Source organism: Triticum urartu, chromosome 1A (genome assembly GCF_056163025.1).
Source record: "Triticum urartu cultivar PI428250 chromosome 1A, HENAU_Tu73, whole genome shotgun sequence".
NCBI lineage: Eukaryota > Viridiplantae > Streptophyta > Magnoliopsida > Poales > Poaceae > Triticum > Triticum urartu.
This window is the reverse complement of record NC_141873.1, coordinates 535,338,649-535,410,428: the sequence shown is the minus strand read 5'-3', so window position 1 is coordinate 535,410,428 and position 71,780 is coordinate 535,338,649. Positions and strand designations below refer to the sequence as shown.

The following is a 71,780-nucleotide window of genomic DNA, read 5'->3' as shown; positions in this document are numbered from 1 at the left end:
ATCTTATTTAATTAATGCATCTATATACTTGGTAAAGGGTGGAAGGCTCGACCTTATGCCTGGTGTTTTGTTCCACTCTTGCCGCCCTAGTTTCTATCATATCGGTGTTATGTTCCCGGATTTTGCATTCCTTACGCGGTTGGGTATAATGGGAACCCCTTGACAGTTCGCCTTGAATAAAACTCCTCCAGCAAGGCCCAACATTGGTTTTACCATTCGCCACCTAGCCTTTTCTTTCCCTTGAGTCGGCTGGCTCAAGGGTCATCTTTATTTAAATCCCCGGGCCAGTGCTCCTCTGAGTGTTGGTCCAACTTGTCAGCCGCCAGTGGCCACCAGGGGCAACTCTGGGCTGGCCTACCGGAAGTTTGGACAATCTGGTGTGCCCTGAGAATGAGATATGTGCAGCTCCTATCGGGATTTGTCGGCACATTCAGGTGGCTTTGCTGGTCTTGTTTTACCATTGTCGAAATGTCTTGTAACCGGGATTCCGAGTCTGATCGGGTCTTCCCGCTAGAAGGAATATCCTTCGTTGACCGTGAGAGCTTGTGATGGGCTAAGTTGGGACACCCCTGCAGGGATTTGAACTTTCGAAAGCCGTGCCCGCGGTTATGGGCAGATGGGAATTTGTTAATGTCCGGTTGTAGAAAACCTGAAGTTGACCTTAATTAAAATGAACCAACTGTGTGTGTTACCGTGATGGTCTCTTTCCGGCGGAGTCCGGGAAGTGAACACGGTGTTGGAGTTATGCTTGACGTAGGTTGTTTTAGGATCACTTCTTGATCATACTTCTATCGACCGTGCTTTGCCTTCTCTTCTCGCTCTCATTTGCGTATGTTAGCCAGCACATATGCTAGTCGCTTGCTGCAGCTCCACATCATACCTTTACCTTACCCATAAGCTTAAATAGTCTTGATCGTGAGGGTGCGAGATTGCTGAGTCCCCGTGACTCACAGATACTTCCAAAACCAGCTTGCAGGTGTCGTTGAACCGTGCAGATGATGCAACCAAGCTCAGGAGGAGCTCGATGAAGATCTTGTCCTTTGTGTTGTTTCGTTCTAGTTGATCAGTAGTGGAGTCCAGTTGGGGTCGATCGGGGGACCTTGTCGCATTTGGGGTTCTTCTTTTATTTTGGCTCCGTAGTCGGGCCTTGATTGTATTTGGGTGATGTAATGCTTTATTCATGTAATTGTGTGAAGTGGCGATTGTAAGCCAACTATGTATCTCTTTTCCCTTATTGTATTACATGGGTTGTGTGAAGATTACCTCACTTGCGACATTGCTTTCAATGCAGTTATGCTTCTAAGTCGTGCTTCGACACGTGGGAGATATAGCCACATCGAGGGTGTTACAGGTATGAACCATAGATGAGTTGGAATACAGTAGATATTACACCAATATAAATAAATAATGAGTTCATTACAGTACCTTGAAGTGGTGTTTTGTTTTCTTTCGCTAACGGAGCTCACAAGTTTTCTACTTTAAGTTTTGTGTTGTGAAGTTTTCAAGTTTTGAGTGAAGATTCGATGGACTATGGAATAAGGAGTGGCAAGAGCCTAAGTTTGGGGATGCCCAAGGCACCCCAAGGTAATGCTCAAGGACAAACAAAAGCCTAAGCTTGGGGATGCCCCGGAAGGCATCCCCTCTTTCGTCTTCGTTCATCGGTAACTTTACTTGGAGCTATATTTTTATTCGCCACATGATATGTGTTTTGCTTGGAGTGTCATTTTATTTACTTTTGTTTTTCTTGCTGTTTGAATAAAATACCAAGATCTGAAATTCTTAAATGTTAGAGATTCTTCACATAGTTGCATAATTATTTGACTACTCATTGATCTTCACTTATATCTTTCGGAGTAGTTTGTCATTTACTCTAGTGCTTCACTTATATCTTTTTAGAGCACGATGGTGGTTTTATTTTATAGAAATAATTGATCTCTCATGCTTCACTTATATTATTTTGAGAGTCTTTTAGAACAGCATGGTAATGTGCTTTGGTTATGAATTTAGTCCTAATATGATGGGCATCCAAGAGGGATATAATAAAAACTTTCATATAGAGTGCATTGAATACTAAGAGAAGTTTGATACTTGATAATTGATTTGAGATATGGAGATGGTGATATTAGAGTCATGCTAGTTGAGTAGTTGTGAATTTGAGAAATACTTGTGTTGAAGTTTGTGATTCCCGTAGCTTGCACGTATGGTGAACCGTTATGTGATGAAGTCGGAGCATGATTTATTTATTGATTGTCTTCCTTATGAGTGACGGTCGGGGACGAGCAATGGTCTTTTCCTACCAATCTATCCCCCTAGGAGCATGCGCGTAATACTTTGTTTCAATAACTAATAAATTTTTGCAATAAGTATGTGAGTTCTTTATGAGTAATGTTGAGTCCATGGATTATACGCACTCTCACCCTTCCACCATTGCTAGCCTCTCTAGTACCGCGCAACTTTCGCCGGTACCTTAAACCCACCATATACCTTCCTTAAAACAGCCACCATATCTACCTATTATGGCATTTCCATAGCCATTCCGAGATATATTGCCATGCAACTTTCCACCGTTCTGTTTTTCATGACACACTCCATCATTGTCATATTGCTATGCATGATCATGTAATTGACATTGTATTTGTGGCAAAGCCACCATTCATAATTCTTTCATACATGTCACTCATGCATCATTGCACATCCGGTACACCGCCGGAGGCATTCATATAGTCATATCTTGTTCTAAGTATCGAGTTGTAATTCTTGAGTTGTAAGTAAATAAAAGTGTGATGATCTTCATTATTAGAGCATTGTCCCAGTGAGGAAAGGATGATGGAGACTATGATCCCCCCACAAGTCGGGATGAGACTCCGGACGAAAATAAATAAATAAAAGAGGCCAAAGAAGCCCAAATAAAAAAATAAAAAAAGAGGCCATGAAAAAAGAGAAGGCCCAAATAAAAAAATAAAAAAAATAAAAAAATGAGAGAAAAAGAGAGAAGGGACTATGCTACTATCCTTTTACCACACTTGTGCTTCAAAGTAGCACCATAATCTTCATGATAGAGAGTCTCCTATGTTGTCACTTTCATATACTAGTGGAAATCTTTCATTATAGAACTTGGCTTGTATATTCCAATGATGGGCTTCCTCAAAATGCCCTAAGTCTTCATGAGCAAGAAAGTTGGATGCACACCCACTTAGTTTCTTTTTGAGCTTTCATACACTTATAGCTCTAGTGCATCCGTTGCATGGTAATCCCTACTCACTCACATTGATATCTATTGATGGGCATCTCCATAGCCCGTTGATACGCCTAGTTGATGTGAGACTATCTTCTCCTTTTTGTCTTATCCACAACCACCATTATATTCCACCTATAGTGCTATGTCCATGGCTCACGCTCATGTATTACGTGAAGATTGAAAAAGTTTGAGAACATCAAAAGTATGAAACAATTGCTTGGCTTGTCATCGGGGTTGTGCATGATTTAAATATTTTGTGTGGTGAAGATGGAGCATAGCCAGACTATATGATTTTGTAGGGATAGCTTTCTTTGGCCATGTTATTTTGAGAAGACATGATTACTTTGTTAGTATGCTTGGAGTATTATTATTTTTATGTCAATATTAAACTTTTGTCTTGAATCTTATGGATAAATATGTTAGGTAGCATTCCACATCAAAAATTCTGTTTTTATCATTTACCTACTCGAGGACGAGCAGGAATTAAGCTTGGGGATGTTGATACGTCTCCAACGTATCTATAATTTTTGATTGTTCCATGCTATTATATTATCAACCTTGGATGTTTTATATGTATTTATATGCTATTTGATATGATTTTTGGGACTAACCTATTAACCTAGAGCCCAGTGCCAGTTTCTGTTTTTTCCTTGTTTTAGAGTATCACAGAAAAGGAAAATCAAATGGAGTCCAATTGACCTGAAACTTCATGGAACTTATTTTTGGACCAGAAGAAGCCCACGGAGTATCAGAGTTGGACCAGGAGAGTCCCGGGCTGCCCACGAGGGTGGAGGTGCGACCACCCCCTGGGCGCGCCCCCTGCCTCGTGGACAGCCCGGAGGTCCACCAACGTACTTCTTCCTCCCATATATACCCATATACCCTAAAAACTTCGGGGATGACAATAGATCGGGAGTTCCACCGCCAGAAGCCTCCGTAGCCACCGAAAGCCAATCTAGACCCGTTCCGGCACACTGCCGGAGGGGAATCCCTCTCCGGTGGCTATCTTCATCATCCCAGTGCTCTCCATGACGAGGAGGGAGTAGTTCTCCCTCGGGGCTGAGGGTATGTACCAGTAGCTATGTGTTTGATCTCTCTCTCTCTCTATCTCTTTCTCTCTCTCTCTCTCTCTCGTGTTCTTGAGGTGGTACGATCTTGATGTATCGCGAGCTTTGCTATTATAGTTGGATCTTATGATGTTTCTCCCCTCTACTCTCTTGTAATGGATTGAGTTTTCCCTTTGAAGTTATCTTATCGGATTGAGTCTTTAAGGATTTGAGAACACTTGATGTATGTCTTGCGTGGGATACCCGTGGTGACAATGGGGTATTCTATTGATCCACTTGATGTATGTTTTGGTGATCAACTTGCGGGTTCCGCCCATGAACCTATGCATAGGGGTTGGCACACGTTTTCGTCTTAACTCTCCGGTAGAAACTTTGGGGCACTCTTTGAGGTACTTTGTGTTGGGTTGAATAGATGAATCTGAGATTGTGTGATGCATATCGTATAATCATACCCACGGATACTTGAGGTGACATTGGAGTATCTAGGTGACATTAGGGTTCTGGTTGATTTGTGTCTTAAGGTGTTATTCTAGTACGAACTCTAGGGTTGTTTGTGACACTTATAGGAATAGCCCAACGGATTGATTGGAAAGAATAACTTTGAGGTGGTTTCATACCCTACCATAATCTCTTCGTTTGTTCTCCGCTATTAGTGACTTTGGAGTGACTCTTTGTTGCATGTTGAGGGATAGTTATGTGATCCTATTATGTTCTTATTGTTTAGGGAACTTGCACTAGTGAAAGTATGAACCCTAGGCCTTGTTTCAACGCATTGCAATATCGTTTGTGCTCACTTTTATCATTAGTTACCTTGCTGTTTTTATATTTTCAGATTACAAAAACCTTTATCTACCATCCATATACCACTTGTATCACCATCTCTTCGCCGAACTAGTGCACCTATACAATTTACCATTGTATTGGGTGTGTTGGGGACACAAGAGACTCTTTGTTATTTGGTTGCAGGGTTGCTTGAGAGAGACCATCTTCATCCTACGCGTCCTACGGATTGATAAACCTTAGGTCATCCACTTGAGGGAAATTTGCTACTGCCCTACAAACCTCTGCACTTGGAGGCCCAACAACATCTACAAGAAGAAGGTTGTGTAGTAGACATCACATGTCATGATCTGCCATAGAACGTTGGAGATCCAGTACTCGGCAGGGTGACGAACAATTGCAAAAAATTCTTTTGAAGCACACCGAAAGCTCTCTCTACATCTTTCCTTGCCGCTTCTTGATATTGGGAAAATTGAATATGTTTCTTACCTTTTGGACGCGAAATTGTTTTGACTAATGTGGCCCATGGGGGATAGTGCCATCCACAAGGTAGTTACCCATCGAGTAGTTGTGCCCATCGACCGGATAATTGGAAGCAGGAGTGGTGATCTCGACAACACATGCAAGTCATTGCGAGAGCCAGCCAAACCAAAGAATGAATGCCATATCCAAAGATCCTTCCTTACAACTGCCTCAAGAATGATAGTTGGATTGTTAGAGTGGCCTTTATACTGACAATTCTTCCATTTCTAGTACATATAGTCAAGTGATCCAAGCATCCCTGACCATCCTCTTGGTTTACTCTCTGTCATCATCCTCTAGGTGTCTTCCTCGTTGGGTGCTCTCAAGTACTTCGGTCCAAAAACATCGATCACTACTTTAGTGAACCTTCGAACGGCCTCCAAGATTGTGTCTTCACCAATGCCTACATAGTCGTCAATTGCATCGGCCGAACACCCATATGCCAAGACTCAAACAACTGCAATGCACTTCATCACAGGGCTTGCACTTATCTCTCCGCATGCATTTCTTCGAAGCTTGAACCAGTCATCATACTTCTCAACGATTTATGCAATGGTTAAAAAAAGACTTGTGTGCATCCGAAAGCGTGGGCGAAAGTACTTCTCCGGATAGGTTGGATTTGGATCAAAGTAGTCTCTCATGATCTTGGCATGGCCCTCCGCACTATCACGGTTGATTTGTATGAGGCCAAACTATGATCTCCTCCTAGGACACCGAATAACATCATTTAAAATTATGCCAAGAACGGTTTCAAAGTCTTCGTTGTCTTCTTCCTCTTCGATGACAATATATCCTAGAAGACCATCTCCCTCAACGTATCTACTTCTCCAAACACTTTTGCTCTTGTTTTGGACTCTAATTTGCATGATTTGAATGAAACTAACCCAGACTGAAACTGTTTTTAGAAGAACTACTTTGCTATTATTTTTGTGGAGAATTAAAAGTTCTCCAAATTGGACGAAACTTCACGTAGAATTATTTTGGAATTAATAAAAATACTGGCGCCAGAACTTACAGGAGCGGGAGGGGCACCTGTGAGCCACAAGCTCAGGGGGCGGGCGCACCGACTGAGCTTGTGGGTCCCATAGGTCCCCGTTTGCTTTGCTCTACCTCCAAGTCCATAAGTGACGTCTTCCGCTGCCACCTCCTGCTCTTCATCAGGAGGGCGGATCTGTAGTCTGTTGGGGGCTCCGGAGAGGGGGATTCATCTCCCTCGTCATCAACAACCCCTCTTCATTGACAACCTCATGATGCTCACCATCAAGAGTGATTCCACTATAGGCATACTGTAGGTAGATGGGGATGGATGAAATTTGTATGTGATCGAGTCAAATTGTTAGGGCTTGATCCTTGTATGATTGCATGTTCTTCACCTCCATCTACATTGTATGCATGTTTTATTTCTCGACCATGATTTAGATTCGCCCCTGCTTCTAATTCTTAACTCCGATCTTCATCAAATTCATTAGAGTTTGACAAATTTCTAAAAATCCCCCATTCATTCCCCCTTGGGGAGTAAACCCGCGCTTTCAATTATTATAAGCGATGCTACTTTAGTACCAAGTATCAAGTAAAGAGCGCACACATATTGTCAATTTATACTGAGATTAATTTCCAAGATTTAGTTGCCAAGTACTCAATTTATACTCTATATTTTTCTTCAAATATACTTACCTAATAATACACTAGAAAGCACCATTAAGTCCTTTTTTTAGACAATATGCTTTAGGAAGCTCTATCATGATATTTAAAGATATTAAAAAAGATATTAAAATAATGATAGGTTCACACGCCCGTGCAATTTGTATACACTATATAATTTATGCAATCATCAAAATGAACTTTTTTCAAGAGACATAACTTAATTTAGCTTACTTTTTTTTACTGATGTATGTTACAACTTATGACAAGGAATACAATAATTAACAATTAGCAATATTGTTGTGTGATTAAATATGCCAACTAAGGGCATAACATCATACTCTTTTAGGTTGCAGTCTAACGAAATAATATGCATAGAAGAATACAAAAGTTTAGTACAAAAATATATGTAATTGTATTGTTTTGCATAAACAAAAGGGAATTTCGCCCTGGGGTTCATAATATGTTTGGACCAGCCCTAGACGGTATAAGCCTGGTGCCCGCCCCAATCCTGTCATGAAAAGGGATGCCCTGTTGTTTTTATGGCAGGCGGGATCGGTGTCTGCATGACGTAGGCCAGGTGTGCTTGCTCGCGGCCACGTAGGACAATGAACTTGTAGTGATCGTGGGCGGACCAACCGCCGACCAACGATTTGAGTTGGAACCACACGTGGCCCGATAATTAAGGTCATCATTTACACAATAATTAAGGATGTCATTTTCGTCCCGAAGATTTAATTTCCAAGCCCCCTTTCAGATTTAAGTTCCTTCTACTATAATATAGGCCCGAGTTGCTCTTACGGCACACAACAAAAGAAGGCTAGATGTGTGCTTCAACCCCGAGGTACAGGGTTCGAATCCCATGGCATGCAGTTTTTTCCAGCCATTTTAGTTTTTTCTAGCTGGTTGTATGACAAGTGGGCCAAGTCTGTCTTGGACGAGCCAACCCTTCTCAATTTATGCTAGTCTTTTTTAATCCAAATTTATTTTGCTAAAATACCGAGATGTTTCTCGAAATTGTAGGGTTGGAGTGCCGATAGCAATTAACATAATCAAGGGTGCATTATGTACAATGCTTGACCAGGCTTCAATGAGCAATTGGGCCTCTTGCAGATTAACTTGTCTTCCTGCTCATCCTGGGCTCGATCTTCCCGATTTCATCATGGGCTCGATCCGCCGGGCTTCTTCCTGGTCGGCCCGTGCCGTCGCAGTTTGACTGGGCCCAAGACTCGTGGAATGGACGTGTGCAACCATATAAGAACAACCTTTCCTGAGAAGGGGGTGTCCTAATCCACCCATCGACTCCTCTCCCTCTTGTGGGCAGCGACGGATAGAGGTAGGAGTTAAACCCTAAATCAGGGTGGAAGAACCCTCGGAAACCTTAATTTATGTCTTACTTTTCCATTTTTGTCCGCCCGGATTCCTCTCTGTTTCTCTATTTACCTTGCTTGGTGTTCCGTTCCATAGCTGGATCAACGGTGCACATACTGGTTGTCGATGGCCTCGCCTGGCGAGGTGCACCTCAGCGTCCTAGATCCTCCTTACCATGGCCGGTGTTCCTCGTATCTAATACTTCCTTTCAGTGATCTAGAAATGGAACGTAAAGTACCCCACACATATTTCCCTAAGAATTTACTATGGGTTTATCGAACCCGTGAGAGGAAGGTCCCCTTGAAGCAATGGTCTCTAGCGAGCTTTTCTTAAAGAAACAACTAGCAAAGTGGCCCGCTCGATGTGCGGGCCAGGACTTTAGAAAGTTTAATGATGAGTCTCCAAATCCATATAAACATATGTCAATGGTTAAAGAATAATAAAGAAATTCACACATATCAACGTCTTTAAGCCCTCCATTAATATTGTCACAGGTTATTTCAACAGATTTCTATTTCCAAACATTCTTTCAGTTTATATATCTTGTCATGGTGATGCTTGATAACAAATATTTATTTTTTGTCGAATTAGCTTGGCTAATTGATGAAATATAGGTTGTTGGATGGAATAAAAACATAAGAAAATATGTACTCATTTTTTACTGAAACACTGAGTCTTTATGTACCCATTGTAGGTGGAGGTGTGTGTCAAGTTCTCCAAGAGTATTATTCACCATCAACTGCCCTGATAAATTAAATGTTTGGGCGGAGAGTAGCCAATTATTTTATCATTTGAATCCACATAAATAGACTGAACAAACAAGATGATAAGCAGTAATATAATCCTGACAAAATTATAAGATATGGCGATGTATAATTAGAAGATAAAATTGCATTATGATCTCACAATTGGAGTTTATTGTGGCCCATCTACTCGGACACCCCATGTTTCCTCGCCTTGCATGCTCCTGCGTATTTGGATGAGCTCCGACGTGCTACTGCCGTGCCACTGTGTCCAACAGTCGTCGCTCCATTGGTCTCGTTCCGCACGGTTTGAGTTGAACCAACTGGTCCTTTTTACTCCAGTCTGGTCTGGTTCATTTGTGGGTTAGGTCAATGTTTAGATTAGTTGGATGGGAAGAAATTCTTTGTTATATTTACGTTATGTGCTATTTTAAATGAGCATGAAGTGGTGCAACTTGTTTTCATTATGTTTTAATTTGTTTTGTCCATATTTAGTACTCGAAAACTCTTAGTAAAATGATCTCAATTATATTTGTAATATTAGCTATATGAGTGGGCATCAATTCTTAATAGACAACTTTTGGTGAAAATAAATGAACTCATATGCTATTGAAAATGGAGTTGACACACTTGATAATTGATTAAATTAATTTTTCATTTAACTTTACGCGTGCGTTTTAATTATAGTCACGGGAAACTCTAGAAATGGTTAATGATTTATAGTGAACAAATTAATATATTGAGAATCCTTCCAGAAACGTTAGTTATGTTTCTGTACGTGAAACTTGAAGAGGATTGCTGAAGTTCGAAAGTGAGCGTTCACTTGCTTTAAAAAAATTAGAACTAAAACATAACTCATGCTAGCTAAAACATGAGCAGCGTGTAGAAAAACAACGGGCAACAATAGGATTGCTTTGATGATGTCCAATGTTAGTTGGCCTTTAGATAAATTAATCCATCTTGGTGGTAAGCTCTATTATCTGCTAGCTAGGAAGAAGGGACAAAAGATGTGAAAGCTATGGTGCTTTCTTCGTACTCTATCACATTCTTTGATGGTTTAATTGTCCGTCTTTGCATAGCTGATGCGATGGTTGCAGTGCACTCCATCCAATTGACTTTTTTGTCGATCAAGACCTACTCCAGCATTGTATTCCTATAAATAGTGTGAAAAATAAAGGATTTGTTTGCTATACATCCATTTCCATTGCTTTATCCCGAGTAATACTATTGATGAATAATTCCTTCCGTTCTCGTGCTTGTAGGGGAAAGACCGTCTTTTGTTCTGAAACACTCAAAAGTAAAATTTTGGTCCTACATAAATGTTATTTATTTTCTTATTATGCTTCTTGATTTAATATGGTTTTGTAAGTCATAGAGACGATCTTTATGGAGGATACACATATGGAAGCTATTTCATAAATATTTAGTGAATAAAAGGAAAAATATGTAATAGCAACAACAATACTATAGAATAACGAAATATTTTCTACAACCTGACGTGTGCTGGCACATTTAATGCTATGAAATTATGTTGTCGTAATATAAATTATGTCAACTAAGAAAAACTATGTTTAAATGAATATCTAAACCTAGCAATAAGTGTGTTATTCTAGGCCATAGCAATAGGATCCATGCATTATATTTACTTAAGGACCTGAGTCTATCAAGCAAATACCATGAGAGGTAGTTTAATTTAAATGATGCACACTGATAACCCACAAGTATAGGGGATCAATTGTAGCCTCTTTCGATAATTAAGAGTGTCGAACCCAACGAGGAGCTAAAGGTAGAACAAATATTCCCTCAAGTTCTATCAACCATCGATACAACTCTACGCACGCTTGACGTTCACTTTACCTAGAACAAGTATGAAACTAGAAGTATTTTGTATGTGTTTTTGGATAGGTTTGCAAGATAATAAAGAGCAAGTAAATAAAAAGTAGGGGCTGTTTAGGTAAAGACACAACTAAGTTAGTTTTAGTAAAGAGCTTTTTGTTACGAGAAAGTTATTTGTCCCAAGGCAATCGATAACTAAACCGGTAATCATTATTGCAATTTTATTTGAGGGAGAGGCATAAGCTAACATACTTTCTCTACTTGGATCATATGCACTTATGATTGGAACTCTAGCAAGCATCCACAACTACTAAAGATCATTAAGGTACATAGCATTAAAGCATCAAGTCCTCTTTATCTCATACGCAACAACCCCCTTACTCGGGTTTGTGTTTCAGTCACTCACGCAACCCACTATAAGAGAATCATGAACGTATTGCAACACCCTACAACGGGGATCCCTCACGCTTGCACGACACGGAGAGCACCATAGGACAGCACCTACAATAAAACATGCAACTCAAACCAATATTGATCATCAAATAGCCCATAGGACAAAACAGATCTACTCAAACATCATAGGATATCCATACATCATTGGAAAATAATATATAGTGTTGAGCACCATGTTTAAGTAGAGATTACAGCGGGTAAGAGAGAGGTTACACCGCTGGTGATGATGGCGGTGAAGTTGTTGGTGAAGATTGCGGTGATGATGATGGCCACGGCAGCGTTCTGGCGCCACCGGAAGAGAAGGGGAGAGGGGGCCCCTTCGTCTTCTTCTTCCTTGACCTCCTCCCTAGATGGGAGAAGGGTTTCCCCTCTATTCCTTGGCCTCCATGGAGTGGGGGGGGGGGCAAGAACCCCTCCGAGATTGGATCTGTCTCTCTCTGTTTCTGCGTTCTCAGATTCTACCCTTTCACCGTTTCTTATATTCCCGGAGATCCGTAACTCCGATTGGGCTGGAATTTTAACATGATCTCTATCCAGATATTAGCTTTCTTGCGGCGAAAGAAGGGCATTAACCGCCTTACGGGGTCCCAAAAATCACATATATTCCAAAAAAAAATCTCCGTCAGTTTTTATCCCGTTTGGACTCCGTTTGTTATGGATTTACTGTGAAACAAAAAATATGCAACAAATAGGAACTGGCATTGGGCACTGGATCAATATGTTAGTCCCAAAAATATTATAAAAAGTTGTCAAAAGTATATGAAAGTTGTAGAATATTGGCATGGAACAATCAAAAATTATAGATACGATGAAGACGTATCACAAACGCATATTCAATGTAGGCAGAATGGCACAATTTGTGGAAAGTACTGATGGTTAATTTGACCCAAGATAAAATGGTAACTACAAACACATTGTAACAATCTAAAAACATGTTGAATTCTAAATAAAGAGCTATATGAATTCTATAATTTTTAACTACAGTCATCGATGTTAATATCCCCTCAAAATCAAGATGGAAATTTTGAATTCATATAGCTCTTGCAAACCTTGCTACAATTTTCTGATATTTTTTGAAGAAGCATAGCTCCAGGAATTCATATCATCATTATGCACTGCAACTGATCTGTACATCTGGATGAAGCAATACTTTAATTCATATCATCATAACTACAATCCATGCGTTTGTTACTTTTGTACTTTTTTGATATATTAATGAAAATACCGTAGAACGATGTTCTACGGTTTCAGGCTAAAAAAAGCCTGCCTCTGTCAGTCCATGCGTTTGCACCCATCCAACATTGTCTCCAATTCTCTCGTAAAGCATCGCGTCACATACATTTTTCAAATTACCACATACAATCACTCAGTAGGTGCTACTCAGTGAAGGACAAGTATTTCTTCCATGTGACATTGTTACATCATTATCTCTGAACTTCCTTTTTTTCCTGTCAGATGTCACACAAGATGAAGCCTCTGATATTCTAGGGTGGCACTGCACATTTGCTCTAACAAAAGTCAGAAATTGATTTCTTCACCTCTGAACTGAATAATTATTTAACAACCCTTCAACCTTAATACTGAATAGTTATTCATAGTTTTTGTCAACGGTTAATCCAGGACTTTAATCTCCACCGAGTGATGGTGGTGAGGACTAACCTATGGTTTCTTCTTGACCTGTTCATCCTGGTCTCCAGAGAAACCAAAACCTGCAATAGATACATCAGAAACGGGCACCTGCATAGCATCAGAAACCAAGTCCTGTTGTTTGGCAGTAGTTTGTAAACCCATATGTACCATTCACTAAGTACATAACAGAGAAGCAGAGGAAAGCCAAAAAATCCTGAGATGTATATTAGTACTAGCCAAATGGCATAATGTAATTGCAATGCTTCAATCGCCTCACTTGGGACGGAGTTTTTCAGCATGGAGCCATCGCGGGACTGCAGCAAGACGCTGCTGGCCAAGGCCATGTTGTCTGTGAAGCAAATGGGCTGGTGCATCCTGTTTTTTTACCCCTACTTACACGTGATGGTATTGAGCTGAACTGAGTCATGTTTTTCCAAATGGGATCCCAGAATAGGAGATTAGTTGTTAATGGCCATCCTAGACGACTAGAACAGATCTCAACGACAATGTATGTCGTGTGTGCACAATAGAATAGGTGAACATATCTATAGACATAGCACAAGTGTCAGGCATAAGTAACCTGTTGCACATTCAGTAAACACTGTCGTATGTTCAAAGAAGGGGTGTAGCAGACCCGGCAATACCGATTCAGAAGATGGATGGCTGCGATAGCTTCCTACTCTGACGACTAGTCGCCACCGCATGATGTTCGAACACTGATCCGTGTGCCAGAGAGGCGTGGATCTAGGTGGCGGAAGCATAGGAGGTTTCATGAAGGTTGCTGGGGTTTTCCTCTGTGGTAAAATTCCTCACCGATAACTCAGATCAAGGCAACGGGGCGTGCAAAGGCAATTGATGAGGCGGATCTTCAAGAAGTTCTGTCTCTGCATGATGACTTTGGAGTTCTACAAAAGGATAGTGCTCAAATGCAGTCACATGTGTCATAATTGTAAGAAGAGGTGCAGGCGATTAGTTCCAAACAGTGAGAAATATCTGTACATTTGCTCCAACTCCGCGACGTTGGCCAGTGGTGTTACCTGTCTGATAGTATTTGCAGATATTAAGCTGATGGACTTAGCACTCTAGTGTCACGCCCATGTATAGGCATGTCACTGCTGGTGATTGCATTTTTGTTTTTCCTCACTTTCCTCTGGACCTGTATCTCTTCTCTATACATTCCTAATTATTTAATGCATAGGCAGAGCTCTCGCCGTTCGGTTTCAAAACAAAAAGAGTCGACTAGGGTTCTCGGTCAGATATGTAGCTCGACCTTGTCTCTAGGTAATTTCCTGATGAGGCATGGCAAGACTGTTGAACTGTCACGATAATGCATTGTATCATTATCTTGTGTAACCACGTAGTCCTAGTCTTCAGGGGGCGATCTTTGCCCATTGCCCCACAACGGTACGTGCCCTGCATGTAGGGACTACCCCTTGTATATATACTGGACTGTTTCTGAATCAATACACACACTTCTCAGTATTCATCTTGGTAATCAGAGCTTGGTTTCTCCCACCCTCCTCTCCCATGGCGTCCTCCGGCGCTGCTGCTGTCTCCTCTCCCACTCCATCCCTCACCAGCGAAGACCTCGCCGCCGACCGAGCTGCTGAGCAAGACAACTCCGGGGGGGGTTGCACCGGTGGCCTCTCCCCCCGCCCTCGCGCCCACGTCACGGAGGATGCTCCCCGTGGCGACTCTCTGCCCCTCGCTGCCCACCCCGCCGCAGGTTCTCTGCCCCTTACGACCCTCCCTGCGGCCGGTGCTTCTTCTTCTTCTGTTCCTTCCATCCACAACGTCAACATCGGCAGCTACATCCAAACCAAAGTCGACCTCGGCGCCGTCAACTTCACCCGCTGGCGCAAGGTGATCAACTTCCTCCTCGCCCGTCACCATGCCCAGGACCACGTCCAGCGGGGGGGGGGGGGGGGGGGGGGGGGGGGGGCGCCGACCGTCTCGACGATCCTGACTGGCGCGATGTGGACAACACTATCGTGCTGTGGTTCCTCGCCATGATCGAGGGCGACCTCCTCGACGTCGTCGCCCCGCCAGACTCCTCGGCGTACCTGATCTGGTCGCGCCTCCACGCCTACTTCTTCGACAACCAGGCCGGGCGTCGTCTCCATCTCGGGCAGGAGTTTCGCGCGTGCGTGCGCGGCGACCGCTCCATCCACGACTACTACCATCAGCTCCAGCAACTCGCATCTGCCCTCGCCGACGTCGGTGGCCCCGTCGACGACAGCACCCTGACGCTCCAGATGATCGACGGGCTCGGTGACAAGTTCGCCATGCAGGCGGCCATCCTGCAGGCTACCGTGCCGCTGCCTTCGTTCGTCCAGGCGCGCTCTCGCCTGGTCCTTGCCGAGATCGCGCTCGACAAGCGCCCGCACGGCAGGCTCTCAGGTGCTCGCTGTCAATGTCGCCGGCGGCGGCGGCGGCGCTAGTGGCGGTGGCGACCGCGGTGGTGACCGCGGCGGCGATCGTGGAGACCGCCAGGACCGCGGCGGCGACCGTGGCGGCGGTGGTGGCCGTGGCGGCGGCCAACTCAACGCCGCCCGCGGTCGTGGAGGTCGTGGACGTGGCGGCCGTGGCCGCAACGGTGGGGGACGCGGCGACTCGTCCGGCGGTCGTGGCCAGCAGCCTTGGCTCGGCTATTTCGCTCCCCTGGGGGCGCCATTCCCGCCGCCTCGCGCCCCGTGGGTCCCTCCCAACTCTGCCGGCATCTTGGGGCCGCGACCGGGTGTGCCGACGCAGGCCTACCCCGTGATGTACTCCTCCGCCCCTGCTGCACCTCCTGCTCCGTACGCCGCCCCGCCCTACGCGTGGGACGCCAACGCGATGTTTCACGCCGCACCCAGCTATGGCGCTGCGTTCCCGTCGGCACCGGAGTGGATAATGGACTCTGGCGCTGCCTCCCACGTCACCGGGGATCCAGATAACCTTACCATGTCTCGTTCTTCATTAGCGCCTAATTCTCGCCACATAATAGTCGGCAACGGGGCTCGCCTTCCTGTTATTGCCACCGGTAGCACTCTTCTTCCCCCACGTCCGTTCCATCTTACCAAAATTCTGCTTTCTCCCAATGTTGTTAAAAATCTTATTTCTGTCCGACAATTTACTCATGATAATCTTGTATGGGTCTGTTTAGGACACATCTAGATGTGATATAACTATGTCACATCTAAGCTGATGTCCACTCTGTTTATGGTCTATTTTTTTATCCTAGTTTTTTTATTTCTTATTGCTACATTATATACTTGTAGGAGCTTAGATGTGACATCCTTAAAAAACATCTAGATGTGAATTAGACAAACTGATCTTGTATCTGTGGAATTTGACCCTGCTGGTTTCTCCATGAAGGATTTGGCCAGCCAAGTTCTTCTTCTGAGGTGCAATAGTGGAGGCGATCTCTACTTGTTTTCAAGCAATAATGGTGGCTCCTCCGCGCTGATCCTCGCCGTCCAACCCTCCGAGTTGTGGCATCGCCGCCTTGGCCACCCCAGTTCCTCCACTTTAGCGCGTTTTTCTCTTGATTTCTTAGACTCATGTAATAAGAATGCTCATGATCCCATGCTCTGTACTGCCTGCCAGCTTGGCAAACACACACGCCTACCCTTCCCCACCTCTACCTCCTATACCACCGCCCCTTTTCAGTTAGTGCATTGTGATCTATGGACATCACCGGTTGTTAGCTTCTCTGGTTATAATTATTACCTTGTCATTTTGGATGATTATTCTCACTATTCATAGATGTTCCCTTTGCGAGCTAAATCTGATACGTGTGTCACTCTCCAACGGTTCTTTTCCTTTATCCTAACTCAATTTGGTGTGATGATTCGTTGTTTGCAGTGCGATAATGGAGGTGAATTCCTCACCGCCTCTCTTCGCGAATTCTTTGCCTTGCGTGGTGTCTCGTTCCGTCTTTCGTGTCCCTATACCTCTCCACAAAATGGCAAAGCGGAGCGCTTCCTCCGTACCACTAACGACGTCGTCCGCACGCTGCTCCTCCAAGCACACTTGCCACCCCCCTTCTGGGTTGAAGCCTTGCACACCGCCACCACTCTCCTTAACATCCGCCCATCCCGTGCCATCCACCATTTTACTCCTCATTTTCTCCTCTACGGCTCCCATCCTACATACGACCATCTTCGCACGTTTGGGTGTCTATGTTTCCCCAACCTCGCTGCCACGGTTCCCCACAAGCTTTCGCCGCGCTCGACCCGCTGCATCTTCCTCGGATATCCCCGTGAACAGAAAGGCTACAGGTGTTTCGATCTGTCTACTCGCAAGGTCATTATCTCTCGACATGTTGTTTTTGACGAAACAACCTTTCCATACACACCGTCCACGGATCGCCCGGCCACACCAGATCCCCACCTTCCACCCGCACCACCTGATCCAATCTTTCCTGGGTCTCGCGCCCATACCTCGTCCACCACCCACACACCGCCAGCTCAGCCGACCCACGCGCCGCACCCGCCCCTCGCGCTGCACCCGCCTGCTAGCCCCACCCACCCGTCCACTCCTAACTCTCCTCGAGATCGCAACCACCCATGCACGTCCCCCCGCCCGAATCTCGCTCGGGATTGCACCCCGCTGACTCCGCCCGCTACGCCCCGTTCGCCCTCGATCCCCTCGCCTGATCCCGCTTCGGCCGCACGTTCCTCGCCCCGTCCTGCGTTGCCCCCCACCAAACCACCCCTACCACAAAAGTCTATCCCGGTTCCACCCCCCGTTAACCCACATAAAATGTTAACTCGTGCCAAAACCAGATTTTTCATGCCAAAACAACACTATAATTTAACTGTTTCTACCGATATTTCCCCCCTCCCTTCCTCTTATTGTGCGGCCCTTAAGGATCCCTATTGGCGTGCTGCTATGCTTGACGAGTTTAATGCGCTAATGCGGAATGACACTTGGTCTTTGGTGCCTTGTCTTGCAGGTGTCAACGTGGTGACCGGCAAGTGGATCTATCGCCACAAACTCCATCCCGACGGCACGCTTGCCCGGTACAAAGCTCGCTGGGTCGTGCGTGGCTTCACTCAACAACCCGGCGTCGACTACGGCGAGACCTTCAGCCCCGTCGTCAAGCCAGCTACCATCCGTGTGGTCCTCAGCATCGCTACCGCCAACTCTTGGCCCATTCGCCAGTTGGACGTCAAGAATGCATTCCTTCATGGTGATCTCCCCGAGACGGTCTATTGTCAACAACCCTCCAGTTTTGTCGACCCCTCTTATCCCACTCACGTGTGTCGCCTTCGCAAATCCCTTTATGGTCTGAAACAAGCCCCTCGCACGTGGTTTCTCCGGTTCACTGGGTTTCTCCGCACCATTGGCTTTTCCCCTTCTAAGTGTGATAGCTCTCTGTTCATTCTTCACCGTGGGACCACAACCGCCTATCTCTTGCTGTATGTCGATGACATCATCTTGACTGCTAGCACCACATCCCTACTCAACACCCTCGTTACATCCCTTGCCCGAGAGTTTTCCATGAGCGATCTCGGTGACATCCACCACTTCCTCGGCGTGAACGTTCACCGCAACGCCCATGGGCTTTTTCTCTCTCAGGAACAATATTTACTTGAGATCTTGGATCGGGCCCATATGCTACACTGCAACCCCATCTCCACCCGTGTCGACGCTCGTTCCAAGGCGTCGGGCTCTGGCGGCTCGCCCTATCCCGACCCCTCTCACTACAGATCGATTGCCGGCGCCCTCCAGTACCTCTGTCTCACCCGCCCCGACATCACCTATGCTGTGCAGCAGATCTGCCTCTTCATGCACGCTCCCATGGATCACCACTTCCAGCTCGTGAAGCGCGTATTGCGCTATCTCCGCGGCACATCTCACCATGGCCTGCAGCTCTACCGATCCTCCTCTCACGATCTGATCGCCTACAGTGATGCTGATTGGGCTGGGTGCCCGGATACACGGCGGTCCACATCTGGCTTCTGCGTGTTCTTGGGCGCAAACTTGGTGTCCTGGTCTTCCAAACGCCAGCACACCGTTTCGCGGTCCAGTGCAGAAGCTGAGTACCGTGCGGTCGCAAACTGCATCGCCGAGTCGTGCTGGCTTCGTCAACTCCTCGCCGAGCTTCGTTGTCCGCCCCGCCGGGCGACCATCGTTTACTGTGGCAATGTCAGTGCTATGTATCTCTCTACTAATCCCGTCCAACATCAGCGGACGAAGCACGTCGAGATTGATCTTCACTTTGTGCGCGATCGCGTCGCTCTCGATGAAGCCATGGTGCTCCATGTTCCCACATCATCGCAGTACGCCGACATTTTCACCAAGGGGTTGCCGTCCTCTCTCTTCTGTGAGTTTCGGTCCAGTTTGAACGTCTTGTCGGGAGCCGTTCCAACTGGGGGGGGTGTTGAACTGTCACGATAATGCATTGTATCGTTATCTTGTGTAACCACGTAGTCCTAGTCTTCAGGGGGGCGATCCTTGCCCATCGCCCCACAACGGTACGTGCCCTGCATGTAGGGACTACCCCTTGTATATATACTGGACTGTTTCTGAATCAATACACACACTTCTCGGTATTCATCTAAGACATCACAATGGATTACAGTGAGGGCTTACCTGAATCAGCGGGGTACAATTCTATTTTTGTGGTAGTAGATAGATACACAAAATATGCTCACTTCATGCCACTACGACATCCCTTCACCGCAACTCAAGTAGCTAAATTTTTCATGTATAATGTTGTCAAACTACATGGCATTCCTCTGTCCATTGTCCCTGACAGACAAAATCTTCACCAGTTCTTTCTGGCAAGGCTTGTTCAAGGGATTGCAAACAGAGCTTCAACTGAGTACAACTTACCATCCTCAAACTGATGGTCAAAGTGAACGTGTCAACAAGTGTGTAGAATAGTATTTGAGATGTGTTACTCAAGCAACTCCAACAAATTGGGTGAAATGGTTGCCCATGGCAGAGTTTTGGTATAACACGTCCTATCACAGCTCTTTGAGTAAATTGCAAAAAACCACCACAATTTGGTCGGAGTTTTCAATGCTTCAGAAAAAAACCACCAGAAAACATGCATTTTGGTGGGTGTTTGATGACTTTTGCGCAATTGTGGTGGTTTTTTGCAATTCACTCCAGCTCTTTAGGATGCTCTCCTTTTAAGCACTGTATAAAAACTGAACCCAAGTATGGCATGCTGCCTGACTTAGCCCACAACACCAATCCAGAAGTTGTGCAACTATTCCAAGAACAGCACAGCCATGCTGATATGCTCAAAGTGCAGCTAGCTCGTTCCCAAGTCCGCATGAAACATTTGGCTGACAGGGAACACGACAACAGGGAATTTTTGTGGGAGAACATGTTTACCTCCCGACTTCAACCATATGTGCAGAACTCGGTGTTGAACAGATCATATCCTAAACTCTCTTACAAATTCTTTGGACCATACAAAGTTTTGCAGCGCATCGGGCCTTTAGCATATCGTCTAGACTCTAGAGCTACCACCAGGAAGTCAAATTCATCATGTTTGTATCTCAATTATTCACACATCCAGATCACACCCCCACTGTATACCTCTCTGCCAACACCATTGGGGCTGGATACAGTTGAACTAGAGCCACTACAGATCATTGATCGACGTCTGGTCAAGAAGGGTAATGCTGCTTATCTGCAAGTACTAGTACACTAGAGTTCACTGCCTGATACAATGTCCAAATGGGAAGATTATGAGGTGCTGCGCAAGTGCTTTCCAGCTGCTCCAGCTTGGGGACAAGCTGCATCTCATGGAGGGGGCAGTGTCGCAGCTCCTGCCAGTGACAACCAACCTGACGACAAGCAGGAAGCAGCAAGGCTAACTGACGAAGGAGAACAGAGAAAGTCGACAACTAGTGAGGATTAGGTGCCGTGTTTCTGTGGGTGGACCATGTAAGTCGTCTGTCCTATGGGACCCGCTGACAGGGCGCTGCTATAAGCCCCAGCGAGCAACTTGTCCGATATATGAAAGAAATGAGAAAACAATTTTAGTCTTCTTCTTCTTCCTCCTCCCTACCTGCTCCCTGGAGTTTGCTAGCAGAGTATAGTGCTCTGTCCTGGTAATGTGACTACATGAATAGGCTGGATGTTCTTAGAAGTGACCAGATGAGTTAAGAGAGCAAGGCGTTATTGTTTAGAAGATTGCTGGCCTTATATCAGTTTTTTTTTTTTTTGAAATCATCCAACCCCATAAACCATTTAAGCAAATTTACCTCCATTGACTTTTCTTCTTCTATTGATGTGCTTTATTCACTTCTCCACAACGAACATAAATGATCACACTTGTAGTTGTTTTTCCTAAGTTCCTAACTATATTATGATCATCTCTCCTTATGGCTTTAGGAAGAATTAGGAGAAATGGACATTTTAAGTAGACACTAACTTCATTACGATACTGTATATGGACATCTTAGTGAGGAATACCGGCCTTAGGTTACTGTATATAACTCATTCGAAGTAGTCGAAGTGAAAATACATACTCAGTTGTTGGGAAACTTAATCTTGCATAACTTTATTGTGTTCATGTTCCAAGTTCAAGCTCAGCCTTCACATAAATCTTGCATTCTCTATTTGTATGCCCTGTTGGAAGGCTAGCTGCAGAATCTTATATCATTCTTTTCTACCTTCCATAGGAACCACAAAGTATCCTGTCTAACATAAAGAGAGCACAGTCGCATGCCTCAAGTGAGGAAATAAAGAAGTGTACAAGAACCATTTATCAATCTAGTGATGAGTACGTAAATAGACCGGGAAGCTCACACAGTTTTGATTCTTCTATGCAAGGAGTGTCAGGAAGCCTGAGGTTAAACTTCCAGAAATAAAGTTACCGGCTCTCTTTTTTTGCATTGCAGGATTTACTCTCGCTGTTGTCTGTCCAGGGAAGCTCATCTTCTTGCATCCATGAAAAAGAGGCAATCATGTCCTTTTAAAGGCATGAAAAAACACTTGGAAGATGGGTGTGTAGTTGCACTGGCTGACAGCATCATCTGATCCTTCTCGTTCCGGGAACCAAGCCAAGTAGAGTGGAGATGGAGCTTCACCCCTATCCTATCAGACATTGACAGTACTTCTGTTCCAACATACTATTTAGTAGCTGGTATAATCTTCAATAGGAGTTGAAGTTGGGAGGACAAGTGATGAGAAAGAAGATAAATGGATATGGATTTCTTTCTATTCTTCCCTTGCAGCTGTTATTTGTGGCAAGAGGTCATACAAGGAATCACTGGTTCATTGTGAAAGTTGTCATGATCTGTATTGGAGAGATGAAAAACATTGCAGAATATGCCACTCTACTTCGGTTCCCATACCGCCCATAAAAAAATCAAAAACAAAATTTCTCCACTCTACTTGGAGCATCGATGTTATTTTCAAAACAAAATTCATCATGTTATTTTCAAGCGTATTTTGGAGCATCGATTTTGTTTTTTTGCCACATTTTTCGCGAATGTCATTTCATGATGAAATTTTGCAAGCTATGAAAACATTTGTCAATGCTTCACACAAATTTTTGTTGGAACTTTTTGAATTTGTTTTCTATTTTTTTGTGATTTTACCGAACAGCACTTTGGTGTACATAGGTGCATATATATGAATCTCCAGGCTCTTGATAAGTGCATGCTCGAGGTAGTAGAAAATGATTGTCCCCGGCGGCTAGGAGTAGAGAGACGAAGCGAATGCCACCGCCGCCATCATCCGGCTCAGAACTGCCAGAGATGCGGCGAGCAGGACCACAACGTCTCCGTGTCGCTTTTCTGGACTCCGGCATGGCAGCGCTCCGGGGCAAGGAACGCCTCCATGGACAGGAGGTATCCGGACGCCAAGACGCGCCGGTGACCTGCAACGACGAGTTGAAGGATCAAGGAGCAGTTCTTGCAGCCGCCCATGGAAGAACTTGTGTCTGTCTGATGGTCAGGAGCAAAGGATTACTGACCAAGGGGTCGCGGCCATGGATGATAATGCTCTCAAAGGTAACCTGCAGGTCACCGGCGCTTAGCAGCAGCCAGCAGCAGTGCCATCGATCCCATTGCTGTTGACACTTGACAATCAAGACAAGACTCAGCTCTGCTTCCTCTGCATCTCCTCTGCTTTCCTCGGCCCTGCTTCCTCTTCCTTTTCCGGTACGTGGCTACCACGCCACAGGATTATTATTATTATTTTCCTTTTTTTTTCTTTTTGGGTTTGGGTTTCCATCTCCCTTCCACCCGTCTCCGCGGGTTTTTTTACTGTGGTCAACCGGTTTATTTGGTGGCCTACTCAACTCACGCATGCAACTGATCGACCGTAGTCCCCGCCACCGCCACCGCCGCCTGGGAGTGGGATGGATGCCTGCCTGACGCCTCCAACCGCCACCCAGGTCCCCCGCCGCCGGCGACTGGAGACCGGCAGCGTCGCGCAAGGCAAGGTCTTCCACCCTGCTCCGCCGTCGAGGTGGGGTGGTGTGGTCGACACATATGTGGCAGGCAGCGAGCTGTAGCGGCGGGGGGCGGTGGTGCTTCTCTCTCCGGCAACGCGGGCATGGCCATCGCGCAGACCATCCTCACCCAGAACCTGGCCGACGAGATCGCCCTCGACCCGCAGCACGCCGCCGCATTCCTCCCCCGCGTCCGCATCGTCTCCGGCACCAAGAACTCGGACCTCGTCGGCGCCAGCCGCCAGGCAGATCCCGGGGGAGACAAGGCTCAACCTGCTGCAGAGGAACGTGGCCCTGTAGAGGAAGATCGTGCCGCCCGTGGCCGAGCACTCCCCGGACGCGCTGCTGCTCGTCGCCGTCGACGTCCTCACCTACGTCGCCTGGAAGCTCTCGGGCTTCCCGGCCAGCCGCGTCATCGGCTCCGGCACCAACCTCGACTCCTCCAGGCCGGTTCAGGTTCCTCGTCGCCGAGCACCTGGACGTGACGTGAGCGCGCAGGACGTGCAGGTATGTAACCAACTGCATGCTATGCTACACCACGCCGGATGAATGAAGAGATGGCCGAGGCGACATGTGTTTTGCATTGTGTGTGCATGCTCGATCCAAAGGAGCTTGGCTCCTCTCTCCACACGACCGCCGGCCGCCATCGCAGCCGGCCCCGACAACCACGAATCCGTCCGGCTCCGGCACCCGGGACACCGATCGATGAACGACGGCGCTGGATGAAGGGAAGCACCGCCAAGGCCCAAGGCAAGCGGCAGGGCTCGGGGTGGACTGAATCGAGGCAGAGGGAGAGGATACGTTTAGATGTTGCATTGCATGAGTTGGTTGCTGAGTCGGCGTCCAGTCAGTCTTGACTTTGGTCAAAACCGGTTGACCCCAGCCCAAAAACGAGACCAGGGTGGTCTTTTAAACTTTATGGCAAGTTGAGGTTTCAAAAATGAGGATTGTAAATTAAATCGAGTGGTTAATCCAGAGTTGAAATGTGGATTTTTCTAATTTCGTATTCTTCTTGTAACTGCGTTATCAGATGGACAAGGATGTACTGGCGAAGGAGCTCATAGAGATGTTTACTACTGAAGAAGTGCCCTTGTTTGGGTCAAATCCAGCCCCTGACTGCGAAAGTACTCTTCTAGTCCCGAGCTCAAATGAGTTTGTGTGAACATTAAAATAAAAAATATATTAGAAAAACATTTTAAATTATTTAGTGACAAACATTAACAAAAAATTAGGTGCTTGCGAAATTTCAGCGTGAAACGACATTTTTAGAAGCCGTGGCAAAAAAAACACCGATCTAAAATGCTTTTGAAAATAACATTTTTGAAGCATCGATTTTGTTTTTTATCCATGGCTTCTACAAATGCCATTTCATGGTTAAATTTTGTAAGCGTTGAAAACTTTTGTCAGTAAAAAATTCAGAATTTTTTGAATTTATTTCTTTTTTTTTGGATTTTACTGTTCACCCGAGCTCATCTGAGCTCGGGCACTGACTGGACCAACTTTCATGCGCGGGCCGGCTTGTGAATGGTCCTCACTAATAGCGCACCATTCGTTAGGTGGTGGCACTTGCGAAAGTAAATAACCTGACTGGGCCAACTCTCTGTTTCTTCACACTAGTATAATAATAACCACAGCAAAACATTGTTATACTTGACTTGGTTTTTTGCATTGGGTTTCTGACCTGAGTAGCAGACTCTGTTTCTCTGGTCAGGCGGTGCATGTAATGTAGCTGGCCAGCCCCTCCTCCCATACGGCACAATGAGTAGTCAATGTCAGGCCCTGGGATGGATCAAGCACTATGAAGAAGAAGAGAAGCTATCATCAAGATGGCTTGTGAATGGCCACAAGTCGACTCCAGACAATCAATCCTGTGCCAAGCCTTCCCGCTGTAAGGTACTCCTTCCGTTCAGAATTACTTGTCTCGGAAATGGATGTATCTACAACTAAAATACATCTAGATACATTCATTTCTGCGACAAGTAACTCCGAATGGAGAGAATATGATATGAAGATTGTACTTACAAAACCCAAATGCCATCCCGGCCGGTTTACCACGAGTCTTTGTTATCACTAACATCATCATTTGTCTACATTATCCTGGGCTGATCACAGCTAAACCCCCATAGGAAGAGGTGTATGACCATGTGTATCTATCAGTTGTAGCGTATGTATGAGCCTTTGCAAGACCATTCGCCCCGCAATGAGCTGCTCGATGACGAGTGCTCATGGTGGGTTTCTCAGTGGTGCTTTGAACTCGCCTCCCCTTTCTAGTTTCCTTGCAATGTACTCCCTCCGTTCCTAAATACTTGTCTTTCTAGGCATTTCAACAAGTGACTACATACGGAGCAAAATGAGTGAATCTACACTCTAAAATATGTCTACATACATCCGTATGTAGTAGTTATTTGAAATGTCTAGAAAGACAAATATTTAGGAACGGAGGGAGTAGTTGGTACTTGGGTCTGTGGATATCTGAACTATGTATTTCCGTTATGCTTTTAATGGAAAGGGGTTGAGGCCCGGTTAAAAAAAAAGTAATTTTGCGATATTGCCCAATTCACACATTTCCTACTTTTAGAAATGATAACTAGTCTGAGCTTCTTTCTGCGTTCAGAAAATGTAAGATGAAGAAATCTTACTGAAATTAGTGCAGCACAGCACAACGACTATACACAGGCCTTTTGTCATCCTGTAATGTAACAAGTAAATGGTACATCAATCAAGCCCCACAATGGTCAGATGATCACAATTTCGGACGTAAGGATGATGATTTTCGAGGACGGGGCTTGATGAAATCCAGTACGAGTGATGTCAGCTCTTGCTCGTGGCCTGTGTACCGATGGTTGGCTCCCACGACTATATGCAAGTCATGGTTTGGGATGTTCGCAGCAAACATCAGGGCGTCTCTCGCTGGGACCGTTTCATCTTCAGAGCCATGAACCGTGAGAACCCTGCAGATCGGTACATATTTTTCTCAATGATTGAATTGTTCATGTGAGTAGGTTCAGGTGCAAGAGAGCAGCTTAGAACCTGCAGTCTTTGCTTATGGAGCGGCTCGAAAGCAGGGTATCAGTGCTCAGGCGATCTCGCAGGCTTTCTTCTGTCACCCGGTACTCAAACTTCCCTGCACAAAGGCATAGCAACGTTAATATTGCAATAAGGTAAGTAAGCATAACACTGGGGCTCTCATTTTCAAAATAAATCTTTCAGTTACAATATTTGCAGGTTCAGTCTTGTGGATATAAGCAGAGAAACAAAAATAACTATGCCACCTATGGTTGACATAAGGATGATGAAGCTTACAAATAACTGACTAAGCTATACAATTCAATGGATTCTCATGTATTGTAAGTCATCCCATAACACATGTCATAACCTGATCTTGTTAACTGGTTTCACCAGATAAACTGAAAAGGCTTGTGATATACACTACCAGAATCAGCACAAAACTATTTTACTTGGAAAACTCGGGAAAAGTTTGTTTGATTCATAAACATGTGATAGGCTTCAGATCTGTAGTATTTTATCAAAATAAATACCATGTGAGGCTTATTTTTTAGTACTTAACAAGATAATGACATGTCAAATGTAGCAAACTTACACCTTTTTTATTTCTGACGTCTATGTATCCATCTTTCTTTATCCTCTGCAGGAAATTCTTCCCCAGCCGCCCTTCCATACCTTGCTCTAAAGCAAAGCGGCCAGAAATATTCACAACGACGGTAACATCATGGTACATGGAAGCATATAAAAGCACAGCATTTCCTCCTAAAAGCAAGAAACAGAAGCGGTGAAATATAGCAGTATACTGTATAAAGTAACATAAATGTAAAGCATAGGAGGCAGGTACATTTACACGACAAAGCAAGGAGATCAGGATATAATGCATGGCACATGTAAATATTCTGTGATTACATTCAGTTATACATGAATACATTGAAGAGGTCCTTCCAGAACGCAGCAAAGAGCAAACACAGAAGCAGTACACCAATTATGAGTTCCTACCGCCTATTTATGTCGACTATGCATTCTAGTGCAGCTAGCGCTTGTGCGCGATATGTGCACACAGGACCATTCCAATTTATATGACTTCCTTCTATAATTTTCCTAAGGGAGTGGAAAAAGAGTTGATCTACTTTATGAAGAGGCTTTTATGGCAGGAAGATCTTGGGTCCAGAAAACATCATTTGGTAAACTGGAAAACTATTTGTTTATCAAAGGATATGGGAGGGCTGTGTGTTCTTAAATTGTAATTAATGTACATTAGACTTCTGGTTAATTGGCTTTGGAAGCTGGAACATGAGGGTGGTGTGTGGCAGGGCTTACTGCAGAAAAAGTATCTCAGTAATCAAACTCTGTCGCAGGCCAAGAAAAAACCAGGACAATCTCAGTTCTGGGGCTCTGATGGATATTAAGGGTACAAGGAAAGTTGGGAATGGGCTATCTGATGAGCTGCTGGTAGGACTAGGGTTCCTACCAGGCCTCCGGCGCAGATTGTATGGGCAAGGAGGAGGGGGACGAGGGCTGGAGCGGGCGCGCCGGCGGACAGGCGCCGTCGTGGCTAGGGTTGGAGGCGGCGGCGGCTAGTGTTCCAGCTCCTCAAGGAGCCGGGCAACAGAAGATTATAATATCTTTATTGCTTGATCTCAACGGTGTCTTACACCTAGTATTTATAACTTTAGCCTAAGATAACCTGCCTAAGATAACTTGCCTAAGATAACTTGTGGGCCAAGCCCCTAATACTAATGCCCGGTGGGCCTCTTCCTAGTATAGACCAAACCGGTCATAACATCTCTCCCCGCCTGCGCAAACAGCTCGTCCTCGAGCTGAAAGTCTGGATAGTGTTTTGGCGAAAATCCTCCCGCTGCTCCCAAGTAGCCTCCTCCTCCGGAAGGCCCGCCCACTGAACGAGGACGAACCAGACGCCACGACGGAGCTGTGCCTGCAACACCTTTGCCGGCTCTGGAAGAATGCGACCATCGGCGGTTGGCGGAAGCGCCGGAGGAGCCGCCGGTGGCTCGCCACGGAAAGGCTTGAGCAGCCCCACATGGAAGACGTCGTGGATGCGAGCGCGGGCTGGAAGCTGAAGACGATAGGCCACCTTCTCAATGCGCTCCAAGATAGGGAAGGGCCCGGCGTAGCGAGGCCCGAGCTTGCGCTTGGCGCGCGGGTCAAGTGACTGCGTAGAGCGGTGGAGAAGACGCAGCCACACCCAATCACCCACCGCGAACTCCGCCTCGCGATGATGATCGTCGTAGTAATGCTTGGCCAGCTGCTGGGCCTGAAGGAGACGCTGACGGACCTCAGCAAGCATCTCGTCACGGGTGCGGATAAGGTCACCCGCAACCGCTGTCCGAGCCGTCTCCGGGTCCACCGGTAGTATAGGCGGGGGTGGTCGACCATAGACCACCTCAAACGGCGTAGCGCGTAGGGCGGAGTGATAGGAGGTGTTGTAGCAGTACTCCGCCCAAGAGAGCCAGTCCACCCAAGCGCGAGGCCGATCACCTGTCACACAACGCAAATACATGGCAATGACCTTGTTAACCACCTCGGACTGACCGTCTGTCTGAGGATGGAACGCCGTGCTCAGGCGGAGCTAGACACCCGCCATCCTGAAGAGGTCGCGCCAGACATGGCCCGTGAATACTGGGTCCCGATCACTGACGATCGAAGCAGGGAACCCGTGTAGGCGAACAATGCCGTCGAAGAAGGCCCGGGCCACGGACGCTGTCGTGTACGGATGGTCGAGCGCGATGAAGTGGGCGTACTTGGAGAAGCGGTCGACCACCGTGAGGATGACCGACTTGACGTCCACCTTGGGGAGGCCCTCGATGAAGTCCATGGAGATATCCGCCCAGACCTGAGACGGCACCTCCAAGGGCTGAAGTAACCCAGCCGGCCGCAGGGTCTCCGTCTTGTTGCGCTGGCATGTCTGACAAGACCGAACCCAGTCGCGGACCAGGGCGCGATCGCCAGGGATGTAGAAGTCGGCGCGAAGACGATGGAGGGTTTTCCGCACACCCTCATGACCTGCCGAGTGGGCGAGCTGTAACACCTGGTGACGGAGATCATCATGTGCCGGAACAAAGATCCGGCGCCCATGGAGAAGCAGTCCGTCCGAGAAGCGCCAAGGCTCCTCCAGGTCGCCGGCCGTGAGCTGCTGCCGAAGAAGGACGGCGTCGTCGGCTGTCGCAGTTGCGCGGCGGATGTCGGCGAAGAGACCGAACGTCGGCCCGGAGCGGATGCACAGGACCGCCCTGGCGGACTCGTCGACGGAGGTAGCGATGTCGGAGTCGCGACGGGACAGTGCGTCGGCCACGGTGTTAAGGCAACCCGGCCGATACTCGACGGAGAAGTCGAAGCCAAACAGCTTGCTGATCCACTGGTGCTGTGGCACGGTCGACGGTCGTTGGTCCAGCAAGAACTTCAGGCTGTAGTGGTCCGTGCGAATGTGGAAGGACCGTCCCCACAAGTACGGCCGCCAATGAGAGCAGCCTGCACAAGGCCAATGAGCTCCCGCTCGTATGCCGCCAGCTTGAGATGGCGAGGAGCGAAAGGCCGGCTGAAGAAGGCGAGGGGTCCATCGCCCTGATGAAGCACGACGCCGAAACCAGCGCCCGAGGCGTCACAGTCCACCACGAATAGGCGGTCGAAGTCAGGCATCTGGAGGACGGGGCCCGTCGTGAGGGCCCCCTTGAGGGCCTCCAACGCCGTCGTCGCCTCGTCGTCCCAAGCGAAAGCGTCGCGGCGAAGCAACCGCGTGAGGGGCGCCGTGATGAGCCCGAAGTCCCGGATAAATTTCCGGTAGTAGCCGGCGAGGCCGAGGAACCCGCGGAGAGCCCGCGGCGAGCGAGGTGTCGGCCATGCGGAGACGGCCGCCACCTTGTCGGCGTCCATAGCCACCCCGTCGGCAGAGATGACATGGCCGAGGTAGGCGACGGTAGGTGTCCCGAACGAGCACTTCGAGCGCTTAAGGTGGAGGTGGTGCGCCCGAAGCTCGTTGAAGACGATGGCGACGTGCTAGAGGTGCTCGGCCCAGGTGGCGCTGTAGATAAGAATGGCATCAAAGAAAACAAGCACAAACCGTCGTAAGTAGGGCCGGAGGACGTCGTTCATCAGGGCATGGAAAGTCGCTGGGGCGTTGGCGAGGCCGAAGGGCATGACCAAGAACTCGAAGTGGCCATGGTGGGTGCGAAACGCCGTCTTGGCGATGTCGTCAGGATGCATACGCACCTGATGATAGCCCGACCGGAGATCGAGCTTGGTGAAGAAGCGCGCCCCATGGAGCTCATCCAAGAGCTCGTCGACCACCGGTATAGGGAACTTGTCCTTGAGCGTGAGCGCGTACAGGGCGCGGTAGTCGATGCAGAAACGCCAAGTGCCGTCCGACTTGCGGACGAGCAGCACCGGGGCGGTGAAGGGTGACGTGGAGATCCGGATGACGCCCGCGGCAAGCATAAGGGCACACTGGCGCTCCAACTCATCCTTCTGCAGCTGAGCGTAGCGGTAGGGCCGAACCACCACGGGAGGGGTACCCGGCATGAGGTGAATATGATGGTCGTACACCCGGGCGGGCGGAAGACCCCGTGGCTCGTCGAAGAGGTCGCTGTGCTGCTGCAGAAGGGAATCTAGCAGGGGTTGCTCGGCCTCTGAGGACGCGGCGACCAGCTGGAGATGTGGCACGGCCGGCGCAGCGCCCCCAAGGCCGTCCCACCGGATGCGGCGGCCTAGCCGCCAGAACGTCATTGTGAGCGCGTCAAAGTCCCATAGGATGGGACCAAGGGTCCGGAGAAAATCCACCCCGAGGATGAAGTCGAAGCAGCCGAGGTCGATCCCTCCACAGGTAATGGAGAAGTGTTCGCCACCAATGGAGATGGGAACGTCGCGGGCGAGCCCATGACACCGGAGGCGATCGCCGTTCGCCACCGTGATCCGCAGGCGCTCCCCGCCCGTCATCGGAAGGGCTAGCCGACGCATGGTCGCCTCGGGCAAGAAGTTATGGGTGGAGCCAGTATCCAGCAAGGCCACCAGCCGCTCGCCATGGATCGTCACCGGCAGCAGCATGGTCCGCTCGCCACGGATGCCGGCGAGGGCGTGGAGGGAGACGACGCACGCCGTCGTCGTGGGATCCGCGGGCCTGTCCGCGGCCGCCTCGGGTGGTGGTGTCGCGTCGGTCGAGTCGTCCGCCTCGGTGTAGTCGACCGTCTCCAAGTAAAATAGGCGGGGGCAGACATGGGTCGGTGTGTAGGGCTCATCGCAGTTGAAGCAGAGTCCCTGACGGCGACGCTCTTGCTGTTCGGCCGGTGACAACCGACGGAAAGTCCGTGTGGTGGCCGGGGGCGCGGCCGTCGCGGCTGGAGGAGGCCGGCCCGGTGCTGGAGGAGTCGGCGCTGGTCGACTGGGCTGGCGGCCGCCCCGTCCGGGCTGTTGCTGCAGTGCCTGGGCCCGCTGCTCGAAAGCCCGGGCGTAGTACATGGCCGTCTGGAGGTCGGGGGGATCCCGGAGCTCGACGTCCACGCGAATATGGTCCGGCAGACCACCCACAAATAACTCGGCGCGCTGAATCTCGGAGACGCTCGGCGCGTGGCACGCCAGGGCCTGGAAGCGGTCGGCGTAGTCCTGAACCGTGGATGTGAACTGTAAACGGCCGAGGGCCGCCAGGCGGCTCCCGCGGATAGGAGGCCCGAACCGGAGAAGACAGAGCTCCCGGAAGCGCTCCCATGGTGGCATGCCGCCCTCGTCCTGCTCGAGGGCGTAGTACCAGGTCTGTGCCGCGCCGCGGAGATGATAGGACGCGAGCCAGGTACGATCCGAAGCGAGCGTCCGCTGCCCGTGAAAGAACTGCTCGCACTGGTTGAGCCAGTTGAGAGGGTCCTCCGTGCCCTCGTAGGTGGCGAAGTCCGGTTTGGCGAAGCGAGGGGGTGTCGGACCACCGTGCCCGAGGGCTGCTGCAGTCGGCGGCGGCGAGTGTGCCGGGTCGGGGATCTCCGAGGCGTAGGTCGCCGAGCCGGAGGGACGGTCAAACCGGAGGGAAGGCGTCGGGTGCTCCGGCGCCGTGGTATACACCGGGCCCGGAGACGAGCCGGCCGCCCATGCGGGAATTGGCGATGGCGATGGCGGAAACTGCACCTGGTGCATGGGCCGGCCAGTGGGCCGGGGCGCGGGTGGTGATGTTGTCGACGGTGGCGGCGCCTGGTGGAGCTGCGGCGCCGCAGCCAGAGTCGAAGTAGCCGGCGGGGGCGCCTGGAGAAGCTGCTGGGAAGGGTCCCCCAGCGGTGCGGTGGCGGCTGGCCACGCGGGCCAAGGGTTCCCCGCGGCCGGGTAGTGCTGCAGCAGCAGCGGCGGCGGGGGCGGCCCTCCGTAGGGCGACTGGAAGGCCGGGGCGGGCCACTGGAGCGGCGGCGGCCCGTAGGCGGTGGTGGCGGCGCTCGGCGGCGGGGGGTGGTTCCCGGCGAGATAGAGACTGATGCCCTTGACCGCCTGGACGAGCTCCCGAAGGGTGCCCGAGACCTCCTCGGGCGAGAGGATGGGGGACGGCTCCGCCGCGGTGGCGGTCGGCGCTGTCGGGGTGGCAGTCCCGGACGTGAGCGCCGGCATGGACGCAGACGGGGCTGGCGGCAGCGTAGGTGAGGCGGTGGTGTTTGGCAGCGGAGGCGGTGATGGAGGAAGCGACATGATCGGGCTGGTGTCTCTGAATACCAAATTGGTAGGACTAGGGTTCCTACCAGGCCTCCGGCGCAGATTGTATGGGCAAGGAGGAGGGGGACGAGGGCTGGAGCGGGCGCGCCGGCGGACAGGCGCCGTCGCGGCTAGGGTTGGAGGCGGCTTGGAGGTGGCGGCTAGGGTTCCGGCTCCTCAAGGAGCCGGGCAACAGAAGATTATAATATCTTAATTGCTTGATCTCAACGGTGTCTTACAACTAGTATTTATAACTTTAGCCTAAGATAACTTGCCTAAGATAACTTGTGGGCCAAGCCCCTAAGGGCATGTCCAATGCGGACGCTTAGCATGGGCGCCAGGGTACTATTCCCGGCCAATTAGCGGTTAATTGACAGAATCCCAGTGTCTGGTGAGGCGTCGACGCAAAACTCTGCGTCGGGCGCTAGAGCCTTTTCCTTCCCGCAGCAAGCGCCCAAACCCTTTAAATTAGCCTGTGTATTAGCATCGGCCGTTGTAAGGCTAGGCGCTTAGTCACCCATTTAATTATTTGATATTTATTTTATTCTCTGCTAGCGCCCGTACAAGCGTCGACCATTGTAGATGCCCTAATACTAATGCCCGGTGGGCCTCTTCCTAGTATAGACCAAACCGGTCATAACAGCTGCATAACAATGTTATTTTCCCTTCCAGTATGTAATCAGGATGCAATCCCTTCAATAAAAAAAATCACCAAAGATTATCTACCTTTGCTATGCCCAACAAGGGCAATTATGTCATACTTCTGTTCTGAGAAATAAGATACTACAGAGCGCAAGTCATCTGCCTCTTTTCGGTAGTTCCCATATTGGAATAGACCCTCACTTTCCCTGCGAGAGAGATAACAAACCCCTAATTCAACAACAGTAGGCAAATCGAATGTGGCAGTCAGCAAGGAAGTACTCAAAGAACATTGTATTATTAATAAAAAATATTAGTGGGGGAAACTGTGGCTCTTGCTACAGCTAAATTGCATGAAAAATTCTATTCCTAATTCCTAATTCAGAAACATTTTAATTCAACAGCAAAAGTGGAAGTCTGCATGATGAGTGGTATGAAGCTATGCCATGACCACCACAATTTTGTTAGAAGCAGCTTACCCATTTCCAGCAAAATCAAACCGAAAAGCATTAACTCCAACACTTGCTAGTGCAGCGGCAAGGTCGACCAAGATACTGTCGTCCTGGAAGCGATTACAGAGTAAGATGGCCATACAAAGATTGAGAACAAAAATAGTGAAGGTTCTTGGATAAATGGACATATGGGTGGTACAGACTTGCCTTTGTAGCTCTGAATCCATGACAAAGTATCACAAGTTCCTTCGAACATGCTTCATGTAATAAACCAACAAGCTTCTCCCCAAGTTTGTTCGAAATTAGTACTCTTTGTCCACAAGCCACTGAAGCCCATAAATTCAGATCAAGTGTCATAAAGTATTAATTTATGTCTTTGCAACGAAATGAGTAAGGCAAGAAGATGCATATGATCCATATCATGATTGTCAGTAGATAATCCGCAAATTTCTGTTGCAAACTTACAGGTGACCAACTTCGACACAAATGTTCAACTGAGTGAACTATAGATAGACAAGCTAATGCCTGACAACAGCTCTCCACAAAATTATAGAACCTGATGGTCAGACTAAATCCACTGCACCACAACCTGACATTTTCTTGAGGAGATCCAACTAAGTACTAACCCGGAGACCTGGCTAAATCACCATATAAACGTTTGGGTGCAAGCGAAGATAGCAATCCGAAATGCTAGAATTAATCATGTAGACTCCGAATTTTGTACTGAGCGTGTGGAATTTTCCGATCTCATGCTGCATCATCCCGGTCGAAAGAAACCTAGCTGCTGGAGACCAGCACAGGAAGGATCCGCCCAAAACTCTATTCAAAGCGAGCGGGGCCGGGGGCGGGGGGCTGCGGACGGCGGACGGCGTACCTGGGGACTGCGGCGATTTCTCCGGCGGCATGGACAGGCAGGGGGGCCGGGCGCCGGCGAGACGCTAGACCGGAGTCGAGCTGGACACTGAGCTTCCGAGCCTTTTTTTTTTTTTTGAGCCAACTGAGCTTCCGAGCCTGCTTTTTTGACTGCATTTTTTTTTGACTGCAAGCTTCCGAGCCTGCTTGCCTCACGCCGTGGGGTGCCGCGGTGGGCTTTCAGTACGCCTCCTTATTTATTTATTTTTGAAACCAATAGGGCTTCCTTAGCTTGCACACGGCCCAGTTTTCATCTGAACGGGGGGTACGAACCCCTAAAAGAAACTTTGAATGGAGTACGAACCCCTAAAAAAACTCTGAACGGGGCGTGCTAAGAGATCCGCCGCCTTAAGAGCCATCGGTTCTTCTTTTCTAATTTCATGCAACAATATTCTTGGGTTTCCCTAATAAAGATTCCTTTAGGTCACGAACCGCGGTATGCCTGACAACTCTCTGGCTTCATCTTGCGCTTGTGTGTTCAACGGATTATCTAATCGGATTTTTTATGATTTTATTAGGGAAAATGATGGATTTCGATGTTTCGTCGGACGAGGAGTATCGATCGATGAAGCTTGATCAAATGATTCAAGGATTCCGATGTTTCGTCGGCGTAGGTCAGACGTCGGCGCTGGCCCCTCTAGGCCGGGGCATAGCTTCGACAAGCGGCCTGCACAATCCGCGCCTCCCTTATGTCGTTCCCTGGCCCTACCGACTGTTGCTCCCCCTCGTGAATAGCGGTGGGTGCTTGTGTCCGTCCTGCCGGTCAAACGCGTACGTCAGAATCAGAGGCGCGCGCCGCCCGCCGCAAGCGGCAGCGTGAAAAGAAGAGAAGGGAGGTGGAGCAGTCCGTGCACCGCAGCCGTGGGATATAGATAGAGCCCGACAAGAACGCGCGGCTTCTTGAATGGGTCTATCGCCGATCACTTACGACCGCAGTGATGAACATGCGATGGCTTCACCGAAAGAACGCCAAGACTCTCCGAATTGTTATTGAGCAGTCCGAGCGCGAGACCGCGAAGGTGGCTGCAGCCGCCGCACGGAGCAGCCCGCTGGAGTGGCGTGTGGCAACGACATCACGTGGAGTGGAGAGCGGCGAAACCACGACGGGCGTCATCATGCGATTGCGGGGACCGGTTGGGTGGCGCGTCGGGACGGGGTCGACGAGGCCACGAGGCGGCGTGCCGGGCTCGTGGAAGTCGCGCGTGGATTTGCCGGTGGCTCGCTGGCATCACACGTGAGGCACACAGGACGGATTGGGCGTTTATTCCTAGTTCATTTTCGAGCACTGCACTGGGACCAACTTTGAGCCGGGACAGGAGACGTGGCCGGTGTCCCGATGGCCACACCGACGGCCGACGTCTCTGGACACTCTCACAGGAGACAGGACCATCTCTCAGCCTGACGCTCTGTCCTAGGTTTCTCACAATTTATTCTTGCCGGCATGTGTCTGTGCGCGCGCGTGGTGTTTGGGTATAAAACTACCGGTCTGGGCGACCTATCACAGTGTATGCTTGCGGCTTCTGAAATCGGTCCTTGTCAATTCGGACAAATTTTAAGCAACAAGGACAGCCTTTTACGGACGTGAAGATTCGTCCATGGGTGCTTTGCCACTATTGCTTTGTTTATTATACTCAGTATACACAAGATACCTTTGCGATTGCTTGCATGGACAACATACATATATAAGAAGGAAAAAGGACGAGCTAATCAGCAGGACCCTCGAGGAACTCGTGCCACTTCACCAGCTATCCCACCAGCCTAAACGGAACTGAAGACGACAGTGCAACAACGCAGATGAGAGGACAGGAGCGCCAAAGCCGCCACCAAAACGATGCACTAGGCCACTCCAGTCCAGCGAATCTTCATCAACTAGTGGAAAGAACAATGAATCATACCGAATCTAGAATTTTCCATACAACGATCGCGTCAGCAACGCCACCGACACGCGCCGTGAAGCGACCGCCTCATGCGTTGCGAGGCTGGTCAACATCACGCGACTCGGCGTCCGTGAACCAGGGGCGCCGGAGCGCGTACGTGGCGGGCGGATGCTAGGCGTCATCCGGCTGATCCGCGCGTGGGATCAGCCGGGTCGCCAGCCACTCTGATCGTTCGACCCGCCCATGTTACAAGCCGTTCGATCTACCGAGTCAGCCTGTTTAAATCATTCTTTTCGTGGGTGCTGGTCGACACTACTTTCACACGTTCACACCCATGCGACTGGTTCAATAGCAGCAACCCATACGTGACCCGGCAAGGTGCTTTTAGTTCAGGTATAATCTAAGTACTCCCTCCGTTTTTAATATAGGTCTTTCTAGAATTTCAACAAGTGACCACATACGTACCAAAATGAATGCATCTACATTCTAAAATATGTCTATATATAACCGTATGTGATAGTCCATTTGAAATCTCTAAAAAGACTTATATTTAAGAACAGAGGAAATAGTATTAATCAAGTAGCAAGTCGTCCATTGCGCTGCTGCTTCAAACGGCTTCAAATACAGCGGCCGCGTGGCTGCTACGTACGAGGTCAGACGTGCTGCAAGCCGAGATGACAATGTCAAAAGCCCAACCACTTTGACACCGGCAGCGATGCTATGAGGCATGTTGCGACGGAAGCCCGGTCTCTTGGAACAGTGTTGCAACGACATGCTGTGAATGCCATGGCGATAGCGCGACGGCATGCTTCAACGGCCGCGGCGATGCTGCGATGGGAACCCGGCTGTTTCGACAATGTTGCAATGACATGCTTTAACGCTCGTGGTACGCTTTGACGGTTGCGGCGATGCCATTGCGACAACATGTCTGTTTCAATGATGTTGCGACCGATGCGGCGGGTGCTTCGACGCCCGCAATGATGCTATGACGGCAACCTGGCTACTTCGATGATGTGGTGACGGCATGCTTCAACGGCTGCGATGATGTTGCGACGAACTGTGATGGCTACGTGCTTCAAATGGTCGTGGCGATGCTGCGAAGGCATGCTTGGATGATCGTGGTGATGCTCCGACGAAAGCCTGGCTACTTCGACAATGTTGTGATAGTGTTCTCTCCTTCCGTGGTAGTGTGCGACGATGTCACGACTGTTTCTACGGTGATGATGTTGTGATGGTATATATGTTTCGACGGCGACGGCAGAGGCGTCATAAGCATTGCTATATCCAAGCAAATCATGACTCCATGAGCTTACTAGTATCAAATTCTCGCGGGAATCTCCGAGCCTGATGCTCTGCTCTGGCCTACTAGGTTTCCGACAATTTATTCTTGCCGGCATGTGCCTGTGTGCGCGCGTGGTGTTGTGGTGTTGTGGTGTAACTACTAGTGTGGGCGTGCTATCGCAGTGTGTATGCTTGCGGCTCCTGAAATTTATTCCTAATCAAATCCGTACAGATTTGAAGCAACCATGAAGAATCGTCCATAAGAGCTTTGCCACCATTGCTTTGTTTGTACTACACAAGGAACACAAGATGTTCGTTGCGATTGCTTGCGAGGACAACATAAATAAGAAGAAAAAGGGAGGAACTCAAGGAACTCGTGCCACTTTTTTTTTTTTTGCGGGGTAAAAGGAACTCGTGCCACTTCACCAGCTATCCCACCAACTTAACGGAGGTGAACACGACAGTGCAACAACGCAGAGGACAGGAGCCACAAAGCCGCCACCAAACCTGTACACTCTGCCAAGCGAATCCTCAGCTGGTTAAAAGAATATTGAATCCTGACGAATCCAGAGTTTTCTATACAACGATCGCGTCCGCAACGCCACCGGCACGCGCCGTGAAGCGACCGCCACATGGGTTGCGCCTCTGGTGAACATCGGGTGACTCGGCGTCCGTGAACCAGAAGCGCGGCCGCGGCGGTGAGCCTCCTGTCCGGCCTGCATGCCAGCAGTCCGCTGAGGACGTCAAAGCCGGCGGCGGACAGTTCAGGGAACATCTCCAAGAGCCGGCTGGGCGGCCTGCTGCGCTGGCAGAGCGGCGAGCCGGCAGAAGCCGGGCCAGCCCGTCATATCGTCAGTCCCGACCGTGTCGAACACCCTGTTCAGCTGGTCCATCTCCGACCTCCCGGGCAGCAGCGGCGCGCCGGCGAGGAGCTCGGCCATGATGCACCCGAGCGCCCACGTGCCCACCCGCGCGTTGTACTCCGTCGACGCCAGCAGGAGCTCCGGCGCGAGCCGCGCGGTACCATACGCTCTACTTCGGTGTGTGATGCCCAGGAGCACATGCTTTGGGTTCAACCGTCTGAAGATGGCCGCGCCTGCACTTTTCAACCGGTTTGCCTATTGTGTCAACAGATTATTACATGGTTGACTCATGTAATGATTTTTAACAACCGATTGTGTTCTTTTCTTTTCTTCAGTTGACTTTATGGGGTACTAAAACTACTTATTCTTTTTAATAAATTAGATTCTCTGCATGTGCATTGGGCGGGGTAATCCCTTTTTCAAAACAAAACCGAGCATCTTATAGCATCTCCAGCAAATGATGTAGATGAAATAAATATTACATCAGAGGAGGACAAAAATGATATTCCGATAGATGATGGAGATGCAAAAAAAAAAAATTTACTCGAGGATAGGGCATGATGTAAAACAGGGCAGCAAGTGATGCAAATTTGCATCATGCCGCTCAAGAAAACGGCGAGCGGTCGCGCAGCCTCAACTATCGCGCGGAATATTCTTGGTGCGCACCCGCTCCTCCACCCGAGCACCGCCACCGGTGATTTTGCCTGGCAAGGTTGCGGCCACCGCTCATTCATCCTTCGCTGAATTCCACGCGACCCCGCCACCCACGGTCGCCGAAGGACCCGTCGCGGCGTTGATTTGGATGTTTGTCGGAGCGTTGGCGTTCGTAATGCCTCCTACAGCTCGTGGCTGTCGTCTGAAGCAGGATTTCTGACCGTCAGAGCTGCAGCGGGCAGTTGTGTAACCGCCGCTACCGAGCCGAGCGGCCGATGCTTTGCTCGGCGTCGCCGGTGACGCGTCGTCAAAATTACGGGCAACCCCCAACTAGCACACATCAATGAGGCGAAGGAGAGGCCTCTGAGACCGGCGCGACTATCATCTTTGCTCCAACGAGCAGCCGCCCGATTTCATCATCCTCGTGCACAAGGCATTCGACATAAACCATCCTCGCGCACTTGGTCTTGTGGATTTGATGAACTATGCTACAATCTTATGTTCTGGATTGATGAAATTGTTGTATGTTTGCTTTAGGATTGATTTGAAATGATTTTGATATTATTAGGTTCAAATCTCTACAAATACTAAGCTCCCTATAATTCTTGCCTTCTCCTTACTTCACATGTCCACATTAAAATGGACCCCACTTTGATATCATTTAGTTAAATACTAATCTTTATACTACACCATGGTGGATCATGGACCCCATCTATAGTTGTTTTTTGCGATGGGACCACATCTATAGTTCACAACTACAAAAAGAAGTTGAATACATACACATGTTATATATATATATATATATATATATATATATATATATATATATATATATATATATATATATATATATATATATATATGGACTGTGCTAACTTCCAACCGTTCTGAATTTAAGCAACAAAACCGCACGACCATTCCTAGCTTCACGAGTGCATGCAACGAGATTTCTCTTCACATGCATGTGATTATTAGTGCATCTCTTTCTTCATGTACGTGTGCATGGTACTTATTAGAAAGCCTAATTACATGCATGCATGTAAGACAAAACTGATGACATCACTCTAGATTCTCTTATATTTCAAAACTTCAAAATGTTTTGTAACTCAAACCGTTGGTCCGATCCAAAAACTCTTTTCACATAAATGATTTGTCGCGACGAGACTTTCAAAACTAGATTCCATATTGATATGTTCCGATGACTTTTTTTCGGGTAAAAAGTTATCACGCGTGAGCTACGAAAGTTATCATGTCAGTCGAGCATAAGTTATTATGTTGATTACACAAAATCATCAAGGCATAAAAATTGTTCCACCAACCTTCTCATCATATGCACATGTGTGCATACATTAGAGTGCGTGCACTAGAGGGGGGAAATTTGATGGCATCCTAGTTTCTGCTCTATTACAAAACTTATATAGCTCGTATCGTCAGTCCGATCAAAAATCGTTTTCACATAAAAAGTCTGTCACGACAAGACCTACAAAATTAGATCACATATTGATATGTTCTGACGATTTATTTTCCTGCAAATTAGTAGTTACCAGGCCCAGGATAAGTAAGTTATCATCTTTGATGTGTGTATATTATCATGCTATTTACACATGAGTTACCGTGGTACACTTTCAGCAACATGTTTTCCAGGACAAAGTTACTGTGATGTTTGTGCATGAATTACCACGTCTGTGTTCCGTATATTATCACACTATTTATACCTAAGATATTGAGGGTATGTTTTCAAACAACTTCCTCCCTTGGGTCAAAGTTATATGGTGTTTATATGTGAGTTATCAAATCTACAGTGCATATATACCGTGCTATTTACATGAAAGTTATCGGGAGGATGGATGTATATTTTCAAACAACTTCCTCCCCTCCCCCACCCCCAATCAATGTTACTGTGGTGTTTATGCGTGAGTTACCGTGGTGTTTGTGCATGAGTTATCATGTATACGATGCGTATAGTACCATGCTACTTGCACGGAAGTTATCTGGGGTAGGTGGGCGGGGGGAAAAGTTACCGTGGTATTTGTGCGTGAGTTATCAGCTCTATTGTGTGTATGTTACCATGTGTTATTTACCAGAATTTACCGTGGGTATGTTTTCAACAATTTTTTGCCCTGGTCAAAAGTTAGTTTGTGCGTAAGTCGGGTCAGCTATTCATATATTACCATGTAATTTACACATAAGTTATCGGGGCATGTTTTCAACATCTTTTTCTTCTGGATTAAAATGTTACCATGATGTTTGTACCTGAGTTATCAGGTCTACAGTGCATGATTTTCCGTGCTATTTCCACAGTAGTTACTAGAGGCATGGTTTCAACAACTATTTTTTTCTCCGGTTCAAAAGTTACCATGGTATTTGTACGCAAGTTATCAAGCCTGTGATGTGTATATTATCATCTATTTACATCGATGTGGCAGGGGGTATTTTTGAAATAACTTTTTCGCACCTGGGTCAAAATTACCGCGGTATTTGTATCTAAGTTATCAAGTCTGCGGTGCATATATAGCCATGCAATTGACACAGAATTTACCGGAGGTATATTTTGCAACAACTTTTATCTCTAGGTCAAAAAGTAATCAGCCCTGGGTGCATAAGTTATGAGGCATGCGCTGTGTAAAATACCATGCGACTTACATATATATTACCGAGGTACTCCTCCGTCTAGAAATATTTGTCGAAGAAATTGATACAAATGGATGTATCTAGAACTAAAATACGTCTAGATACATCCATTTCTCTGACTAGTATTTTCAGATGAGATATGTTTTAACGATTTTTTGCCGGCTCAAAATTAACATGATGCTTGTATGTAAATTCCCATATCTGAAGACAACCTTCCTAGCTTTATTTTTCGTATTCATATCATACAAGTGGAATGTACCTTATTTGTATATCAAAGAAGAGAGCTAGTCCGACTGGTAATTGCCACGGGAATATTTACTAGAGGTCGTAGGTTCAAGTCTTATTAAGAGTAACAATTTTTGCCTACACCGACGTGATGAGTTGACTGGATAGAGCAGTTGGCGATTTAGCTAAAGCAGTTAAAATCAGGGCGCGATTTGTGGAGTAATCCCGATCTGACATGGGGCCGCGTCAATTATATTAGGACAGTTATAAATCAAGAGTGATTTACGGAGTTGACCAGACATTAGTGGGGCCGCAGACGATAATTGTGACAGTTGGACGAGGGTCGCTGTTGATGGTTCGATTTGGATCGAACAGTAACCACGTCGTTCGGATCCGAAGCGAAATTCCGGTCGGCAGGAAATTAGTTTTGTATATATATATGCTAAATTTTCTGTGAAAAAATGATATTCCCAGCTACACAAAAAAGAAAATTGTGACTATGAAAAAGAAAATAACTTTATTCCCCTTAAAATCTCTTTTTTGTGTAGCCCAAAATACAAAATGCTTACGAAATTTCAAGAGCATGTACACGTAGTTGTATGCTTTTATTCCAAATGATGAAACTTAGACATGTCGTTTTATTTTTTCTAAAAAAAGAAAATATGGTGAGCTCAAAGCTACATGTAATTTATGACAACTCTCTCACTTATCCTTTCTCTGCCGCCAGCGCCCACCATAGCATCACGCGGGCTAAGCCACACGACATCATTTCTCTCCCTCCGCTTCCCTCGATCTGTATTCTACCAAAAACATACTACGTTTCACTGAAATTTTACCCACCTCTCCGCACACTCATATGGCTCCATTAAGCCCCTTGGAATACGGAGCCCCTCCATTCCCAATGTCGCCTCTCAAGTTCATTGTTAACTTGCAAGCCACGTAACCTCCCCGTCGATGCATATTTATGTGGCCACCCAATGCTGGCCCATGAGGTGAAAGACTATCTACATCTCACACAGTAATTGCACGTGATACCCATGTTAACTCTCGCATCAGTCGCCGATGTCGCTGCTGCTGTTAGTGGTGCTTGACTCAGCGATGGTGGCAGCTGCGGTTGATACCGTGAGGAACAATTCGATGGTTAATGAGGGTGGTATGATGAGTTAGACGCATTTTGTTGGATGCCACCTAATTACTGATAAAAAGATCATGTGTGTATTTATTTGTGAACCTTTTCTCTACACTTTATTTGTTTATATGTCATTAATATTAAGAGAATGTATTATGTAAGCAAGTGCGTGTGTTTATTTGGTAGATGGTTGGATGCATCAACTGAAAAGGAGCTATATGTGTCTAGCCTCACCTGAAGTCGTTAGAGTGCAGAAAAGTCATGACTGTACAATGATAAAATAGCATGTGAAGTACAGTGAAGATGAAAAACTATATGTTTAGAGATGGCCATTTCTGCAATTAGATATATACTCAAAATTATTGGTGGTATTCATGCCATTTATTTATGTTTATATTTTATTTTATGTAATATGGGTCTGATTCTTAGATAAAAAATGGCATATAAACCGTTTAAGATCTCACCTTGCTCTATTTTTTGTGTTCATTATTTAGAATTTATCGGCAGAATATTCTTCCATTTACATAGTATCAATTGTACTCGATCGAATTGATTGAATTTCTCAGGACATAATTATACCAACCATTACTGACTGTGGGATAACTAATGCAGAAAAGTCTATTTGATTTCATTACAATAAATATGTGACCTTGTCTCGATGGCTAATCAAGTCATGAATAATCATTTCTTGAGTTTGCATTGCTGATCATAAATGTCATACATTGTCTACAGATTGTCGGAAATTTGTTCAGTTCTTTTATTGGAATCTTCATAGAATCATGTACACAATTTACCTTTCATGGCATGTCATAATTTTGGTCATATTTTAATCGTCTAACTAAGTATTTGAGAGTTTAAACTTTTTTTTACAGGGTCCTGTGTTCTATCTCTTGAGTGGTGTACATATTCTTGCTACAACTCACATAATTATGTTTCTTTCTTTACTTCTCTATATTTATGTGAGTATGTCTGAGTGAGCATTTTGCAAGAGAGTGAGCAAGTGGTACTACTGTTTTCATTATTTGTACTATATTTATACATTTTCACTAAAAAGATATTTATTTATCGTCGATTGTATTAGACCGGACGCGGCAACGCCCTGTCTTTTCCTTCTAGTTTGTATGATCCCTGATCAAAAGAGCCTAACGCTCCTCGTCCAGGTTCACCATTGAACCACGGCGGCGGCTGGCTTGGGAAGCCGTGTGTGCGGCTCCGTTCGTTGTACTGAGCGTGAGATATGCAGTGAGCAGCCCGGGGCAACAACATCACGTGGAGTGGAGAGCGGCGAAATCACGACGGGTCACCATGCGATCTTGGGGACCAGCTGGGTCGCGCGTCCGTACGCCGCCGACGAGGCCACGAGGCGGCGTGCTCGTGGAAGTCGCGCGCGGTTTCCCCGGTGGCTCGCCGGGATCACACGTGAGGCACGGTCGCCACACATGGCGGGTTTGGCGCCTAGTACTGCTTCATTTTTCAGCACTGGGACCAACTTGAGCCGGGACGGGACGGGAGACGTGGCCGGCGTCCCGATGGCTACACCGACGGCCGACGTCTCTGGACACCATAGGCAGGACCATCTCTGAGAGCCTAACGCTCTGGCCTACTAGGTTTCCAACAATTTATTCTTGTCGGCAAGTATCTGTGCGCGCGTGGTGTTTTGGTGTGCAGCTACCAGTCTGGGTGTGCTCTCAGTGTGTATGCTTGCAGGCAGCTTGTGAAATTCGGACAGATTTGAAGCAACAAGGACAGTTTTTCACGGACATGAGAGCTTTGCCCCTATTGTAGTATTGCTTTGTTTACAGTATCACAAGATGCTCGCTGCGATTGCTTTGCAAGGACAACATAAACAAGAGGAGGAAAAAAATGATGAACTAATCGGCAGGACCCTCGAGGAACCCGTGCCACTTCACCGGCTATCCCACCAGCCTAAACGGAACTGAAGACGACAGTGCAACAACGCAGATGAGAGGACAGGAGCGCCAAAGCCGCCACCAAAACTGTACACTCTGCCAAGCGAATCTCCAGCCGATTAAAAGAATGTTGAATCATGGCGAATCTAGAGCTTTCTACACAACGATGGCGTCAGCGACGCCACCGACGCGCGCCGTGAAGCGGCAGGCGTTGAGAGGCTGGTCGGCGTCGGCCGACTCGGCGTCCGTGAACCAGGGCCGCCGGAGCGCGTCCGCAGCCGTGAGCCTCCTGTCCGGCCTGCATGCCAGCAGCCCGCTGAGGACGTCGAAGCCCGCGGCGGAGAGCGACGGGAACATCTCCCGCAGCCGGCTCGGCGGCCTGCTGCGCTGGCAGAGCGGCGAGCCGGCGCGAGGGAGCCGGCTGAAGCCGGGCCAGTCCGTCATGTCGTCGGCCCCGACCGTGTCGAACGCCCTGTTCAGCTGGTCCATCTCCGACCTCCCCGGCAGCAGCGGCGCGCCGGCGAGCAGCTCGGCCATGATGCACCCGAGCGCCCACGTGTCCACCCGCGCGTCGTACTCCGTGGAGCCAAGCAGGAGCTCCGGCGCGCGGTACCACAGCGTGACCACGGGCGACGTGTAGGGCGGCGCCGTCGCGGCACCTCCGGCGGCGAAGCGCGACATCCCGAAGTCGCAGATCTTGAGGTCGCCGTGGGCGTCGACGAGGACGTTGTCCGGCTTGAGGTCGCGGTGCAGGACCCCGAGGTCGTGCATCGCCCTGGCGCCGTCCAGGAGCTGGCGCATGAGCCGGCGCGCGTCGGCCTCGGGGAAGGGCCGGCCGCGCTCCCGCATGACCTGCGCCACGCTGGGCCCGACGTACTCCATCACGAGGAACGCGCCGCCCGCGCCGTCGCGGTGCGCGGCCCGCAGCTCGACGACGGACGGGTGGCCGCGGCAGGCCTCGAGGCACGCGGCCTCGCGGAGGAGGTCCTCGGAGAGCCGGCTGCCGTCGTGGTCGCCGAAGCCGCCGCCGCGGAGGCGCTTGACGGCGACGGTGGCGCCCGTGCGGCGGTCCCGCGCCTTGTAGACGACGCCCGAGGCGCCCTCGCCGATCTTCTCCAGCCTCTCGTAGTGCTCCATTGCCGACCGCGGCCGCCGGCGGTGGTTGGGTGCCTCGCTCGCGGCTTGTGCGCGCGGGTAGGTAGGTGGCTGAAAATTAGGGAAGGCCGCTGTGTTATAAGGGGTGGCTGGACGACGAGTCGCTTTCGGTTTGGCACGCAGCGGCCGAGCACACAGGTCCACGCTGTCAGTATAAGCAGCAGTAAGCGCGTTGACTGTTTAGATTTTTCACGTGGTTAGTTGGAGTTAGGCCGGGAGTGTGCGGCGGAGCAACCGACCGACGCTCGGAACGGCCCGGCAGGGTTAGCGTCTTCCGAGTGGTTGCGAGGCGAACCACCGGAGCAGCAAGGAAGACGTGGACTGGGCTCGGGGTACCGCGTGCGGTATGACTAGTAGTAGTAGCCGACGACGGTGGTTCGGCGCAGCAGGTGGAAAGAGCGCGATTGGCGGTGACGGGCTGCCGGCTGTGCTCCGTGCTCTCCATCGATTCTTTTCTTTTCTTTTCTTTTCTTTTCAGTGCACATGATCGATTGCGAAACGTATGCATCGTTTTTTTTCATTTGGCAATACATATGTTTTTTTCAGAAAGAAATTTTTAATCTATTCATCAATTATAACAGTACAGATACACTATATCTATACCTAATAATCTATATCTATCTATCTATCTATCTATCTATCTGTCTGTCTGTCTATCTATCTATTTATCTATCTATATCTATATTTAATCTATATCTATCTATCTATCTATCTATATCAAAAAAAGGGGCCGATCTCTAGCTCGCAGAGCGCTCACGGGCCTAACCTTTACTTGAATTGACTCATACCTGCATCAAACACATCTCCTGCATGACACCCAATTATCCCATCGTTCTCGACAAGAATGTACCTATGTATCTCACCACATGCCTAGGTTTTTTAGCTCTTATGGCTAGACGGCCATGGCTTAAAAGCTAGCTCCAGGAGAAGACACAAGAGGAAAGAGAAACTAAGGGACTCACATAAGTAGTTGTAGTTGAGATGGGCCAAAGTATGGCACCAAGTTGTCACCACGGAGCTCCATGCTGGCCCTCAATGGTAGACCTGCAGAAAGAAGTGATCAAAATCTGTGTCTAGATATATACTGCATAGACTCGAAGCAAGCTCGTGGTGGCAAGAAGACCACCACAGTTCCAAACAATTGAACCATCGACCTGATGGCCAGAAGACTGTCACCGAAGACCACATGCACTATATCACTGGCTCGATGACCATAGCTCAAAAGCTAATTCCTAGAGTAGACACGGGAGGAAAGAGAGATCAGGGACTCGCCTAAGTAGCTGTAGCCAAGAAGGCAATCATGGAAGTCCAGATCATCACACCATGTACGGGCTGCTGGATGGTATTAATGTCGAGGCCCTTCAGCTTGACAACCGACTCCACGTGGCCCTTGAGAATAGCAAGTTCCCTCAGACTGTAACAACCATGACTTCCAGGTTTTTCTCTCTCTACACATGCTCTCCTGTAATATTCAAACAAGGGATTCAAGTCTCTCTCGAATGGACACGACACAAAATTATGGCATTAAAATATTCGAGACTAATCAACACACAACCATGCTACAGGAAAATGAACAATGAATATGTTTGCTCAGAGTTTATGATCAGTTTAGGATTTATAATCAGGGAAATCAGCCTTCTACAACAACCAACTTACTATGATATATACCGCCCTTGTGATTCATCACAGCAAACGATTAAGTTACCGTTGCTCAATGGAAGAAGTAGTGAACCGAAACTGCTATGCAAGAAATCGTATTTCAAAAGAAGAAAACTCAACGTCTCTCTACAAGTTACGAATTATGTCAAGTTTCAGGCGTCTTAATAGTGAAGATAGCGTTATTTCTCAAGTACCATACAACCATCAGATCATAATAATCCAGTCGCAAGAGATTGGCTTATACTTAAACAATCAAATGAGATGTGTTCCTCCCTTTGAACGGGCACAATGCGAGCACACACCAATTGGTAGGAGGCAAACTGATTGAGGGGCATTGCCATCAAGCCTCTAAGATATTGCATAAACATAGAAAAAATAATGTATCAACCTGGCCACCTTACAGTAACAACCTGTAACACCCACAATGCGGCTATATCTTCCACATGTCGGGACACGACTTAGAGGCATAGCCGCATGGTAGGTTTGTCGCAAAAGGGATAATCTTCACACAATCCCATGTACTGAATAAGAAAGGGATAAAGATTTGGCTTACAATCGCCACTTCACACAAATACAAGTTAAACATACATCATCCAGAGTACAATCAAAGGTCCGACTACGGAACCAAAATAAAAGAAGACAACCCCAAATGCTAGATCCCCAATCGTCCCAACTGGGCTCCACTACTGATCAAAAGGAAACGAAACAAAACAACGACCAAGATCTTCATCGGGCTCCCACTTGAGCACGGTTGCGTCACCTGCACGGGTTTCATCGGCACCTGCAACTGTTTGGAAGTATCTATGAGTCACGAGGACTCAGCAATCTCACACCCGCGAGATCAAGACTATTTAAGCTTATGGGTAGGAAAGGGTAGTGAGGTGGAGCTACAGCAAGCACTAAACATATATGGTAGCTAACTTACGCAAATAAGAGCGAGAAAAGAAGCAACGCAACGGTCGTGAACTAGAAGTGATCCTGAAACTACTTACGTTCAAGCATAACACAAGAACCGTGTTCACTTCCCGGACTCCGCCGAGAAGAGACTATCACGGCTACACACGTGGTTGATTCATTTTAATTAAGTTAAGTGTCAAGTTCTCTACAACCGGACATTAACAAATTCCCATCTACCACATAACCGCGGGCACGGCTTTCGAAAGTTCAAACCCTGCAGGGGTGTCCCAACATAGCCCATCACAAGCTCTCACTGTCAACGAAGGATATTCCTTCTCCCGGGAAGACCCGATCTGTCTCTGAATCCCGGTTACAAGACATTTCTACAATGGTAAAACAAGACCAGCAAGACCGCCTGATGCGCCGACATCCTGATAGGAGCCGCACATATCTCATTCTCAGGGCAACACCGGATGAACACTACGTATAGCTAAAACCAACCCTCAAGTTTCCCCGAGGTGGTTCCGCAAGTTGATCTGGTTCGGACCAACACTTAGAGAAGCACTGGCCTCGGGGGGGGGGGGGTTAAATAAAGATGACCCTCGGGTTGGCCGACCCGAGGGAAGGGTAGGTGGTGGTGAGGCAAATGGTAAAACCAAGGTTGGGTCTTGCTGGAGGAGTTTTATTCAAAGCGAACTGTCAAGGGGTCCCCATAACACCCAACTGTGTAAGGAATGCAAAATCAAGGAACATAACACCGGTATGACGGAAACTAGGGCGGCAAGAGTGGAACAAAACACCAGGCATAAGGCCGAGCCTTCCACCCTTTACCAAGTATATAGATGCATTAAAGTAAATAAGATATAATAATGATATCCCACCATATCCATGTTCCAAACATGGAACAAACTTCATCTTCACCTGCAACTAGCAACGCTATAAGAGGGGCTGAGCAAAGCGGTAACATAGCCAAACAACGTTTGCTAGGAAAGGAGGGTTAGAGGCTTGACATGGCAATATGGGAGGCATGATATAGCAAGTGGTAGGTATCGCGGCATAGCAATAGAGCGAACAACTAGCAAGCAAAGATAGAAGTGATTTCGAGGGTATGGTCATCTTGCGTGAGATCCTGCAAGGAAGAAGAACGAGTCCATGAAGAAGACAAACGAACGAAGTCAAACGGATCCTCACAAACGCGACGTTATCGGAACTAACCCGAAGAAGCAACACCGGAAAGAAGCAAACAACATAGTAAACAACCATCACATAATCATGGCATGATGCATAATTAAGTATGATGCATGTCCGGTTTAATGAGGCATGGCATGGCAAAGTGCACAAGCAAAACTACAAGTTAAGTGGAGCTCAATATGCAACGAGTTGCATATTGACGAAACACCACACGACTTATTTAGTTCTCTCTCGTTTAGGTACCCAACAATATTAAATGTTGTTAATCATGGCAAGAGGTGAAGCATAATAAAACTACTTAACTACGCAATTTTAAATGAGGCCGGAACAACAAACAACAAGTCCGGAAAATCCTCATGTGCATATTTATGGATTTGGTATTGTTCTGTCCTAAAGCATATTTTAGAGTTGTTAACCATGCAATATGAGTGCACCATGTTAAACTAGGCATTTTTCTACCCCATTTACATATAAAGTTTAAAAGTTTGGAGCTACGGTTGTTTAGTTATGTATTAAATCATTTTAGCATGGCAATATGGCAAATTTAGACAAACAACATCTTAAACATTTTAAACATAGATGAAAGTTGCATAATATGAATCTACACAAAAATCTAAGCATTTTTCATATAAAGTTTTTTTTTAATCCGATGCACGGTTGTGAAGTTATTAAATGCATGGAGCTTAGGGGTTTTTCTGCAAATCTATAAAACCTGGGATAAAAGATTAAATGCGTCCAAAGGAAAAAAAACACTGATCGGGCCGAAACTGGCAGCCCAACAGTGCATAGGGTCTGGGCGGCTGTCGGTGTCAAAACCGGCGGATCTCGGGTAGGGGGTCCCGAACTGTGCATCTAAGGCGGATGGTAACATGAGGCAGGGGACACGATGTTTACCCAGGTTCGGGCCCTCTTGATGGAGGTAATACACTACGTCCTGCTTGATTGTTCTTGATGATATGAGTATTACAAGAGTTGATCTACCACGAGATAAGAGAGGCTAAACCCTAGAGGCTAGCCTATGGTATGATTGTCTCTTGTCCAACGGACTAAACCCTCCGGTTTATATAGACACCGGAGGGGGCTAGGGTTACACAGAGTCGGTTACAAGGGAGGAGATCTACATATCCGTATTGCCAAGCTTGCCTTATACGCCAAGGAAAGTCCCATCCGAACATAGGACGAAGTATTCAATCTTGTATCTTCATAGTCCAACAGTCCGGCCAAAGGATATAGTCCGGCTGTCCGGAGACCCCCTAATCCAGGACTCCCTCAGTAGCCCCTGAACCAGGCTTCAATGACGATGAGTCCGGCACGCAGTATCGTCTTCGGCATTGCAAGGCGGGTTCCTCCTCCGAATACTCCATAAAATATTTTGAACACAAGGATAGTGTCTGGCTCTGCAAAACAAGTTCCACATACCATCATAGAGAGAATAATATTTCCACAAATCCAATCTGCTGATACGTTTGACAGCTTGACATCATGTCATGGCTCGGTCATTATTCGAACCGTTTTTCCCAACAAGCCACTGCGCACATCGCGAGGTGGTTTTCTTAGCACGTCTTGTCAAAGCAAAGATCATGTCCCCTTATCACGGGATTCTCATCAATACGGATGCGGATAACTCAACCGCGCCATCGATTACGACGCTTGGGGAATAAGAGGTTTTATCAGGCGAGTGGGGGGTGCATCGCCTCTTCCCCCCTTATAAAGGGATTAGGATTCATTCTTTTCGCCCACGCCTTCTTCCCAATTCATTCCACTCTGCTCAGGCTCCAGCGCCATGGCGTTCACCTTCTCTACCCACAAAAGGTCTTCCAAAGATGTCTGGATCCGGAGCGGGAGGCAAATGGATGGCCTCTACCGTCCGAGAGAAGGATATCAAAAAGCTTCGGGAAGCCGAGTATCTGGTCAAGAAAATCAACCACCATCTCCCGACGGCGGGACAGATCGTCCCTACTCCGGAACCCCATGAGAGGGTTGTATTCCTCCCTCATTTTGTCCGCGGGCTAGGTTTTCCTCTCACCAGTTCGTCCGTGGCCTCATGTATTATTATGGGATCGATCTTCATGATCTGTCCCCTAACTCCTTCCTCAACATATCAACATTCATTGTCGTGTGCGAGGCTTTTCTCCGTATTTCGCCGCACTTCGGTTTATGGCTGAAGGTTTTTAATGTGAAGCCCAAGGTGGTGGGCGGCGAGCATGCCGAGTGCGGGGGCGCTATGGTGAGCAAGATGCCCAACGTCGTGTGGCCAACGGGAACCTTTAATGATTCTGTCAAGGAGTGGCAACAGCAGTGGTTTTACATCACTGAGCCGTGCGACAAGGAATGGGCCGCCTCTTCTGAGTTTCACTCCGGCGCCCCTCTGCGGCTTACATCCTGGGTCAAGAAAGGCCTGGACTGGTCCTTGTCCGACAAACTGTCGGTGCTTCAGACGCGTGTTAAAGATATGGGAGATAAGAACATTGAACTTATCAACGTAGTCCAGGTGATGTTAGTCCGTCGTATACTGCCATGTCAACACCGGACTTGCAATCTATGGGATTTCGATCCGGCCAGGCACCAAACTTTGCGAAGGTTCTTTGGCTCCATGCACGAGGACATTTGGAAGGTGCTTTTCAAGTCCGGCGAATCATGGCTGGACTCCGCCGAAGATCGCGGGTACCAACTGTCCCGTCATGCAAGTTCAGTGAGTTTATTAAACTTTACTCGCATGACCCAAAGGAAGCGCTTAACGCATGTTTATTCAACTCCCCCAGAGCTGGACGAAGAAGGCGGAGCGGATCCATTGTCCGGCCCCATTGCCCGAAGACCCGACCATTCCACTTCTGGCGAAGATTCTGGTCCCGGTGCCCTACAAGGTGCCGAAGAAGATGGCCGAAAAGGAGGCCAAAAAGACCCGGGGCAGCCTTCATCGTCGCAGCACTTCGGACACAATACCCGAAGGCTCTGATGCCCACTCCGCCTCTGAAGAGGATAAAAAGGAGGAGGAAGATGAATCCCCTGCGGGGGGAAGGAGGAAGAGGACGGGCTCTACACCCTTAGAGGCAGAACTGCCCAAAAGGGGAAGGGCTTCTCTTCCGGAGGAGTCCACTGCCGCCACCGACAGCGGCCTGGCATGGGATCCCAGGGCCCAGCCCCTGGTCAACTCGTAAGTATATAAAATTCGAGTACATTTAAGCGTCCGGACTCACCGTGGCTTAGTATTTTAACCTTAAGCCAAATTTTTTGGTAGTCCGGTGAGGTCCCGTACCAAACAATCCTCATCAGAGGACCTGCTGAGCTCGAATGCTATGGAGAGTGGGACGCCCCAAAAGGCCCCTTCCTCCAAACAGGTGCATAACACCGAGGCTTCGTCCCAGAAGGACCCCGGCCAAGGAGGAAAGGAAGAAACCGTGAAGGCGGCACCTGGAGGTCAAACCATAGGGGTCGGACACGTGGGGGAAAAGATTCCCACAGGGTCTGACGGCGGGGGCGACCCTGAGTTCGGTTCCTCACCGGATGTGATTCCAGAGGTTTATACGGCTCCAGAATTGAGAAGGCAGCCTCCTTCAGCTGGAGGGGGCGTGCCTGTTCCGCCGGCGACCTCTGTCCATCCAGAGGTGTCCGATGCTTTGCTGGCGGCGTTACGAGACGCCTCCATTGTTGACGAACACCGTGCCCTTATGGGTGCGGTGATTGAGAAAATTCAGTCAACCGAGAGTGGACTGAACGAAGCCTGTATCATCCTTATAAGAGGCTTTGAGGTATGTTTTATGAGTTTGCCGAAGAGTGACATAGTATAGATAGTAGCCCCTGATACCCTGTTCGATGAAAGAAGGAACCGGACAGGGGATCGCATTGAAGATCCCAGGAAGACTCATTGAGTAATATTGATTTCTCTTCTGTTCCAAGCAGGTACCTGCAGCGGCTGCTGCCTCTCGCACTGCGGAGATCTCCGGACTGAATCAAAGTCTGGAGCGGGCCATGGAAGAAATTGGCCAATTAAAAATGCAGTTGAGGGATAAACAAGGTATGCACAAACGTTGCGCGCATTTATTGCCATGTTACGGGGAGCCGGGCAAACCCAACTATTGACCCAAGACATGATTCGGAGCTGATGCATATAATGCTATAAGTTCGGGGTGCCGAACTTCCATGAAGGTGTTCGGAATTTTATTGCCATGTTACGGGGAAAACGAAGCCCCTTGCGTATTTAAGGCATATCGCCGTGTACGGATGCCATTTGACGAAATGATTTCAATAAGAAATAATCAGCAGGTAAACGTCATATGAATCCACATGTTGTATTTGAATAATACGTCTATGCGTATGGGTACAAGTAATGTGAAAAAAGGTTGTGATAGCAGAACCTACTGTGACTAGGGGGAAGAGGTTGAGTGCGGATCCGTATTGTAGCCCGACGTTCGCTACGGGGAATGTCTAAGGAATCCCCTGACGTGTTCGAGCTGCCTCTGTGGAGTCCGTCCTGGTCAGTGCGAAGGTGAACCTACAAAGGAAATATAAGAAATGTTTGTGTGCTGGAGGGCGGTTGAACCGCTGAGTGTGGCCTGTCATGGCCTTCGCCGGAGTGTTTAGTTGAGCTCTGGACGAGCCGGGGTACTCTCCCGCAAAGTAGTTCGGAGCCCCTTGACGGTGTCCGGGAGCCTAGGTGTCGACTCGAGGTTTGGCTGCAAGGTGCTGCTCGGTGTTCCTGCTGCTAAGGCAGGGATGTATTTGTTGGTGCCGAAGGAAGGTTCGTCCTTGCCATGGACTGTGATGACGCTGCGTGGACCGGGCATTTTGAGCTTACAGTAGGCATAATGTGGCACCGCGTTGAATCGAGCGAACGCGGTTCGCCCGAGCAGTGCTTGATAGTCACTGCGGAAAGGGGCGATTTCGAAGATTAACTCTTTGATACGGTAATTTTCCGGTGATCCGAAGATTACCTCGAGGGCAATGGAGCCTGTACAGCTGACCTCCATACCTGGTATGATGCCTCTAAAAGTGGCTTTAGTGGACTTGGTCGCTGAATGATCGATGCCCATCTTGCGCATTGTATCTGATGCAGCAGATTTAAACTTCTACCTCCGTCCATAAGGACTCGAGTGAGGTGGAACCCGCCTACTATTGGGTCGAGGATTAGTGCAGCTGGATTGCCCCGATTGGCGTTAACCGGACGATCCGTGCGGTTGAAGGTGACCGGCCCTAGCTTATATTGTGGGACGACGAGTTCCGTTGGGCCGCCGTCCCTGAGGGTGCATATCTGGTGCAAGTGGGCAATTTGGGTGGTATTTACCATGTTTACCGATTGAGTATGGGGGGGGATTTCTTTTGCCCTCCTGTGTTCGGCGATTTGGGCTCTTTGTCGCTATCGTCGCTTTGAAACCCCTCTTCATTTTTGGCGCCTGCCTTGCCGGCTTGTTTGAAAACCCAGCATTCTCTGTTGGTATGGGTGGCTGGCGTTTCTGGGGTGCCATGAATTTGGCATTGACGAGCGAGTATGCGGTCCAGACTGGATGGACCTGGATTTGTATTTTTGGGCGGCCCTTTCCGCTGACCGGACTTTGAGACCCTAAGCCCGACATTAACTGCCTTATTTTTGGTTTTATCACCATATTTGCGGCGCTTGTGTTTGTTGCGTCATGGTTTGCCGTTGGCATCTTTGGTATCTGGAGTGCCTGGATTCCTGGATGTGTTGTTGCTGCGAGCCAGCCAGCTATCCTCGCCCGCGCAAAAGCGGGTCATGAGTGTCGTGAGGGCTGCCATAGACTTCGGCTTCTCCTGGCCGAGGTGCCGGGCCAGTCACTCGTCACGGATGTTATGCTTGAATGCCGCTAAGGCCTCTGCATCCGAACAGTTGACAATTTGGTTTTTCTTAGTTAAGAACCGTGTCCAGAATTGCCTGGCCGATTCCCCTGGCTGCTGAGTTATATGGCTCAAGTCATCAGCATCCGGTGGTCGCACGTAAGTGCCCTAGAAGTTGTCAAGGAGTGCGTCTTCCAAATCCTCCCAACTGCCGACGGAGTCTACTCGCAAGCTATTTAGCCAATGCCGAGCTGGTCCTTTGAGTTTTAGTGGGAGGTACTTGATGGCATGTAGATCGTCACCGCGAGCCATGTGGATGTGAAGGAGGAAATCCTCAACCCATACAGCGGGATCTGTTGTACCATCATACGATTCGATATTTACGGGTTTAAAACCCTTCAGGAATTCGTGATCCATAACTTCATCAGTGAAGCATAGGGGGTGTGCGGCGCCTCTGTGCCGGGCTATATCACGACACAGTTCATATGAGTCTTGTCTACTGTATTCGGCCCGGCCGGATTTACCTTTAGTGTATCCAGCACGACGGTCATCGTCCCGCGTTGGCGCGTGCCCCCGTGACCTGTATATTGACCTTGCATGTTTTGCCCCGCTGTCCAATACGTCTCGCAGGTCCTGTGTGTTGCCCCTGGCCTTGGTATTTTTGATTGAGTGGCGACGGTGTGTGGGCTGAACTTCGGGCTGAAACGCCTTTTTGGCTCAGCCACGCGGTGGCCGGTCAGCCGCATCGTACACTGGTGATGGAGGTTTCAATGCTTCCTCCTCGAGGTGAGGTAGCAACCTGCGTTTTGGGTAACTCTTGGAGGGGCACTCGAGTTCGAATTCCTCGTCCGCAAGGACTTCGGTCCATCTGTCTGCTAGCAAGTCTTGATCAGCTTGAAGCTGTTGTTGCTTTTTCTTCAGGCTATTTGCTGTGGCCATAAGCCGGCGTTTGAAGCACTCCTGCTCGACGGGATCCTCAGGCACGATAAATTCTTCGTCGCCATGGCTCACCTCGTCTTCGGAGAGAGGCATGTAATTGTCCTCCTCCGGTTCTCCATCTTCCTCCTGCTCTGGAGGGCTAGCTTGTTCATCCTCCCGCTCTACATCAAGCTGGAGGGAATTGTGGTTGTCTTTGGCACTATCTGGAGTATTATTATCTCCTGTGCCGGTATCACTACTTTTGCTGTGGCGAGACTTAGAGCGGCGCTGCTAACGTCGGTGCTTGGGTTGCTTCTTGGAGGGGTCATCCTCCGTTGTCTCGTCGCCATTGCCTTCTTTGGGGGTGTCCACCATGTATATATCATATGATGAGGTGGTGGTCTAGCGCCCTGTGGGCGGTGGTTCCTGTTCGTCTCCTGCATCATCGTCCATACCGTCGATGTCTTCGGAGTCGAAGTCGAGCATGTCGGTTAAACCATCGATAGTGGCTACTAAGTGGGTGGTGGGTGGGCAGCAAATTTCTTCGTCGTCCGCATCCCATTCTAGCCGGACATAGTTCGGCCAAGGTTCTCCTGACAAGGAGAGAGACCTTAATGAATTTAGCACATCACCGAAAGGCGAGTGCTGAAAGATATCCGCGGAGGTGAACTCCATGATCGGCGCCCAGTCGGATTCGATGGGCACGGATGCAAGCGGCTCGGAGTCTGTGGCTGGAGATAAATCCAGTGGTTCGGCTACACGGCTCTCGTAAGGGGTGAAGTCAGTATCCGGCTCTATCGCCACTGAGAGTGTGGCCTCCATGGCGGGGTCTATCCCTCCACTCTCGGATGGAGCGATTTGCTCCGGACTGATGGCCGGAGTAGTTGCATATGCGATCTCCCGAATATTGTCCGATAGCAGAGTTATGTCATGCTCATCGTGACTGTGCAGCGCACCTGACATGGGCTCGAATCCGTCGAAGATTAAGTCTCCGTGGATGTCGGCAGTGTAGTTTAAGTTTCCGAACCTGACCTGTTGGCCAGGGGCGTAGCTCTCGATCTGCTCTAGGTGGCCAAGCGAATTGGCCCGCAGTGCGAAGCCGCCGAATACGAAGATCTGTCCGGGGAGGAAAACCTCACCCTGGACCGCATCGTTACCGATGATTGAAGGAGCCATCGATCCTTACAGTGATGACACAGTGGAACTCTCAATGAAAGCACCAATGTCGGTGTCAAATCCGGCAGATCTCGGGTAGGGGGTCCCGAACTGTGCGTCTAAGGCGGATGGTAGCATGAGGCAGGGGACACGATGTTTACCCAGGTTCGGGCCCTCTTGATGGAGGTAATACCCTATGTCCTGCTTGATTGTTCTTGACGATATGAGTATTACAAGAGTTGATCTACCACGAGATCAGAGAGGCTAAACCCTAGAGGCTAGCCTATGGTATGATTGTCTCTTGTCCTACGGACTAAACCCTTCGGTTTATATAGACATCGGAGGGGGCTAGGGTTACACAGAATCGGTTACAAGGGAGGAGATCTACATATCCGTATTGCCAAGCTTGCCTTCTACGCCAAGGAAAGTCCCATCCGGACACGGGACGAAGTCTTCAATCTTGTATCTTCATAGTCCAACAGTCCGGCCAAAGGATATAGTCCGGCTATTCGGAGACCCCCTAATCCAGGACTCCCTCAGAGGCAGTTCACCATGGGCTTCGTGGGCCGGTTCAATGGAGCGGCTGCAGCAGGCTGGCTTGGCACAGGCTGGGCCCTGCACTGGGAATCGGCCCATGGGGAGGTGGCCACGGTCAACGAAGCAGAGGAGCGAGCGGTTCATGCTCCTCCCCAAAGCAGGACGACGGCGGCGGCCTAGCACAGCTCCGGCGAGGTCCAGGGGCGCGGGACGGCCGGAGACGAGGTCGTGGACGGATGGATTCGGCCCCTGGGCACCGGATCCGGTCGGGGTTAGACAAGGACGGTGTCGAGGGAGTCCATGACGACATGGATCCGAGCGAAAGGACGGCGGGGTCACGAGCTCCGGCAAACTTCAGCGGTGAGCTCCTGCGGGAGAGAGAGAGCTCAGGGTGAGAGATATCGAGAGGAGAGGGAGAAGAGGAGCACGGCGAGGCGACGACATGACCTGAGAGGAAGGTCCAGCAAACTGGGCGTCGAGGTGGCCGGCGGCCTGGTCGCCGGCGGGCGGCGCTTGACGACGGGGTTGGGGAAGCGGGAGGTTGGTGGATCGGGAGGCACAGCAGGGAGCGGGTGGCGCTCGGGCCCTGGATGGGCTCGGGCGAGCCTCAGATGGGCTCTGAGGGCCGCGGCGAAGTGGGGCGCGAGGAGGACAAGTGGCGGGGTGTGGTTGGCTGCGTGCGGCGATGCTGCTGACGTGGCGGCGGCGCTGGGTGGTGCTGGCGGCGACAAGTGGCGGTGGGGGAGCGTGCCGGCGCTGAAAACAAGGAAGGCGGCGACGGCTGATGATTGGGGTGGCGCGGAAATTGAGGAGGGTAGGTAGGAGGCCAAAAATGGCAGGGAGGCGTCTATATATAGAAAGGGGGCTAGGGTTAGGGGTTTTGCTCCGTTTCTGGACCCTCTGATCGCAGTCGAACGACACCGGACGGAGGGGGGAACTAGGTGGGGTTTGTGGGCTGTGTAGGAGGGTTAGGCTGAGAGGAGAGGAGAGAGAGAGGCCCGGCGACTGTTTCCGGAGACCAAAAATGCCCGACGATAGACCGGCTACTATTGCCGCTATAGTTATCCGTTGGGGCATCAAACGGACTCCGAATGCAATGAAACTTGGCAGGTTGTCTACTGAGACGAGATGTACAAGGAACGATAAGTATCAATTACGACAACACTCCGGTTGGACATGGAAGGTAAAGAATATGAGCTTGGCAAAATGAAAGCACTTGGATGAGACTCCGGTTAAAAGAGGAATGATAGACACAACACTCCGGTTAAAACAAGATAGAGAAGGAACAAGAATGATATAATTTGGGCATCCTCCGACTGTAAATGGAAGGGATTGAACATGATCTTGACAAGATGAGAGGATACTTGAAAAGAGGACACGACACTCAGGTTGAAAAGATAAGCATGAAAAGAACACGATCCTCGCAATTCAAGATGATGATTGAAAAGAGCAACATCACAAAGCGTCCGGGTGAAAGAATGGAAGATCGATCATTGGAATAAAAGAATGGAGAAGAAAATGCCAACTTCTGCCACAACTGATCTTGGAAAGCACCCTTTGTCGGTGTCAAAACCGGCGGATCTCGGGTAGGGGGTCCCGAACTGTGCGTCTAGGCCGGATGGTAACAAGAGGCAAGGAACACGATGTTTTACCCAGGTTCGGGCCCTCTTGATGGAGGTAAAACCCTACGTCCTGCTTGATTAATATTGATGATATGGGTAGTACAAGAGTAGATCTACCACGAGATCAAGGAGGCTAAACCCTAGAAGCTAGCCTATGGTATGATTGTTGTATGATGAAGTTGTCCTATGGACTAAAACCCTCCGGTTTATATAGACACTGGAGAGGGTTAGGGTTATACAAAGTCGGTTACAATGGTAGGAGATCTTGAATATCCGCATTGCCAAGCTTGCCTTCCATGCCAAGGAAAGTCCCATCCGGACACGGGACGAAGTCTTCAATCTTGTATCTTCATAGTCCTGGAGTCCGGCTAAAGGTATAGACCGGCTACCCGGACACCCCCTAATCCAGGACTCCCTCAGTAGCCCCCAAACCAGGCTTCAATGACGACGAGTCCGGCGCACAGATTGTCTTCGGCATTGCAAGGCGGGTTCTTCTCCAAATTTCGTGTACCTGCTGAATAACGTCCGATTTTCATAATGTAGCGCACCTTGGCTTCCACGCCCAATAATGGCCATCTTCCACGTGTCAAACGAATGCGAAAAGTCAGGGTGTTTTTACATTCACACCCCTAGCCGCATAAACGAGCCGCCTATTTAATGGGATGGGGATTCAGATCCAAACCACACCTTCTCCTCCCGCGAGTAATCATCAGAGCGCCTCCAGTAAAGGTCCATTCCAACATGGCCAGTCGTCACAGCTCCTCCTCTTGCCCTTCCAGTCCTAAACCTGGAGACTGGGAGAGGTGCTCCATCCCGCATAGCGAGCTAGTGTCGCTTTAGGCCAAGGGATTTCTCCCTCAGGCCTACATGGTCCCGATCCGAGCCGGACTCGCCACCTATAGTGGTGGAGAGCAAGCGGAGATCACGCCCAATCCCTCCAAAGGAGAGCGGGTGTGCCTCATCCCATATCTAATAAGAGGACTTGGATTTCCAATTCATCCATTTCTCCGTGGGCTTCTGGAGTTCTACGGCCTCCAGCTGCACAATCTCACGCCCGGCTCTATATTGCATATCGCGGGCTTCGTCGCCCTTTGCGAGCTATTCTTGGGTGTTGAGGCTCATTTCGCGCTGTGGAAGAGGTTATTCTGCCTGGTGCCCCGCTCTAAGGAGGGGTCAATGTATCAAGTGGGCGGAGCCGAAGTGTGGCGCATCGCCGGGACCGGATATCTATCCGGAACCCCAAAGAAGGCGTCCGAAGACTGGCCTTCGGCATGGTTTTATATAGAGGACGTCCCGCTGCCGAATCCTGTTCGGATCGGCCTCCCTGAGTTCAATAGTGCTCCTTTAAAGAAGCGCCTGAGCTGGCATCCACGGAGCCCTCAGGGGGAAAGTGACAGGGACATCATTTACCTGATGGGCCGAATAAGATTGTTAGCCCATTCCGGACTGACCATGATCGGGGTTATGGCCGAATGCATTATGCGGGGGGTGCAACCACTTCAGTATAGAAGCCACCCCATGTGGGACTTCAACGGGGAGGACGACGCCACCCGCTACGGCCGTAAGGGGCCGGATTCGGCTGCCGCTCTACTAAAGATCTTGTCCACTTTGTATAAGGGAGAAGAGGAGGAATTTCTCTGTGTCAACCCGCAGGGTGGATTCTCTATGCATAATCCACCAAGCTGGGTAAGCGGCCGCATTTACTTGCCCATCCGTTTTGTATTCCCATTGTTAAATATTTAGTCTAACGACTTCAACGCAGGAACTGCGCCGGGCTATTAAGGAAATAAACAGCCCTCCTCCACAACCCGAGGACCCAGGAAGGTCCCTCAACCCGGCCTCTCAAGAGGATCCGGACATATCTGTGGATCTGATTGATGGAGTGTTCCATCAATTGAGCAAGGACAACGCCTTGGTGGCCATTACGGCCGATTACCCAGGGCTGATCCCGGCTTCCCAGGTAACTGAGATTGAAGTCCCAGTACCCCGAATAGGTGTCCGCCCTCTCGTGTTTGCAGTTTTCTGATTACAACCGAGCTTTGCAGGGGAGGTTTTTGAGACGGGAGGCCGAACCTGCGGCGGCAAGCCCACGAGGGGCCGCAGGGCCCCGTGGGCAGAAAAGAGGTGCAGTCCGGACCGAGGCGTCAGCGCAAAGGTATGACGCGCCCCCTTATCCCAGGTGTTACACCTGCGAGGCATATTAACACTCGTGCTCTCTTCAGGACAAAGAGACCTCGCCGGACTATACCCGGAGAGGCTGCCAACCGCGCCTCCGCCAGCCAGGCTCCAAAGCCTGGTCCGGAGGCGGAGGCGAACACCAGGCGCGCACCGGACGCTCCTCCGATGGAGGATGTGGACAGGTTGTCTGCCACCAACTCTGAGGTGGAGAGTGCCATGAACCACAGGCGTCGCCGGACAATTCTTCGCGACGCTTGTTTCTCCCAAGAGGCATTAGATGCCTTTAATTTGGGAGATGCGTACCTCCGCGCCGCTCAAAATGGTCTAGCCAGAGCCACGGAGCAATATGTAAAAGACATACGGGTAAGAAAATTTTGGTAATTATATATATATACCAGTAGCCCCCGAGACTTGAAACAGTTAGAGTAACTGATTTAAGGATCATTTGTTATGCAGGTTCTTACAGAGAAGAATACCGTACTGTCCCAGGAGCTGGAAGAGTGCAAAGCCCAACTGGAGGCCGCACTAGCCGCGGCAGGGGAGCCCAAAGAGACCCCCTCTGGTAAGATACACTTCGAAAGATTAGTATCTTGCGAAGTGTGGCGTGGGTGTAAATATGACAAATCATATTGCAGATGGCGCCGGACTGGATCCGGAGAGGCAACAACTATTACGCTGGCTAAAGGCCGGTGAGAGTATGCTGACAAGGGTGAGGCGGGAGAAGAATGATCTTCAGGACGCCAACACCAAGCTGGACGTTGAACTTAAAGATGTTCATGGCCAGCTGTCGGACTCCACTAAGGAGAATCAGCGGCTTCGACGCGGCATATTTAGTAAGTGCTTAAGCGAATCTTTGAAAGAAAAGAATTCGACGAGGAAGTCGACTAACAGAGTAATGTCTGTAGGTATGCTAACGGGTCGTCCTGCAGAGGAGATGCCCAGATCTACGGGTGACCTTCTTCCCGACCTCTCGCAACTGCACGAGCGAGTTCGGCAGGCGATGCGAGGCGTTGCCCAAGCCTTATGGCCTTCCCACTCCATGCCCGAGGGCCTTGGAGAGCTTTCGGAGAAGCTTAAGGGAGCTCGGCGGCGCTTCCGGTTGTGGAAGATATCGGCCTGCCGACAAGGCGCTAGGGAGGCCTGGGCCATGGTGAAGAAGCGGTACACGAAGTCTGACCCAAACCACATGGCCGAGGTCGGACCTGTGGGGCCTGACGGGAAGGAGATCCCTGTAAGCTTAGTGTACGGCCAGGTAGAATTGGCCGCAAAGTATTCCCAGCAGGACTGTAAGTTAGACAGTCTGTTAGATGGTATTGAAGAGGAATACAATCAGTCAGAGTGACTATGTAATTTTTAATTGACATGTGTAATGCCTTCTAGCCTGATTGTAGATCGTTTGTCGTTGCCGACCTTTTCGCTTCAACCTCAGGACCTAACGGTCCGGAGTGTGTCCGAATACCCTACCGGTTATGTAAGAACCGGGGTATGCATGGAGACCAGGCGTAGGGGTCATTAGTGCTTTATCAGACAAGTGCCCAACTAGTTATGTTATATTACATGGTTAGTAAGAAACATCTTCCAGAGAGAATAGTTCCGTTAGGGGTTCCTTTCTCTGGGAGGCATACCCTAAAGTGCATGTCCGGACTGCAAACGCAGGAAAATCATCTGGGGGCATATATATAAATAGGTAAAAAAGGTCATCTTTTAGTTCACCGACCGAATATTCCCTTAAGAACGCTAGCTTTCAGCTTCACCCAGCCTGAGGTACACATCCGGCTGATCCGGCAGTAACAATCGCAGAGGTGCTCCCTTTACCACCTAGTCGAACAATCGGGAACGTAGGGGTAAGCACAGGAGCCAGGCAACCCAGCTTGGCCAAAACTTAAGTCATATCGATGCATATAATGGTGAAGAAAAGGTACATGCGGAAGTTTGACACATGTGGTGGGCGTGAAGCCCGAGTAAATAAGCTTCTGTTAAAGAAGCCCCCAGGTTTAGTGAGCACAAGTAGCACGTCACTTGAGGAGCCTTTAAGGGCTATAAAAGAAAAGAGGGGAAGGAGAGAAATGTAAGACAGAAAATGTAAAAAATGGACAGAGGAAGGAGACAAACACAGAGTCCGGCGCTAGGCATAGAATCTTCGGAGATGGGCTGCGTTCCATGGGTTCGGCTCGAGTCGGTTATCCGACGCATCTCGCAGGCGGTATGCTCCACCAGTCAGGACTTGGTCGATTATGAAGGGACCTTCCCACTTGGGCTTCAGCTTGTCCTTTTTCTTGTCCGGCAGGCGTATAACTAATTCGCCAACGTTGTAGTTTTTGGCCCGCACTTCTCTGCTTTGATATCTTCGAGCCTGCTGTTGATAGAATGCGGAACGGGCTTTTGCCACGTCGCGCTCCTCCTCTAAGGCGTCCAAACTGTCCTGCCGATTGAGCTCGGCTTCCCTTTCTTCGTACATGCGCACTCGAGGTGAGTCATGAATTATGTCGCAGGGCAAGACCGCCTCTGCGCCGTACACCATAAAAAATGGTGTGTATCCGGTGGTTCGATTCGGCGTGGTCCGCAGCCCCCAGAGTACGGAGTCGAGCTCCTCTACCCAGTGTGTGTTAGATTCCTTGAGGGACCGCACTAATCTGGGTTTGATGCCGCTCATGATGAGACCATTTGCACGTTCCACCTGACCGTTAGTTTGCGGGTGATAGATGGAAGCATAATTGAGCTTGATGCCCATGTTTTTGCACCAGAGTTTTACCTCATCGGCCGTAAAGTTCGTGCCATTATCGGTGATGATGCTGTGGGGGACGCCATAACGGTGTACGACCCCGGATATAAAGTCTATCACAGGTCCGGATTCGGCCGTCTTAACAGGCTTGGCTTCTATCCATTTGGTGAACTTATCCACCATGACCAATAAGTATTTTTTCTTGTGGGTTCTGCCTTTAAGGGGTCCCACCATGTCAAGCCCCCAGACCGCGAAAGGCCAAGTGATGGGGATAGTTTGGAGGGCGGTGGGTGGCATATGGCTTTGGTTTGCAAAAAGCTGGCAACCGACGCATTTTTGGACCAAGTCCTGAGCGTCCGCCCGGGCCGTTGGCCAATAAAAGCCTGTACGAAAAGCCTTGCTTACAAGGGACCGGGCTGCGGCGTGATGGCCACCGAGTCCGGCATGAATTTCAGCCAGCAAGTTCCGCCCTTCCTCTTCGGAGATACACCTTTGAAGGACTCCGGTAGTGCTTTTCTTATAAAGTTCTCCCTCATGGACTTTATAGGCTTTAGATCGCCGCACTATACAGCGTGCCTCGTTTTGGTCCTCTGGGAGTTCCTGCCTAGTAAGGTAGGCTAGGAATGGTTCTGTCCACGGGGCGATAACGGCCATTAGTACGTGGGCTGAGGTTGTGATTTCATTGGCAGAGCCTCCGATTATGTCAGATTGTTCGGCGTCGGACAGTGCGGTTGGGTCCGGGCTAATATTGCCATGTTCCCCTTCCCATACTACGGATGGCTTGAACAGTCTTTCCAGGAAGATGTTGGGGGGGACCGCATCGCGTTTTGCACCGATGTGTGCCAGGACGTCTGCCGCCTGATTGTTTTCTCGGGCTATATGGTGAAATTCGAGCCCCTCAAACCGAGCTGACATTTTGAGGACGGCGTTGCGGTAAGCTGCCATTTTTGGATCCTTGGCATCAAAGTCTCCATTTATTTGGGATATCGCGAGGTTCGAATCCCCGCGCACCTCTAGGCGTTGAATGCCCATGGATACTGCCATCCGGAGACCATGTAAAAGGGCCTCATATTCGGCTGCATTGTTGGAGTCCGTGTACATAATTTGGAGTACATATTGAACTGTGTCTCCTATGGGGGATGTCAAAATGACGCCGGCCCCTAGTCCGGCCAACATTTTGGAACCGTCGAAGTGCATGATCCAGTTTGAATATGTGCCGTACTCTTTAGGGAGTTCGGCCTCTGTCCATTCTGTGACGAAGTCGGCCAAAACTTGTGACTTGATAGCTCACCGTGGCCTATAAGTTATGTCGAACGGGAGGAGCTCAATGGCCCATTTTGCAATCCGGCCCATTGCGTCACGGTTGTTTATAATATCGTTGAGTGGTACTTCCGATGCTACTATGATTGAACACTCTTGAAAGTAGTGTCGTAGCTTCCGGGATGCCATGAATACCGCATATGCAATCTTTTGATAATATGGGTACCATGATTTGCATGGGGTGAGGACAGTGGACACATAGTAAACCGGCTTTTGAAGGGGGAATTTGTGTCCGTCCGTTTCCCGCTCGACGACGAGTACTGCACTGACAACTTGATTGGTTGCTGCAATGTACAATAGCATTGGTTCGCCGATGTTTGGCGCGGCCAGGACAGGGTTTGTTGCCAATATGGCTTTTATTTCCTCGAGTTCGGTCGTGGCGGCATCCGTCCACTCGAAGTGTTCGGTGCGCCGAAGGAGGCGATAGAGGGGTAGCGCCTTTTCTCCCAAGCGGGAGATAAAGCGGCTTAGAGCCGCCACGCATCCGGTTAATTTTTGTATTTGTTTGAGGTCCTTTGGGATATCCAATTGTGACAAAGCCCGGATCTTGGCTGGATTTGCTTCGATTCCTCTACCGGATACAATGAAGCCCAAGAGCTTACCAGCTGGAACGCCGAAAACGCATTTTTCCGGACTTAGCTTGATGCCATATGCTCAGAGGTTGTCAAATGTAAGCCTCAAGTCATCTACTAGAGATTCGACATGTCTTGTTTTTACGACCACATCATCCACGTATGCCTCTACTGTTTTCCGATCTGGTTTGCCAGACATGTCTGAATCATGCGCTGATATGTTGTGCCGGCGTTTTTGAGCCCGAAAGGCATTGTGTTGAAGCAGAATGGGCCGTATGGGGTGATGAATGTCGTTGCGGCTTGGTCTGACTCGGCCATCTTGATTTGATGGTAACCGGAGTATGCGTCGAGGAAGCACAACGAATCATGTCCTGCAGTGGCGTCGATAATTTGATCGATGCGGGGGAGGGGGAAGGGATCCTTTGGGCAAGCCTTGTTAAGGTCTTTGAAGTCAACGCACAGGCGCCAGGATTTGTCCTTCTTTGGTACCATCACCAAGTTTGCTAGCCAGTCCGGATGTTTTATATCTCTGATGAATCCGGCCTCCAATAGTTTGGCTAGCTCCTCTCCCATTGCCTATCTCTTGGGCTCAGAGAAACGCCGAAGGGCTTGTTTGACAGGTTTGAATCCTTTTAGGATATTTAAGCTGTGTTTGGCCAGCCTACGTGGGATTCCTGGCATGTCTGAAGGGTGCCAAGCAAAAATGTCCCAGTTCTCCCGTAGGAATTCTCGCAGTGCGGCGTCTACATCGGGGTTTAATCGTGCCCCGATGGAAGCTGTTTTATTGGGGTCCATTGGATGGACCTGGAATTTAACTATTTCATCTGCTGGTTTAAAGGAGGTGGACTTGGCTCTTTTGTCGAGTATCACATCGTCCCTGTTTACCATGGAGCGCAGCGTAGTTAGTTCCTCAGCCGCTAGGGCTTCGGACAGTGCCTCAAGGGCCAATGCGGCTGTCTTGTTTTCGGCCGGAGTGCTATGTCTGGATCACTAGCGAGAGTGATGATTCCGTTCGGCCCGGGCATCTTGAGCTTCATGTACCCGTAATGGGGTATTGCTTGGAAGATTGTAAACGCTTCCCGCCCCAGCAGAGCGTGGTGTCCGCTACTGAACGAGGCCACTTGGAAAGTGACCTCTTCGGACCTATAATTATCCGGCGTGCCGAACACCACATCTAGTGTGATTTTTCCTGTACAGCGCGCTTCCCGACTGGGGATTATTCCTCTAAAGGTTGTGCTGCTTCGCTCAATGCGGTTCCAGTCTATTTCCATTTTTTGAAGGGTTTCCTCATAAATGAGGTTCAATCCGCTGCCTCCGTCCATGAGTACCTTGGTGAGGTGAAAGCCGTCCACTATAGGACTGAGTACCAATGCGGCTGGTGCTCGAGCTGTTCGGAATTTAGGTTCATCACTGGCATTAAAAGTGATAGCCATGTCACTCCATGGGTTTATTGTTGCTACTTGATAGACTTCGGCGAGGCTGCGGAGTGTTCTTTTTCGCATATTATTTGATGCGAAAGTCTCGAAGACTGTTAAGACTGTACTGGAGTCCCTGAGGTGGCTTTCTGGGGCCTCCGGGATTAGGAGATCTTCGCCCCTTTTGGCCACCTGCCGGAGTATCCAACATGCTCTAAGGCTATGAGTTGGTGTGGCGTCCTCTGTACTATGAATTTTACAGGGTCCATTAAGCCATCCCTCCAGTACGGTTCCATGCCCTGTAGAGGGTTTTGGTTTTTTGGTTTTTAACCCGGGTGTCTGATGATAATGCACCCTTTTATTTCGGACGAGGTTTCTATTCAGGGCCGGATTGTCCCAAAATTTAGTTTCGGTTTTCCGGACGCTTTCCATAGCACAGTACTTTTGTACTATGGTCACCAAGTCAGCGAAGCGTGTAAGATCACGACGACCTGTGGCGTTGAGGATTCCCTTGTCTGTGCAATTATTGCAGAAGATTGAGATTGCGTCTTCCTCGCGGCAGTCCTTTATCCTATTCATGACCAGGAGGAACCTTGCCCAGTAATGATGTACTGTTTCTTTGGGCTTTTGCCTGATTTGGGATAGATCGCTTATGTTCGGGTGGGTGGGTGGAATTAAATCCGGAACTTCACCCAATCTCAGACTCAGAGGCCAAGGAGTTTCCAAACTCTGAAGTTTGGATTCTTGGATGTTGTCCAGTGAATCTAGCCCGTTGCCTGATTCTAAGTTCATGTCTTGAGTTACATCCTCCCCTCCGCGGGTATCCAGCTTGGAGGGACCGGGAATCCGGACGTAGCTAGTCCTTAAGATAGATGAAGAGTTGCCACACTGTGCCTCTACCACGGCAACATGATGGGTGACTTGGGGAGAATTAATTTCTCTTAGATCGGGTTTAAGCCCAACCTGGTCATAATCCGTAGTGACCCCCAAGGCGGCGATGCAATCCAAGAGCTCGTTTACGGAAGAGAGCTCCATTGGATCTAACTGCTCGACGAGTTCCGAGCTGACGTGAAGATTGCTTTTGATGGCCCGAGAGGTCACCGTCGGCGCAACGGCCGAACAGGCGGTCATGAGAAAACCGCCTAGCCGGAGAGTTTGGCCGACAGCCAAGGCTCCCTTAGTAACGGCGCCATCTTTAAAGATGGGAAGAGGCATCCTTCCTGATTGCGACAGCACATAGGAACTCTCAATGAAAGCACCAATGTCGGTGTTAAAACCGGCGGATCTCGGGTAGGGGGTCCCGAACTATGCGTCTAGGCCGGATGGTAACAGGAGGCAAGGAACACGATGTTTTACCCAGGTTCGGGCCCTCTTGATGGAGGTAAAACCCTACGTCCTGCTTGATTAATATTGATGATATGGGTAGTACAAGAGTAGATCTACCACGAGATCAAGGAGGCTAAACCCTAGAAGCTAGCCTATGGTATGCTTGTTGTATGATGAAGTTGTCCTACGGACTAAAACCCTCCGGTTTATATAGACACCGGAGAGGGTTAGGGTTACACAAAGTCGGTTACAATGGTAGGAGATCTTGAATACCCGCATCGCCAAGCTTGCCTTCTACGCCAAGGAAAGTCCCATCCGGACACGGGACGAAGTCTTCAATCTTGTATCTTCATAGTCCTGGAGTCCGTCTGAATGTATAGACCGGCTACCCGGACACCCCCTAATCCAGGACTCCCTCACCCTTCCAAGAAGGTTATGATGGAGTTGTTGGAAAACCAACAACGAAAAGAACAAGCTTGTAGTGGGATTATGGAGAACATCTCAAAACTATGAGGTGAAATTCTGCCACTAACGGAAACAAAAAATTGGATTGATATGAACAAGGAGACGAGAAACTTATTTTCACCGGGAGGATAAATGAATAACTTGGGTCATTGATAAGCACCATAATAGCAACATTCCTTAGGGAAGGTTTTCGGTGAAATCAAAACCAAGATAACTCCAATGAATAGATTATTGGGTTAAAAAGATCTCGCGAACAAAATGAAAATGATGGGTTTAATATATCTCATTACTGACAACTTGTGAATCATGAAACACGAAGGGAAATTGTCAAGAGTGACATAACACCACCTCAAAAGATAAGGTAGAAAGAATTTCACTTCGGAACGCAAGATGAAGAATGCTTGAGCTCCTCTTGGAGAACACTTCGAGAACGAATTAAATCCTTGATGAACCACCATGTAGAGCCTTCATGAAGAACTCCGATAACAAAATGATGATAAAAAGAAAAATAAGTTGAAAACACAAGGTGAAGCCTTGTAATGATTTGGATGGATCTTCGCGACGATATAATTGATAGAGCTTGGGACTCCGGGAAAAGAAAAGATGAAACAATTGAAACCGAGAACTTGGTTCATCGTGAACAAACTCCGGAAGAATGAATCCATCATCAGGATGAAGCAAGAATAAGAATTATGTTATGCGTATCCTTCACCAATTTAAATTGATGACAAGCAACGGATTTGGCATACTACTTATTCTCGTAGAAAGGATTAAGATAGATATAGCACGAACTTGAGAAGGTCTTCGACAAACCACCGGAAGGATTGAAACAACGAAAGAATTGGTACAATAACAATGGAAGAGAAATCTTGAACGAACCACCGTAAGAATTAAAAATGAATGTAGCAAAGGCACA

The 71,780-nt window shown here is 48.9% G+C and overlaps 3 protein-coding genes and 2 pseudogenes across 3 annotated transcripts; 1 reads left to right on the top strand and 4 right to left on the bottom strand.

The window, feature by feature from the left end:
- Positions 1-23,795: 23,795 nt before the first annotated feature.
- Positions 23,796-24,853, top strand: LOC147992343 (L-lactate dehydrogenase B pseudogene; annotated as a pseudogene).
- Positions 24,854-26,311: 1,458 nt separating this feature from the next.
- Positions 26,312-35,501, bottom strand: LOC125526628 (uncharacterized). The gene is made up of 7 exons (XM_048691285.2): positions 35,335-35,501; positions 34,668-34,786; positions 34,488-34,570; positions 34,096-34,217; positions 27,295-27,459; positions 26,722-26,815; positions 26,312-26,642 (listed from the first exon to the last, which is right to left on the bottom strand). The coding sequence occupies exons 1-7, from the start codon at positions 35,363-35,365 to the stop codon at positions 26,435-26,437; spliced, it is 822 nt and encodes a 273-aa protein (XP_048547242.2). The 5' UTR covers positions 35,366-35,501; the 3' UTR covers positions 26,312-26,434.
- Positions 30,312-34,080, bottom strand: LOC147992342 (uncharacterized). The gene has a single exon (XM_087529454.1). The coding sequence runs from the start codon at positions 33,364-33,366 to the stop codon at positions 30,712-30,714; it is 2,655 nt and encodes an 884-aa protein (XP_087385580.1). The 5' UTR covers positions 33,367-34,080; the 3' UTR covers positions 30,312-30,711.
- A 10,263-nt stretch (positions 35,502-45,764) lies between the features above and the next one.
- On the bottom strand, positions 45,765-47,167 carry LOC125526619 (putative cyclin-dependent kinase F-2). Its single transcript, XM_048691279.2, has one exon. The coding sequence runs from the start codon at positions 47,077-47,079 to the stop codon at positions 46,099-46,101; it is 981 nt and encodes a 326-aa protein (XP_048547236.1). The 5' UTR covers positions 47,080-47,167; the 3' UTR covers positions 45,765-46,098.
- A 1,513-nt stretch (positions 47,168-48,680) lies between these two features.
- On the bottom strand, positions 48,681-48,792 carry LOC125533275 (small nucleolar RNA Z118/Z121/Z120; annotated as a pseudogene).
- Between the last annotated feature and the right edge of the window lie 22,988 nt (positions 48,793-71,780).

What these genes read in the sequence shown, in the direction of transcription:
- LOC147992342 (XM_087529454.1), bottom strand. Translation starts at nt 33,366, where the DNA reads ATGTCGCTTCCTCCATCACCGCCTCCGCTGCCAAACACCACCGCCTCA.
- LOC125526628 (XM_048691285.2), bottom strand. Translation starts at nt 35,365, where the DNA reads ATGCCGCCGGAGAAATCGCCGCAGTCCCCAG. An exon ending in TTTGATTTTGCTGGAAATGG is followed by an intron (nt 34,218 to 34,487) that starts GTAAGCTGCTTC and finishes TCTCTCTCGCAG; the next exon opens with GGAAAGTGAGGGTCTATTCC. An exon ending in TCCATAAGCAAAGACTGCAG is followed by an intron (nt 26,643 to 26,721) that starts GTTCTAAGCTGC and finishes ACCGATCTGCAG; the next exon opens with GGTTCTCACGGTTCATGGCT.
- LOC125526619 (XM_048691279.2), bottom strand. Translation starts at nt 47,079, where the DNA reads ATGGAGCACTACGAGAGGCTGGAGAAGATCGGCGAGGGCGCCTCGGGC.